The sequence below is a fragment of the Nannobrachium achirus genome (genome assembly GCF_963921795.1).
Source record: "Nannobrachium achirus genome assembly, chromosome: 8".
NCBI classification, from domain to species: domain Eukaryota; kingdom Metazoa; phylum Chordata; class Actinopteri; order Myctophiformes; family Myctophidae; genus Nannobrachium; species Nannobrachium achirus.
In genome coordinates this window covers 2,495,844-2,567,932 of record NC_137817.1, presented here as the reverse complement: position 1 = coordinate 2,567,932, position 72,089 = coordinate 2,495,844, and the positions used below count along the sequence as shown (strand labels likewise).

Below are 72,089 nucleotides of genomic sequence, written 5' to 3'. Positions count from 1 at the left end.
GGTCAGAGTTCACCCTGTCTGTCTGTCTGTCTGTCTGTCTGTCTGTCTGTCTGTCTGTCTGTCTGTCTGTTCCATCTGGTTCCCCAGCACTCAGGTTCCTCATTGCTTGCATCACCACATAACAGATCACTGAAACACTGTCACACATCTTGAATGGCTGCTATGCATACAAAGGGATGTACACTGTAGCACGCCATGATAGAATAGTGGAACTCATTGCAACGGACATATCAAAATATCATGCACCCTCAGTGAGAATGTACAAACATTCCTGTGTCATTCCATCCATGTTTCATCTCTGTGATAACTTGGACATCTTTGCATCTTTGACAGCAAATACACCAGATGTTGTTGTGGTTGATGAAGAGTCCATGGAAGTGTCTGTATTAGAGATGGCCTGCACCTTTGACCCTAGCCTAGAGGAAGCTTTCATGACCAAGGTCATTAAATACCAACCACTTCTACATACCATCTCAGAGCTGGGTTATAGGTGCAGACTATTTGTTTTTATATCTGGCAGCCTAGGACATTAAACCCACAGGCTGGTTGTTAGAGGGTTTCAACAACTTGGGATGCCTAAAAAAGGAGGTAAAAAAGGCTGGTAAAGTATTGTTTGGCAGCCGCCACATATGGTGGAGACACTGCTACTTATACCTGTAGAGTACCAAGAGACATGCTATTGTATCATGAAGACATACTGTATGCCATGATTTAGTAAATGTAACTCTACTGCACCTATAATCGTTGTGTCCTTGCATGCATCTCCTTTGTGTGGACATAAATAAATGGTTAAAATGTGTGTGTGTGTGTGTGTGTGTGTGTGTGTGTATGTGTGTGTATGTGTGTGTGTGTGTGTGTGTGTGTGTGTGTGTGTGTGTGTGCGCGCGCGTGCGTGCGTGCGTGCGTGTGTGTGTGCGCGTGCGTGCGTGCGTGCGTGCGTGCGTGCGTGCGTGCGTGCGTGCGTGCGTGCGTGTCTCCAGGGTTTGCCAGGTACCCCATGGTAGGATACATCTACAAGGTCAGCAGCACCAGTAGCGAAGAGATCTGGCTCTGACTGACCCTACACTATTACACACACACACACACACACACACACACACACACACACACACACACGCACACACGCGCACACACACACACACACACACACACACACACACACACACACAGGGACATCGGAGTTTAAATCTACCTGTGAAGGTGGATTCTGCTTTTCAATGGGAATGGAGTGGTTTTTGACATTTGCGAGTTTCTGCAAAAATACTCTCCATTCTACATAAAAAATGAGAAAGACAAAACAGGGAAAGAAAGCTGTGGAAAAAAATGCTTTTGCAGGAAATCTTCAGGAAAATCGTGGTAAAAACTGAGTTGAAACGGCACATCTGTACGTAAATACAGAAACACACATCTGTACGTAAATACAGAAACACACATCTGTACGTAAATACAGAAACACACATCATACGTTTACATTTGTTACAGAGCGGGTGAAATATTTATTTTTTATCTGTACCAGACGCACATGAATTACAGTTACGTTAAAACGATAAGAATGTAAAAAGGTATATCAAAACAAAGGATACCAAATATTATACATTAAGAGTGTACTAAAAAAAATGAACACATACGGTACATAAAGACAGACTATACCTGGCTTTATAGTGACAAGTTTGGTCATAAAGTTCTAGAGATACAGTATGTGAAGCACAGACAGACAGACAGACAGACAGACAGACAGATTATTTAAATATATTTATGCAATATCCTGGTTGTACCTGTTGTCAGGGGAAGCCAGTCTATGTCAGGTCAGAGCATTGATAGTCTCGCGTGGCCAGACTGTTGCCTCCGCGATTTGGCCAAATGCTCCCGGCATACAGTCTGGCAAACCACAATAGAAATGATGAGTGCGAGATAAAGCGGATGTGACGCAACCGCTCCCTTGGTGCAGTAGTAATAACAAGTCCTACTGGAAGCGTTATGTCTCCTTTCTTTATTTTTTGGGGCATTATTTCGTTTTTCTCTGGTGTTGTTGGTGTTACTTCCATGTTGTTTTCAAACGTTTTCTTAAACTATACACTCATAACAAGAATAGGCCGCTCGAATGACTCTGGCTGTGCGAGTGTGTTTCTGTTATGTTTCCAGTGGGACTACAGTTCAGTGCAGCAGCAGCTACTTCCGATACTCGCCGTTCGGGAGCTGCCGTTCCAGACTCTATATAGCATTCAGAGATTGTGGAATAGTTGTCTGGCTACGCGAGACTAGAGCATTGATGACAGGATAGGGACTGATGTCGTTGCAGGAACACATGCAGAGCAGCTGTTGTTACAATGAGTGTCTTGGAATAAAAAGACTGGCGTTTCAAATTCTACTGGCGTCTGAAACGTCAGTCCTTGAATTTACTTTTGCCCTACAAAGGCAGAGTGAAGTAACTACGTTTTCGGACACACCGACTTATTTGTGTCGCCCAAAGGTCAAATTAGCCTTCATGATATTGGGGGATGAGCAATTAGCTCAAGAACAGATATACAATCAGTGTAATATCACTTGTATGTCTTTATCTCATTTGGCTGATCAGCTGTAACACTTTTAAACCCATTTTTTGGTGAAATTCAGGAACGTAGTTACTGCACTCTGCCTTTGTAAGCACTGTCCGATCTGCTCCACAATGTTTGATGGCATATCGATGACGTCAGGGCTATCCTTATATGGCAATAAAAGGAGGCACAGACAGACAGACAGACAGACAGACAGACAGACAGACAGACAGACAGACAGACAGACAGACAGACAGACAGACAGACAGACAGACAGACAGACAGACAGACAGACAGACAGACACGCATGCAGAGATTCAGTGAATTCATAGATACAGTAGATCAGGGTTCCCCAATTAGTTATCCCCAAGGGCCAAATGATGTCTAGGATACCAAGCCGAGGGCCACAACATTGCAGGGGGCGACGGTGGCGTTCCCGCTACTCCAGTGACAGTTCGGATATCGTCGTTGTCGGTTGAAAATCTTGTATGTTCAAAGCCGTTCGTTTTGCATTTATCATTTTAAAAATGATTTAAAGCACACACACAAAAATGATTTAAAGCACACAACGCCTCGTACCGTGAGGCGTTGTGTGCTTGTAGATCCGCTGTTTTCACTACTTTTGTGTGACAGCCTTGTTTGATGAAGCAGGGCTTTACTTTGCGAAAGAACGTACACATTTTGAGATACGGGTTTTCCGATATACTGAAGGTGTTGCTGCTCTTATACCACCATTATTACTGGGGTTGGTGTTGCGGCCAGACAGTAGCCCCCCGCGGGCCGCAAATGGCCCGCGGGCCGCCTATTGGGGAACCCTGCAGTAGATCAAAGACATATGTTCAAGCATGCACGCGCGCGCGCGCACACACACACACACACACACACACACACACACACACACACACACACACACACACACACACACACACACACACACACACACAAAGACATGCAACACACAGATACAGTATGCACACGCACACCACTCCACCTCCACAACAGTGCAGCCGTCCACTTGGACACGCCCACAACATCATCAACAACTGCCAGAATTCAACCAATCATCAGTGACTATCACCAGGAATCAACAGGATTCAACCAATCATCATTGAGCACTATCCGGGAACCAATCATCATTGAACACTATCCGGGAACCAATCATCAGAGACCCTGTCCTTATATGGACCACTAGAGAGCCTCCTCCTCCTCTGTGATGTCATATCCTGTATGTAAATCAGTCTACTAGTTGCAGTAAGCAGGGGCCTGTTTCACTAACAGAGGTTTAGTTAATCCAGGATCTAAGCCTAATCCAGGTTTGCCAAAGCCGGTCTACTAACGCCAAGCCAGGCTGAGAAGCAGCAGCTTTAGCGAGCCAGGATAATTGAAACTGGCTAAAAGCGAGCTCGTTCACGTATCCCTTGAAAAGCTCATGCGGTCGAGCGCCGATTCCTTGATCGTGACCAATCATGGAACTAAACAGAGCGGCATTCTTCCGTCCGTCTTCATCTCAATAACTTCATTGGTAAATGGTAAATGGTAAATGGTGCATTTATATAGCGATTTTATCCAAAGCGCTTTACAGAGATTGTGCATTACATTCACCCATTCACGCACACATTCATACACCGGTGGCGGAGGAAACCATGCACAGCACCAACCTGCTCACCGGGAGTAATGTGGGGTTCAGAGTCTTGCCCAAGGACCCTTCGACATTAACTCAGGGGGAGCCCGGATTTGAACTGGGAACCCTTCGTGCTCTAATAACGGTTTCTCTACCCCTGAGCTATGCCGCCCCATTAATATATTAATATATTATCAAACATCTAATAACAATATGAATTATAGTGTGCCTATAACTGATAAATTGATTATTATTATTATTATTATTATTATTATCTTCTTGTATTTTTAATTCATTTTATTTTAATGCAGGGTAATTCAAATGAGTCTATATGTTAACATATGTGTTGAATTAACTGTGGAAAAGTCATCAGTTTACAATTGGAGTCATTGGACTTCACAAAACTTTTAACAAAAGGCACTGGATTAACTAATCTTGGTTTCTAGCCTACTCCAGAGCAGGCTAGCTTCACAGGTTCATCTCCATGGTAACTAATGTGGGATAACTTTCATGAAACCGACCACTGGCTTAAAGTAATCAGGTTTACTGGCGAGGTTAATCTGCCAAGATAATTCAGCATTCGTGATACCGATTGAGCCCTGACCACGGCTAACTTTAATCTGGCTAACTGGTTAATCCAGGTTTAAACCTTAATCCTTCCTTCGTGAAACAGGCCCCTGGACTCTATTCTGAATGTTGATTAAAAACATTGATATAAAATAATGTTCCTTAAAGTCATGTTGAACTCTGATAGAGCCTTGTTCGTCCAGAATGTCACTAATCTTCATCTGTTGCTTCTGTGATCCGTGAGAAATCCTTAGTAGTGAATAGTGATTCCATTCTGTCTCATTGTATCGGGAAATATTCTCAAATCCGCACTGTTTTTGATTGATTGATTGATTGATTGATTGATTGATTGATTGATTGATTGATTGATGAGACAAAAAGCCAAATGCGTGTTTTCTATTGTGGTCTATTCTATTCAACACTCAACAACAACTGGAAAACTATACAAAATAACAATTGGCCCATTCATACAATATACATGAAAACATTTACGATGAATGATTTATGCAAAGTAGAGACTGATGTAGCCTATACATTCTGGGAACACTTTTGGTAAAAAAAAAATAAGAAAATACTAAAATCTGGTCCTACAATACTTGGTACTTTAGGCGCTAAATTGGGCCCTCGTTCTTGCTTTGTAATGTAAATACACAACAATAGATTGTCAGAATTGTGCTAAATAATAACAGTGTGACTTTTTTGCGCCAAAGAAATAGATAGAATCACTCCTTGTGGTTTCTGGAGCGTACAGCAGAAACTACAGATGAAGATGATGGACAATATTTGGACCTAATTGATATGAACAAGTTTGAAAACTCTGTCTGCTATGTCAATGATGAGGCTATCTGTCAGGATTTGAACTTTTTAAGCCCCAAAAAGAAAGTGTTTTAAACGGGGAAAAAGAAGAGAAAGAATAAATCTATTAATTGTTACATTTCTTCTCCCTGCAGCCCCCCCCCCCCCCCCCCCATTATGGAATGCTATTAAAAGTACTGTTCTTGCTGTGTCATAGAGACCATGGGAGAGAATAATGACATTAAAATATCTTACTGTCGGGCAGAAAACCTTGTATCTCCAAGTTTCAAATTTGTATGTTTTTTTTTTTCGCAAAGCAAAGCCCTGCTTCATCAGACAAGGCCGTCGCACAAAAGTATAGTGAAAACAGCCGATCTACAAGCACACAACGCCTCGCGGTGCGAGGCGTTGTGTGCTTGTAGATCAGCTGTTTTCACTAGTTTAAATCATTTTTAAAATGATAAATTCAAAACAAACGGTTTGGGACATACAAGGTTTCCACCCGACAACGACGATATATTCCCCTGAAATTATACACAGACATATATGAATATATATAGAATGTATTTGTATACAGACAGTCAGACATATATGAATATTATATAGTATGTATTTGTATATACAGACATGTATCAATGGGTGTACATTTGTGTGCATAATGTATAATAATGTGTATAATAATAGATGCCATATGATATTATAAAGATGATAAAGAGTCTCTATATGGATATTACTGAGATGCTGTTTGTGCTTTTACTGCCTTTCACCACTAGGAGGTACTGTTTAGCGCGTTGAGTCCACACTCCTCCACACCCAGCTGAACAATGACATGACACCTGTGTGTGTGTGTGTGTGTGTGTGTGTGTGTGTGTGTGTGTGTGTGTGTGTGTGTGTGTGTGTGTACCAGGTGTTGTGGGTTTTTTGTCGTTCAGCGACAGGAAGTCTCAGTGTGGGAGCATCTCTGCACACACACACACACACACACACACACACACACACACACACACACACACACACCGTAGCCCACACTGTTTCTCAACATATGGTCCAGGGACCACCATGGGTCCATAAATGAACCTTCTTGCAGGTCTACGTAATGTGTATTCTACTTATACAGGTCTACGTAATGTGTATTCTACTTATACAGGTCTACGTAATGTGTATTCTACTTATACAGGTCTACGTAATGTGTATTCTACTTATACAGGTCTACGTAATGTGTATTCTACTTTACAGTGGGGATGTTAGACATCTAAATAGGCTACAGTACAGAATAAGTCAATAAGAAGTAACTCCCAAGTTTTTAAATAATTATAGTACAGTAAAAAGTACAGTATTTGCCTCTGAGATGCAATGGAGTAGAAGTAGAAGTGTTTCTGGTTTTGTTTTGATGTTGTTGTGTTTGCCTCTTTCTTCCAGATCCATGCATGCACCATTTTCAAGCTACATGACTCCCCTCACTGCTGTTTCAGGCCACGTGTCTCTTCATTTCTACCACAGACATAGAAAATCAGCGGACAATAACAGTGTTCATTTTTTCAGCAAATCTTGATTTAGTCGTATAGTCTTAGTCTTTTGAATAACACACCATTTAGTCTTAGTCCTGTCTTAGTCTTCTGAAATTGTTTTAGTCTAGTCTAGTCTTAGTCGACTAAATATCAAAATATTTTAGTCTTAGTCTTTTGGGCTAAATATAACCACATAACTCTTGTCTTCTATCACCTTGGTCAAAATAAACCATACGTAAAAGATGTATTTGGCTTTAATTTCATTGCACAGTTTCATACCAGTGTTAATGTTTACAGCCATTAGTCTTAGATTTAGTCTTAGTCTTTTGAATAACACAAATAATAGTCTTCTGAAATTGTTTTAGTCTAGTCGAGTCTTATCGACAAAATATCAAAATCTAGTAGTCTTTTAGTCTTTTGGTCTTAGTCGACAAAATGAACACTGGACAATAATAATGTTTCCAGAAACACAGCCCCAGCCTGAAGCCTCAAAAGTCTAGTATCTGCCCTCATTCCATGGGGATATCCCTTTGGAGTAATGGTTAAGATATTGGACTTTCACATGTGACTTTCCACCCAGGTTCGAAGCCGGGTGGGGAGGTTCGGATCACCTCCATTACACCTGCATGACCATAGCAGGCCTGTAACTCTGAGAGTGTTCACATTTGTACACTCTCAGAGTTATGGGGGTCCTTGCAAATAATCATAATGTGCCGTACGTGGTGTTTTGTAGTAAATCAGTGTCATACACAGGCATTGACACTAAGGCTTGCCCACCTGCCCCCGGCAGGTAAATAAAACGTCAGGGCAGGTGAAGTTGGCTTTCAGGTTGCCCGACAGGGCAAGTGCTCATTTGAGAGGGGACACAAATGTCTATAAACACAACACGAGATATCCGTCTAAACACCTGAACGTGGCCAGTGCGCTGTGTCTTCTGGTCTGTGGAATGTAAAATAAGAGCACTATTTACCTATAATGTGCTGTTTTTACTGTTGCTACATTTAACAATATAAAATAACAAGTGTTAAACCATAGACATATTCAATCATAGCTAAAGTATTTGGATTTGGAGGTATTGAGGTATGACATTTTATCACACAGCCCCAGAAAGTAAAGAAATAAGTGTTAAATTGAGCGGTAATTAAAATCGTACCTATCATTTTATAATGGACGATTTACTTTTCGGGCAAGTGGGCATTTCCTTAGGGCAAGTAGAACATGACCTGTACTTGCCCGATGGGCAAGTGCCTCTGAGACCTTAGTGTCAACCCCTGATACATATTGTGAAGAGAACCTGGTGACTGACATTCAGTAATCAGCTTTTATGATCACAATAAGAACATTATAATGATGTGTAAAACAGAAACCTAGAATGTGCCACTGACAAGGCCACAGTACATGGATGACCCCTGATTCTATTTCCCTTCTTAAAGGAGTAGTTCACCCCCAAAATGACCTTTTTTCTATTGATTATAATATTTTTAGTTTTTTGTCACATTCCAAAGACAAACATGTGATAACAATAAATGTACCCCCATCCGGAATCAACTGGGGTAAATTTACTCGAATCAAATTTTTGTCTCTACTCTCCATGGCATAGAAAAAATGTCATTTGGGGAGTGAACTACGCCTTTAAGGCCATACTATTTATGTATATGGATGGTGGTGGAAGACATACTCAGCTTTTCTTTCTTCTTTTATTACTTAGGTAATAGTAGCAATACCACAACATATAAAATACTCTGTTCCAAAGCAAAGTCCTGTATTCAATATTTCACTTGTACTAAACTATTGGCATCAAAATATACAAAATACCAACAGTAAAAGTACTCGTGCAAGAACATCCCGTTTCACATGGTTTTTGTTTTCCAAAAGGAATATTTTTCTTTATTACCCGGCTTGGTTGAACGCTTGATTCTGATTGGTCGAGCGCTGAAATCAGCGGTGAATTATGAGCGTATAATGACCGCTCCGCTCTATAATTCACCGCTGCCTAATCAAAGGCTCAGAGCAGCTGCTGTATTCAGGCTGCACTGCGTGGATTTCGTGCCGTATCCAACATGTCTACCATGTAAACAAACACACAGCGACATTTACAACCAAACGTTGCTCTGAAGAATGTTTTAAAAAACATTTGAGGCGAGAAATAGACGACGCAGTAACTTACAGAAATGGATTCTATTTGATCAGCACTTCCTTGTTTTCCAAGGCGAGCGTGTTGCGCTCGGGGGGACGCACTTTCAGCCGTCTGTAAACAAGGAAACACTTCGTTTTGATTTTAGTTTTGAGTCAAATTATTAATTTTATGTATTAGCCGGGTAATAAGTGCTATAAGGTCTTGCTGCTTGGTCATTATGGCTTATATGGACACTTCGGGCTGATAATTCCCCTCGGCTCCGCCTCGGGGAATTATTACCCCGTCGTGTCCATATAAGCCATAATGACCGCGCAGCAAGACCTTATCGCATACATAATCTAAATGGGCAAGGTAACAAGTAGCTAACGATTTAGTAAAAAAGAGTACAATATTTGTCTCTTAAGATGTAGTGGTGTAAAATATTGAAGAATGGACATAATACTCATGTAACTTACTTACACTATCAGTACAGTTAGTGGCGTCAGTTCAGAAAAAGCTAAGGTATGGCAACATGACTGGTGTCTTGCACGCGCGCAAGACACCAGTCATGTTGCCATACCTTAAGAAGTATATTCTATTTCCCCCCTGTTTCTACAGTTTCTTGGGCTGGATATGGCAGCCTGGAACGGTTGTTCAAGTGCATCTAAACTTGGCATGTTAGTAACTGTGCCACAATACCCAAGCCCCCAGAACCCAGGGCTAGATTTGAAGCAACGGCTACGTGCTAGCATGTAGCTAATCCAGGTGCATTCTGGGGGTTTGGCCCCACTACTCCTGTGAGCGGAGAGCAGCGTGACGTCATTTGTGGTCTCGAATAGTGGCCAATTTCTCCCAGAATGCACCTGGATTAGCTACATGCTAGCACGTAGCCGTTGCTTCAAAACGCCACTGAGCACTTGCATTGAAATGATAGTGGGGGCGGGTCTCGTCCGCTCTCTATTTTATATATACTCTATGACAATACCTTTTTAAAGAAGTGACCATTTTGTTAAATGTTGTAGTTATTTTACTGTAATTTAACAACATAATACAGATAGACAAAGAGACATTCATTTTTAAAGGTAACTTTTATTTCCCCCCCTGGACCCAGGCCAGGGTATGGCAGCTGCATACCCCTGCCATACCCTGGACCCAGGCCAGGATATGGCAGCTGCATACCCCTGCCATACCCAATTGACGCCCCTGAGTACAGTAATACAGTACAGTAAATGTATTTCATTTCTTTCCATCACGTGTTGAGCACGGCAGAGGCGGTGTCTTTCACGTGTACAACCACACACACAGGGGCGTCACAAGGGGGAGGAAAGTGGGACTGGGTTACCAGGGCCCAAGGTGGAGGGGCCCTAGTAACTTTAGCTATTGAAAAATAGCAGAGCAAATAGCAGAGCTTACAAGCTCACTGCTTGTAGATCTGCTATTTTTGAAAAGTCGTGAAAATGTGTGCAAATCTTTGAATTATGTATTTTTTAAGTGAACGTTTGTAACTAAAATTTTGCTTCGGGGGGGGGGGGTCCCTGGAACTAAATATTTTGAGATGGGGGTCCGTGGCCAAATTCATATCATTTTGGGGGTCCTTGACATGAAAAAGTTTGTGCATCACTGACATGGAAACATGGGTTTCTTGCACACATTTTCACAATTTTTCAAAAATAGCAGATCTACAAGCTCGCAGCGCGGCACTCGGTGCCGCGCTGTGAGCTTGTAGATCTGCTATTTTTCAATAGTTAACATTCATGGGGGGCCCGCAGTGAATCCTTGTACCCAGGGCCCAGAATTTGGTGTGACGCCCCTGCACGCACACACACACGCGCGCACGCACACACACACACACACACACACACACACACACACACACACACACACACACACACACACACACACACACACACACACACACACACACACACACAATAAGCCCATCCCCCCTCTCTTCCTCCTTGCTGTGACAGACAGAGTGTCAACATCATTCTGAACACCAAGCTTCACCCAGAGGGACACCACAGGGCTGCGTCTAAGGTCTGAGCTTTTTGTTGTTTTACTAAATATCCTAATCAGAGATATCCAGATGTATCTATTCATACTAACAGCTCAATGTGTGCTACAGCAAGGGTCTTCAACAAGGGGTCCGGGACCCCTAAGGGGTCCTCAGAGTTACCGCAGGGGGTCCTCCAAATCTTCCAATCCTTTTTTATGTTAACAACTTGAACCCTAGAGTCCATATTCTGAGAACTGTAGCCAATAATAGCAGATCTACAAGCTTGTAGATCGGCTATTTTCGGCAAAGAGGTTTAGCGTAGAGGGGAAAAAGAGCAGACTAAGTACAGAGTGAAAGGTCAAGTTTATTAAGTATTGACGGTTCAAGTGGTTAAATATCTGAAAACACAAATTGACATGAATCCAAAATACACTGATGATTGTGCTGGCAAACGATGAAACTATATGGAATCTATGAACAGGTTGTGGGGGTCCCTGCTTCATCTCTCTCTCAACTAAGGGGTCCCTGCTTCATCTCTCTCTCAACTAAGGGGTCCTTGGCCTGAAAACGTTGAAAACCCCTGCTCTAACATGTTAGTCTCAGGTGACGCCTGGAAAATAACTTTTATATCCACGGCAGCCCCTGAGTAAAACCGTTACTACTACTGCAGCTTTATGTCATACGAAAGCTACGGAAACATGTAGATCTGTTTCCCTGAGATACAGAGGACATTGTTTCAACTATTAGGAGAGATTGAAAATAATTGTTAGCTTGTAAAGGCCCATTCCCACTGGGCCAGATAACAGATTAAAATCTCTTTCTCCAGATATTTTTCCATTCAAAGTGGATGGTAGATACAGATAAAGAAAATATTTGCTATTTGATATTTTTTTTTATCTGTATCTACCATCCATTTTGAATGGAAAAATATCTGGAGAAAGATTTTTTTTTTATCTGTTATCTGGCCCAGTGGGAATGGGCCTTAAATCTGGTATTTTTTGGGTGAAAAGACTTGGTTTGCCGACTGTAGGCTGAAAAAGAAGCAGCGGCTGCTGTTTCCCGTTGTCTATTTGTACGGTAAAATCTAACACGACATTTTGATACTCTCTGGGGTTTAATGGTGTAAGTGAGGTCAGAGAGTTAAAAGAATGAATAATTGCATAAAGAGTGGAATGTAATAAGAATAATAATTAGGCCTAATGATTTCTATATTATCCACATAATTTATGAATCGTTTCTGTCGTAAACCTTTCTCGTGTTTTGCGTCTCATGCACGGCCGACACGGAGCAGAAGTAAAATGGTTGTCTGACGGTACAAAATGGCGGTCGTGCCGTTTGGTGCACGGTGTTTGCAGCGACCATGACGATGGAACCTCTGTGTTCTGTTGTTGGGTACGGCAGTGGTTCTCAAAGCGGGGTCCGGGGACCCCCTAGGGCAGGGGTTCCCAAACTGTTTTGTCTCAGGTCACCCCATAAATATTGTTTTAATGCGAGCCACCCCTACATTATAATTTTCACTCCCAGCACCTTATATTTATAGCATATCGTCGTTGTCGGGTGGAAACCTTGTATGTCCAAAACCGTTCGCATCGCGAGGCGTTGTGTGCTTGTAGATCAGCTGTTTTCACTAGTTTTGTGCGATGGTCTTGTAGCAGGGCAAAAGACATGAGGAGATACGAGGTTTCTGCCCGACAATGACGATATTTGAGTGATTATGTTGCGAGGAAAACGTTGAGATAATAGCCATTTTGGTTAGAACTGACTGAAAATAACTTTGTACTTCAAGTTTAAAATGATACTTAATATTTTTTCAAGTGTCCAAATGAATTCCAAATATTATCAAATGATCTCGCGGCACCCCTGGACTGCCGTCACGGCACCCCAGGGTGCCCCGTCACCCACTTTGAAAACCCCTAACCCTAGGGGTCCTCGAGGGGCGTGCCAGGGGGTCCCTGGCAAAATGAGTTACAAGTATAGGATCATAATGTAGTTTAAACGGCTGCAAACCTGTATGGATATATAAATATTTTTGGAACATATATAACATAAATCTTGTATGGGGGAGGGGGGTCCCTGGAACAATTTATTTTCAGATGGGGGTCTGTGGACAAACACATTTTAATTTTGGGGGCCCACTGGTTTGAGGTCCCAGTGGCCTGCATGTCATAATTCATAATAATCCCATTTAATTTGAGAAAACTATTTTACAATTATTGTTGCGTAATCGTCACAATGGTTTTCCATTCATCCGTACAGACGTATCTGTTGGAAAACACACCGTTAGCTCGTAAATTGACTATTTACATTTTATGAAAGTATGTGAAATTGTTAAATATGGCCTATTTATTTTGGTCCATAGTAAACTATTTATTATTTGTGATTATTTCTACCTGTCAATGTCAGTCATTTCTCTGTGTATATTGAAGTTTTATCGTAATCTGCCCCGTGCAAGTGTCGGGTATGAAGTCTTAAAAGGCAAACGGAAATGTTCATTTTTATTACGTTCCTTTGTTCAATGCCAATTATTTATTTATTTGTAAGTAAACTGTGATGACAACCATCCACCAGCCTGGAGGTGTAGAGCAGGGGTCTTCAACAGGGGGTCCGGGACCCCTAGGGGGTGAACCCTAGTGTCCATATTCTGAGAACTGTAGCCAAAAACTGACTGAAAATAGAACTGACTGAAAAATTAAAATTAAATAGCAGATCTACAAGCTAAAATTAAATAGCAGATCTACAAGCTCACAACGCCTCGCAGCGCGAGGCGTTGTGAGCTTGTAGATCGGCTATTTTCGGCAAAGAGGATTGGTGTGGAGGGGAAAAAAGCAGACTAAGTACAGAGTGAAAGGTCAAGTTCATTAGGTAATGAAGGTTCAAGTGGTTAAATATCTGATAACACAAATTGACATGAATCCAAAATACACTGATGATTGTGCTGTCAAACAATGAAACTTTATGGAATCTATGAACAGGTTGTGGGGGTCCCTGCTTCATCTCTCTCTCAACTAAGGGGTCCTTGGCCTGAAAACGTTGAAGACCCCTCGTGTAGAGGGCACCATGGTTAGCAGAACCCTGCTGCAGCTGGCCTGTCTGCTGATGCTGTGGAGACCCTGCAATGGAGGTACTGATACTATACTATACACACTATACTGTATATACAATACTAACAATACAATAACCTGTCTGCTGATGCTGTGGAGACGTTGTAATGGAGGTACTGATACTATACTATACACACTATACTGTATATACAATACTAACAATACAATAACCTGTCTGCTGATGCTGTGGAGACGTTGTAATGGAGGTACTGATACTATACTATACACACTATACTGTATACAATACTAACAATACAATAACCTGTCTGCTGATGCTGTGGAGACGTTGTAATGGAGGTACTGATACTATACTATACACACTATACTGTATATACAATACTAACAATACAATAACCTGTCTGCTGATGCTGTGGAGACGTTGTAATGGAGGTACTGATACTATACTATACACACTATACTGTATACAATACTAACAATACAATAACCTGTCTGCTGATGCTGTGGAGACGTTGTAATGGAGGTACTGATACTATACTATACACACTATACTGTATATACAATACTAACAATACAATAACCTGTCTGCTGATGCTGTGGAGACGTTGTAATGGAGGTACTGATACTATACTATACACACTATACTGTATATACAATACTAACAATACAATAACCTGTCTGCTGATGCTGTGGAGACGTTGTAATGGAGGTACTGATACTATACTATACACACTATACTGTATATACAATACTAACAATACAATAACCTGTCTGCTGATGCTGTGGAGACGTTGTAATGGAGGTACTGATACTATACTATACACACTATACTGTATATACAATACTAACAATACAATAACCTGTCTGCTGATGCTGTGGAGACGTTGTAATGGAGGTACTGATACTATACTATACACACTATACTGTATATACAATACTAACAATACAATAACCTGTCTGCTGATGCTGTGGAGACGTTGTAATGGAGGTACTGATACTATACTATACACACTATACTGTATATACAATACTAACAATACAATAACCTGTCTGCTGATGCTGTGGAGACGTTGTAATGGAGGTACTGATACTATACTATACACACTATACTGTATACAATACTAACAATACAATAACCTGTCTGCTGATGCTGTGGAGACGTTGTAATGGAGGTACTGATACTATACTATACACACTATACTGTATATACAATACTAACAATACAATAACCTGTCTGCTGATGCTGTGGAGACGTTGTAATGGAGGTACTGATACTATACTATACACACTATACTGTATATACAATACTAACAATACAATAACCTGTCTGCTGATGCTGTGGAGACGTTGTAATGGAGGTACTGATACTATACTATACACACTATACTGTATATACAATACTAACAATACAATAACCTGTCTGCTGATGCTGTGGAGACGTTGTAATGGAGGTACTGATACTATACTATACATTATATATACAATACTAACAATACTATAACCTGTCTGCTGATGCTGTGGAGACCCTGCAATGGAGGTACTGATACTATACTATACATTATATATACAATACTAACAATACTATAACCTGTCTGCTGATGCTGTGGAGACCCTGCAATGGAGGTACTGATACTATACTATACATTATATATACAATACTAACAATACTATAACCTGTCTGCTGATGCTGTGGAGACCCTGCAATGGAGGTACTGATACTATACTATACATTATATATACAATACTAACAATACTATAACCTGTCTGCTGATGCTGTGGAGACCCTGCAATGGAGGTACTGATACTATACACACTATATACAATACTAACAATAACCTGTCTGCTGATGCTGTGGAGACACTGCAATAGAGGTAGCCTACATTCTTTCGTCCATGCATGTGTAGCCCCCATAGTTAGTACAGCCATGAAGCAGCCCACAACAGCCCTATCGGGCTCAGCCTTATTAGCACGACTGGTTGTGCTTTGGTCTGGAGAGTAGGAGTCCCGGGTTCAATCCCCACTACCGCGCATCACTACAATCTGGCGTTGTCGGCAGGACCAGGAGCATGGTATTCTCGCGTGACGTTGTGTGCGGTGGTCCGTGGCGTGAAATGTGAAAAAACATTTTCAAATAGACAATCTACTTCGACACTTTGTGAGCTTGTAGATCAGCTATATATATATATATATATATATATATATATAATATATATATAAACTACTAAGAAGTTTAGGGATATGGGGTAAGGCATGAATGAAAATAGGGGCCCTATAGTGGGGTTTCCATAAAGCCACTTTTTGCGCATTAACGGCTTAATCGCAAAATGTTTTTATGGAAACACTTCAAAATGCGAATAAACTTTCATTATCCGCAAAAAAAGTTATCCGCTTGGAGGAGGAGGATTTTGAGCCTTTATCGAATAAACTAAATGCGCTTAAGTGAATGGAAACGGGTCAGACAATACATGCGAATAGATTATGACGTTCTAGGTCCATTTCCTCATCCCCTGCCGCTTTGTCCATGGTATAGCGTTAGCCCACAAAACAAACCTGTTGTTTGTTACACACGGAGTGACACGGACCATGTGTAAATTCCTCCCGTTTTCACCTCAAGCCATCGGTGGCGAGCGAACCCTTCCTCATCCCACGGTGTTGCGTGCCTGACGTGCCCAATCTACAAGCTCACAGGCACAGCAGCTCGCATCCACATCTCCGCGCCGCGTTGAGAGCTTGCAGATCGGCCACCTGACCTTCCAGAGGACGCTAAAACTTGCACTGTGCAATCGCAGCGACGCGACTGCGGTTTTCCCGGTGAACCGGTAGCTTTATGTATTGAGAGGAACTCTTGCCAATTTCGTAAGAGACTCGTCGCCAATTGTATTTAAAAGTTATTTGGGGCCATGATGATGATAACACCTTCTTCCCACTACTAGACAGCGACCGAGTCACAGCAGTCAGACGTGCAGACGGTGCAGTGCTCAGGTTCGGTCTGATAAAAATCAGCCCGATCAACTCTTGCGACGTCGCTAATTCGAATGACACCCGCAAATGGAAACATGCTAAATTCGCTTTGTCTTAATGCGTATTTCTGATAATACGCTTCCCTAATTCGATTAAGTTTATGGAAACGCCACTTATGTCTACTAATAGGATTCAAACCCAATAGATCACTATGGTTTGTTTAAATTGGGGTCCTTTGTACTCAATTCATTGAGACATTAATGACAAATATACAACAACACATCATACTGTATAACATTCAGAAATAAATACAAGAAATACTGTATGTACAGTAAATAGTTTGGGGGGGGGGGTACTAAACAATAACACCGCAATAATACAAACAATAACAACAATACAATCACTCAATGCAATGTACAGATAATCACAGGTTTAAACCACATAAAGGAGTGCAAGTGTCCTTGTAAGTGCACTTACATACCGTAGTTAAAGGTAGTGTAAGTGATCATATTGTCCTGTTAAAACATGTTTTTATTTAAATGTTATATTCATACTAGTAATCATTGCCAGAGAGTGTTTGTTCAGCACTTTAATAAACAGACAATACATGTTCCTCTAGGCTAACTGGTCCTCACTGTGGCACCATTTCTTCTCTGAGTTTGATTGATTGATTGAAGACTTTATTAGAAGTTTGCATAGAAAAAGGTACAGTTTCATGACGGTACAGTTCACTGGTACAAGGTCTACTAAAAGGAGATCCATGAAAAGACTAAGCTTATTTCAACAGGAAACCATTTAAGTATCTCATATAACATTGAATGACAGACGAATAGAACACAGTACTATGCAGTAGATATAGTCAGGAAAAAAGAAAGAATAAACAAAAAACAGTAAGTCTGTACAAACAGTAAAGTATATACAAAGAAGGGGCAGGGGAGGGTAGGGCTGGGCTAGGTTTGTTATTGCCAGTTGTGAACGGCTGCTGCCTGTAAGTTGTTTTTCAGGGCGATTTTAAAGGATGCTAGGGAACCACGCTCCTTTATGAAAGGTGGGGGAGGGGCAATGGTCTACCATGCAGTGACATCATCAATAGGGATTCCACACCAATAGAAACTGCAGCCTTTTCTTTCTAAGTTTGTTTGAAATGACTACCATGATGTCATGGTTAGGCAGGTTTTGGAACAATCCACAGTCCATCTCTGAGACACTGAGTGGGTCCACCACAATGAGCCCTCTGACCCATACGCATATGGAGATGATACAAAAGATTATATTCAAATAAATGTCATTAAAGGGATATTCCACTTTCAAAAAACTTTTGGTCATTTTATTGTCTAATCAGGCTTTTATGAACACCCTGAACAGTTTTTAATTTGCTTGATTCAATATTTAGATACCAGGCCCTCCAGGCCCAGGGCCTCTCCCCAAACACACCCATTGTAACTTCAAACTCCATTTTAAACATGATGGATTCATTAAAAACACCCATTATTTTTTTCTGGTGACTCATACTACCCTCCTAATATGTGAGCAGGCCGTGTTTTTTCAATAACGTTTTTCATTTATATTTAATAATTATTTTTTGTATTTCATTTTTTCCATTTTCCCAAATAATTATTAAAAATAAATGAAAAATGTTATTTAAAAAACATGGCCTGCTCACATATTAGGAGGGTAGTATGAGTCACCACCAGAAAAAAAAATAATGGATGTTTTTAATGAATCTATCATGGTTAAAATGGAGTTTGAACTTACAATGGGTGTGTATGTGGAGAGAAGCCCATAAGCTGTTTCCCTGTTGAAAATGGAATATCCCTTTAAATGTAGAAAAAGCAAGGCAGGTAGAGATAAAGAGACTATCTTGTCATTCCAGTGTGTGACTGACTGGCCATAAGAAAACGGGTCCATTTGGTTACATTATTTTATTCACTCTCACAGTTTAGACGAACACAGAATCTGGGCAGGGGTCGGCAACGTTTGACATCGGCCTTTTGACCGTGCCTTACCCCTTATGCCTTTAAAGCGTCTTTGCCTTTTTATTTAATTTTTTACTATTTTGAAAAGCATTTTTAAATACCGATAGTTCAAATAGCTGATCTACAAGCTCACAACGTGTCGATGTTGATCGGCTATTTGAAGTATTTTAGAATGTTTTTCAAAATAGTAAAAAAAGGGTTAGGGTTAGGGTAAGGGAAAGGCACCTATGATTTCTTTTTCTTGATAGTCAGTCAATATGATTTTGATTGTCCTTATGCTATACTGTAAAAACCTTTAATTTTTTTTTCCTTCTTTATAAATATTTTCTTTTCACATCATATAGGCCAGCGGTGCCCAAAAGGTAGATGGTGATCTACCAGTAGATCACCAAGGGTGTGCAGGTAGACCACATGACATGCCCCTAAAAATATATCATTAAAATATAAAAAAAAAAAAATGTCAATATGACATCAAGAAGGGCCTGCCAGCTCCCTTCATGGCTTCTAAAGTAGGCAAACCTCCAATGCAATACTTTGTTCAAGAGTCAGTAGCATTACTAAGAACCCCAGAACCTACCACTTCCATACAGAATGGGATGAAGACATTTCCCCCCGTATTTCCCATTTATTTCCCCCTTACAGTAAGTGTGTTTGTCTAAAACGTAACGCCAGTGCTGCTATTCCAAACAGCAAAGCCCCCCTCAGGCCCTCAGCTAAAACATGTTGGATGGGTAGATCATGTTGAACTAGTCATTTTAAAAGTAGATCTCACGTCAGAAAAGTGTGGGCACCCCTGATATAGGCTTATATATTATGATCATTAGATTCATTATCAGATCAATAACCTCCCAGACTCCCTCCCCAGTCAGAGTTTGAATGAATTATGTGCAGAATGTAATTTGCATACATATGTGAGGGGACTTAATTTAACCGACTCATTTATTTTGAATATTTAATATTTAATACAAAATGTAATACTTCTGCCAGTGCCCAGTGATCTCCCTGCCCTGTGCCCATGTTGGCACCGTGTTAAGGTTGCCCACCATGTTGGCACCGTGTTAAGGTTGCCCACCATGTTGGCACCGTGTTAAGGTTGCCCACCATGTTGGCACCGTGTTAAGGTTGCCCACCATGTTGGCACCGTGTTAAGGTTGCCCACCATGCTGGCACTGTGTTAAGGTTGCCCACCATGTTGGCACTGTGTTAAGGTTGCCCACCATGTTGGCACCGTGTTAAGGTTGCCCACCATGTTGGCACTGTGTTAAGGTTGCCCACCATGCTGGCACCGTGTTAAGGTTGCCCACCATGCTGGCACCGTGTTAAGGTTGCCCACCATGTTGGCACCGTGTTAAGGTTGCCCACCATGTTGGCACCGTGTTAAGGTTGCCCACCATGTTGGCACCGTGTTAAGGTTGCCCACCATGTTGGTACCGTGTTAAGGTTGCCCACCATGTTGGTACCGTGTTAAGGTTGCCCACCATGTTGGCACCGTGTTAAGGTTGCCCACCATGTTGGCACCGTGTTAAGGTTGCCCACCATGTTGGCACCGTGTTAAGGTTGCCCACCATGTTGGCACCGTGTTAAGGTTGCCCACCATGCTGGCACTGTGTTAAGGTTGCCCACCATGTTGGCACCGTGTTAAGGTTGCCCACCATGTTGGCACCGTGTTAAGGTTGCCCACCATGTTGGCACCGTGTTAAGGTTGCCCACCATGCTGGCACCGTGTTAAGGTTGCCCACCATGCTGGCACCGTGTTAAGGTTGCCCACCATGTTGGCACCGTGTTAAGGTTGCCCACCATGTTGGCACCGTGTTAAGGTTGCCCACCATGTTGGCACCGTGTTAAGGTTGCCCACCATGTTGGCACCGTGTTAAGGTTGCCCACCATGTTGGTACCGTGTTAAGGTTGCCCACCATGTTGGTACCGTGTTAAGGTTGCCCACCATGTTGGCACCGTGTTAAGGTTGCCCACCATGTTGGTACCGTGTTAAGGTTGCCCACCATGTTGGCACCGTGTTAAGGTTGCCCACCATGTTGGTACCGTGTTAAGGTTGCCCACCATGCTGGCACTGTGTTAAGGTTGCCCACCATGTTGGCACTGTGTTAAGGTTGCCCACCATGTTGGCACCGTGTTAAGGTTGCCCACCATGTTGGCACCGTGTTAAGGTTGCCCACCATGTTGGCACCGTGTTAAGGTTGCCCACCATGTTGGCACCGTGTTAAGGTTGCCCACCATGTTGGCACCGTGTTAAGGTTGCCCACCATGTTGGCACCGTGTTAAGGTTGCCCACCATGTTGGCACTGTGTTAAGGTTGCCCACCATGTTGGCACCGTGTTAAGGTTGCCCACCATGTTGGCACCGTGTTAAGGTTGCCCACCATGTTGGCACCGTGTTAAGGTTGCCCACCATGTTGGCACTGTGTTAAGGTTGCCCACCATGTTGGCACCGTGTTAAGGTTGCCCACCATGTTGGCACCGTGTTAAGGTTGCCCACCATGTTGGCACTGTGTTAAGGTTGCCCACCATGTTGGCACCGTGTTAAGGTTGCCCACCATGTTGGCACCGTATTAATGTTGCCCACCCCGGTTTTATAATGTGTTATTTTTATATTCCCACCACAGGAACAACACTGGAGATAAAGAGCGGTTCAGGGGGTCTTACACTGACCTGTCCTGACGGTCAGTCTATTACGTGGCCCAATTCTACAGAAGAACTGAGTAATTCTCTGACGCTGAAATACGACGATAGCCTCTCCGGGGAATACAGCTGCAAAGGAGGGGAGAAGGTCTACGTCAAACTCCGCAGTAAGTTCCACGACTAAACATCTACTTCAGGGATGGGCTTTGATTGATTGATTGAAGACTTTATTGTCAGTTTGCATAGAAAAAGGTACAGTTTCATGACGGTACAGTTCACTGGTACAAGTGTAGCGTCACGGCCGGGAGGCGAGCCCGGGACTCTGATTTGCCAGGTATGCGCGCTGACCAGTCAGCCAAAGTGCCAGGCACGTTGGCGAGAGCCAACGCACATACCGTATAGCCTACACAAGGTCTACTAAAAGGAGATCCTAGAAAAGACTAAGCTTATTTCCACAGGCAACCATTAAAGTATCTCATATAACATTGAATGACAGAAGAATAGAACACAGTACTATGCTGTAGATATAGTCAGAAAAAAAATAATAAGAAAGAACAAGAAACAGTAAGGCAAACAGAAAGTATATAGGCCTACAAAGAAGGGGCAGGGGAGGGTAGGGCTGGGCTGGGCTAGGTTTGTATTTATTCCCAGTTGCAGACGGCTGCTGCCTGTAAGTGGTTTTTCAGGGCGATTTTAAAGGATCCACACACCTTTAAGACCTTCGGTAAGGAATTCCACATTTTTGTGGTATAGCAGAAGAATGAGTTTGACCCTTTCTTTGATTTGACTCTGTGTTGAACGTTATCTGTGGCGTTGCCTCTGGTGTTGTAATTGTGGACATCCTTAACGTTTTTAAAGTATTTTGAAAGGTACAAGGGTATCTTAGTGGTGTAGTGTATCTTGTACACCAGGCCCATTGCAAGTTGCTGCACTCTGTGATGCAACTCTGTGGGCAACTTTGATGATGGCGAGTATAGGGCCACTATATTTCCACCTTCACTCCAGAGGGCCACATTGCATATTGCTACGTCATTCTAGTATCTCATACAAAAGAAGCAAAAATAGCAGATCTACAAGCTCAAAACGTATCGTGCTGCGATGCGTTTTGGAGCTTGTAGATCTGCTATTTTTGCTTCTTTTGAATTGGAATCCTGAATATTTTTTATTTTTTAATTGGAATCCTGTAATGTACAAATTGTATTTAATTTCAAATGCATTTAGTTACAGTATACTCATGAACTTAAATACAAATACCTTGGATATGAAAAAATACTAACATTTTAGTACTACTATACTAGTCATTAAGCTACTAAGATAGACTGTAGGAATTAAAACGGGTCATGTTTGCATGTTTGGAATTGTAACAGCTGAAATCAATAATATATCAGTATTCTGATATTAATCTGCGGGCCGCATTAAGTGAAGGTGGGGGCCGCATGTGGCCCCCGGGCCGCCAGTTGCACATGTATGATCTACTTTCATGTGGATTTATATGGATTTATAGAGTGTGGTATTCCACGTTTTCCACGTTATGCATGACATAATCATCATGCAGTATTTAGTACATACATTCTTTGTTCAAGTTTAAACTGTTAAAGTTTAGAATATCACGTGGGTCAACTTACCCCTTTACATGGATCAACTTACCCCTCACCCCGCAAGTTGAACCACATGACCACTTTTTTTTATGGTCATATTTTTATGGTCCTTTGTCATAGACACTTACTTATAATTTCAAATGATAGCAGACATCCTGAAATATGTCCAGATGTTTTGAATTTACTGCCATTTCACTTCTTCTTACTTCCAGGGCAACATAAGCATGAAGTGGTTCATCTTACCCCGTTCTCCCCTATTTATTTAAAATAATACTAATATAATATTTATTTAAGGCTGAAGATCGTATAGGTTAAAAATGCCTATTGAAAAAAGAAAGGTCATTCGTAAAATCAAAGTCCTAAAATGTTGTAATGTGTAATGAATACAAACCTCTGTGTGTGCGTGCGTGCGTGCGTGCGTGCGTGCGTGTGTGTGTGTGTGCAGGCTGTGATAACTGCATTGACATGCATCCTAAGGCCCTGGCCAGCATCTCCATCGCAGACGTTGTGGCCACGGCTCTGATTGGCTGGGCCGTCTACCTCATCATGACCAGAGCCAACGCTGGAGGACACGCCTCCGACAAGAAAAGTACTGTCTGTCTGTCTGTCTGTCTGTCTGTCTGTCTGTCTGCCTGCCTGCCTGCCTGCCTGCCTGCCTGTCTGTCTGTCTGTCTGCCTGCCTGTCTGTCTGTCTGTCTGTCTGAGTCTGTCTGTCTGTCTGTCTGACTGTCTGTCTGTCTGTCTGTCTGTCTGTCTGCCTGCCTGCCTGCCTGTCTGTCTGCCCGCCCGCCCGCCCGCCCGTCCGTCCGTCCGTCCGCCCGCCCGCCCGCCCGCTTGCCTGCCTGCCTGTCTGTCTGTCTGTCTGTCTGTCTGCCTGTCTGTCTGCCTGCCTGCCTGTCTGCCTGCCTGCCTGTCTGTCTGCCTGCCTGCCTGCCTGCCTGCCTGCCTGCCTGTCTGTCTGTCTGTCTGTCTGCCTGCCTGCCTGCTTGCCTGCCTGTCTGTCTGTCTGTCTGTCTGCCTGCCTGCCTGCCTGCCTGCCTGCCTGCCTGCCTGCCCGTCCGTCCGTCCGTCCGTACTGCCTGCCTGCCTGCCTGCCTGTCTGTCTGTCTGTCTGTCTGTCTGTCTAGTCTGGGATCACTTCACTTTCCGAAGTTTGATCCGGTCGGGAGAGGAAACCACTTTACGTCATGTTGTAGTACTCAAAGGACTACAGTTTGCCGGAACTATGAAACCGGTTTCAGTTTTAACCCAAAATATTCCCCTGCGCTCAAGGACATACTTTTAGGGCCTACCTAATAAACTCCTTGATGCGGCGTAGCCGCGTAGTTTTGCTTTTGAAAAATTGTTTGGGATATGCATCTTTTAGTCCAACTCGTAGCGACTGGCAAGACTACACTAGGCTACTCGAGCATTTTGATAGGGATTGGGGAAACAAACGGAGGGAACCAAAACAAAGCGACGCAACATCTTCGGCTTGTGGTTTCCGCCTAGACCGGATCAAACCGCCCGTTGTTAACGATCACCAGGCTTTCCCTCAGAAAGCCTGGTGGGCGAGGTTACTGTCTGTCTGTCTGTCTGTCTGTCTGTCTGTCTGTCTGTCGTCCTGTGTTGACAGTATTCATTTAGCGAATACGAAGTCCTTTAAGCCAAGCAGTCGCCTCCTGCTGTGAGGGTGAATAATCCTCCTTTCAGCTTTTGGAGAGGGCAAACTTGTTCTAACTGTGTGCCAAATTTCATGCTTCTTTCATAAAGTGCACGATTACATCAAAATACTGCCCGAAACGCCTGGACTAATAGTCCAGGGGTTCCCAAACTGTTTTGTCTCAGGGCACCCTATGAATATGTTCTTACATTATAATTTTAACTCCCAGCACCTTATATTTATCCTCGTTGTCGAGTGGTAACCTTCGTTTTATATTTATCATCTATAAAATGTACTAAATGCGAGGCTTTGTGTGCTTGTAGATCGTCTGTTTTCACTAGTGTTCTGCACCAGTCTTGTATGATTAAGCAGGGCCTTGCTTTACCAAAACACGTACACATTTGAAACTTGGAGATACGAGGTTTCTGCCCGACAGTGACGATATTTTAGTGATTATGTTGCGAGGAAAAGGTTGAGATAATAGCCATTTTGGTTAGAACTGACTGAGTGTCCAAATAAATTCTAAATATTGTCAAATGATCTCGCGGCACCCCTGGACTGCCGTCGCGGCACCCCAGGGTGCCCCGACACCCACTTTGAAAACCCCTGCCATAGTCTGCTCCTCTCCACAACCGCATTAGAAAAATGGCCAGGGTCAGTTAATAAAATTACAACATAAACGATACTTGATAACTTCTGTCTTTCATTGGCGCCTTGCCTTGTCCATCTGAACAACTCAGGGGCGTCAATTGGGTATGGCAGGGGTATGCAGCTGCCATACCCTGGGTCCAGGGGGGAAAATAAAAGTTACCTTTAAATATAAATCCATGAACGTCTCTTTGTCTATCTGAGCTGTTTATTATGTTGTTAAATTACAGTAAAATAACTACAAATGCAAAATGGCCACTTGAACAAGGTATTATAATTATATTCTCCACAAAATGGTATATTCCCAGGTTCCGCAGGTCAGCTGCACAGGTGCAATGCATTATTGTTAATTGTGGCACGTTTACTAACATGCCAAGTTTAGCTGCACTTGAACAACCGTTCCAGGCTGCCATATCCAGCCCAAGAAACCGTAGAAACCTGTGTAAAAAAAATGTTTTTTCAGACATGTAGATCTGCTATTTTCTCAATAGAACCGTGTTATACAAAATGTAATGCCTCTTCTCCATGAGGACTCCCATCTTTGCCATACCCTAGCTTTTGCTGAACTGACGCCACTGGAACAACTGACAATGTTCTCTGGCCAATGAAACATAGTGGTGTTGAATTAGCATGAGATGGTAAAATGACAGTCAAAGCATCCGTCCATTTTGGGTTAAAGTGCAGGTTCTCTGCATCAACTTTTCGGCTCTTGCTGACTGAGGCTCATCTTTGCTGCTGCTCTGAACGAATGCACACAGTTTTCTAGATGGATGTGGAGCAGTGGGTCTCAGATGTTTTCTAGATGGATGTGGAGCAGTGGGTCTCAGATGTTTTCTAGATGGATGTGGAGCAGTGGGTCTCAGGTGTTTTCTAGATGGATGTGGAGCAGTGGGTCTCAGATGTTTTCTAGATGGATGTGGAGCAGTGGGTCTCAGATGTTTTCTAGATGGATGTGGAGCAGTGGGTCTCAGATGTTTTCTAGATGGATGTGGAGCAGTGTGTCTCAGATGTTTTCTAGATGGATGTGGAGCAGTGGGTCTCAGGTGTTTTCTAGATGGATGTGGAGCAGTGGGTCTCAGATGTTTTCTAGATGGATGTGGAGCAGTGGGTCTCAGATGTTTTCTAGATGGATGTGGAGCAGTGGGTCTCAGATGTTTTCTAGATGGATGTGGAGCAGTGGGTCTCAGATGTTTTCTAGATGGAGGTGGAGCAGTGGGTCTCAGATGTTTTCTAGATGGATGTGGAGCAGTGGGTCTCAGATGTTTTCTAGATGGAGGTGGAGCAGTGGGTCTCAGATGTTTTCTAGATGGATGTGGAGCAGTGGGTCTCAGATGTTTTCTAGATGGATGTGGAGCAGTGGGTCTCAGATGTTTTCTAGATGGATGTGGAGCAGTGGGTCTCAGATGTTTTCTAGATGGAGGTGGAGCAGTGGGTCTCAGATGTTTTCTAGATGGATGTGGAGCAGTGGGTCTCAGATGTTTTCTAGATGGATGTGGAGCAGTGGGTCTCAGATGTTTTCTAGATGGATGTGGAGCAGTGGGTCTCAGATGTTTTCTAGATGGATGTGGAGCAGTGGGTCTCAGATGTCTCATGTCTGCATGTGTTGACAGTGTCTGGTGTCTTCTCACCGTAGGTTCAGATAAAAAACGTCTCATTCCAAACAACAACAACAACAGGGGCCGCGGCAACGCAGATGACACGTACCAGGTGATTTACAGAACTCATATTTCAGAAAACATATTTCATCACTTAATAATCTACAGTACAACTCATAACACATTTAATCACGTCTTTATAATCACCCTGTATTATATCTTCAACAAAAATAAAACTATTTATAAAAACAACCTGTTGTGAGCTTGTACTTCTTTTATTTTAACTATTTTTGGCTAATTTTGGAAATTATCTGAAAGTATTTTTTGCAAAGTATGTTGAAGATTTTGGAAAGTTTTTTGTGCCTTTAATGAAAAATAGTGAGGACAGCTTGAAATCTGGTCGACAGTATGGTTAATAACGTACAATTGTTTTCCTCCTTTTCTTTCTTTCTTTCGTTCTTTCTTTCTTTCTTTCTTTCTTTCTTTCTTTCTTTCTTTCTTTCTTTCTTTTTTCTTTCTTTCTTTCTTTCTTTCTTTCTTTCTTTCTTTCTTTCTCTCTCTCAGGCTCTCAGACCACATGACACAGACGTGTACAACGTCCTCCAGGGCGGGAACAGGCGGTAGAGGAGATCACATGACTGTCTCTCTGGGACATGATTGGTCCAGTGGGAGCGTCCCCATCGGTGCGTCGCTGAAACGTGTCCCCAGGCTAAAGCAGAACCTGTGATGGTTCGTTAATCAAAGGTTCCTGGTGTCAGCATTACTTGTAGAAAGTATTGGAAGAAGTGTATATATACGTAAATGTAGAATTATTGTAAAAGGTGTGGTATAAAATGAATTACACATAGCTGAATTATAGAATAGGTGTTTCTTTGTATTGATAATTATAGAATAATCTGCAAAGTACACTTTCAATCCTTCCTTACTTGATAAGACATTCATAGATTGGCAGAAAACAGGCATTAAATCTATCCGAGGTGTAAAACCAAGATGGTGTGTTTTCCTCATTTGAGTGTCTTTGCAGTAAATGTAATCTTACCAGAAGCAAATGCCTTTGGCTTTTCTGCAAGTCTGTGAATTTGCACTCAAAACTCTGCCCTATTTTCCAGGCCTAGAGGCCTACCTCAATGTATTGTACTGTAAGTTAGTAAGTAAGTAAGTAAGTAAGTAAGTAAGTAAGTAAGAAAGACACTTTTCTTGCCAGACACTTACCTTTACGTACATGGAAAGATGCACACTTACCACACCTTTACTCAATGGATCAAAGACATGTTGTGCTTTCTTCAGGTGACTTACATACAATGGAAGGCCAGAAATAACCATGCGCAATTCATACACTCGGTGCCGCGCTGTGAGCTTGTATATCTGCTATTTTATTAATAGTTTAATGCACAAAATAATGGTTAAAGTGGTTCAAATCTAAAGTGACACAGATTTGCGTTGAGGTCTGAATGTTAAGAACGAACAAACAAACCGTTAGAACATGAAGATGAGAGGTTTCTGTTCTACAGGCAGTGATAATATTAATATCCAGTTGCTGTTGTTTCCATAGACCTCTCTTGTATGTTGTTATTTTTATGATCACTGTGTTTGGGTTTCTTGTCTTGCTTCCATACAGTACATAGTGTGTCACTGATTGAATCATACATTGTATCTATAATTGAACATTCTGTTAGGGATATTTCACTTTCAAATAAAAATAAACATTAAAGGAGTAGTCCACCCCCAGTTTCCTATTGATTAGTCACACCATGGAGAGATTGGAGACTTGAGTTCAATAATATCTTAATTGTATTTGTCGCATTTGTCTCAAGACAATAATTTTATTACAAAAAATGTACACCTGTTGATTAAATCAATCAATCAATCATGTGTGAAAAAGTAATGGAAAAAAATCACACACCCCTCACACATTAGAATGTCCTAATCAATGTTTATTTTATTTGAAAGTGAAATATCCCTTGTATTTTCTCCACACACTCTATTTTGGGAAATCTTAATTTAATGTTTTGTGTTTATTTCAAATCTTTTAAAAACATTTTACATTTAAACATGCAATGCATTGTGAGCTTGTAGATAAAATATTCTTGTTATTTGACTTTCAATGAAATATATAGGGTTTATGATGTTATTTTATATAATATTTTACAAATCAATCTTTACTGTTACAACGTCAGTTGTTCTGTACTGTACTTCGGCATTTATTGCTTTTATGACTGGTTATTTTGTGTCTATATTTAATGTCATTAATGATACAGTTCCTCTCATTAGCTGATGATGTTCTGTGTTTGTTTCTTTTAATATGAGAGTTGTTGCATCATCTGATAGAATGATGTGAATGATGTTTGTTTGTGTCGTTCCTCTCATGGCCAAAAGGATGCAACATGCATGATAACTAGGGGTGTAACGATAAATTTGAATAACGATTCAATACATATCACGATACATGGTTGCCGATGCGATACATGGACGATATTGGTTCATTCATGGCGATACGATACGATTCAATTCAATGATTTAAAATCGATATAGTAACTATTTAGCAAATAAATTAAATATGTGTGAAAGGTGTGGATAGTGCAGGTTTTTAAGGGAAACATGTATTATTATGGATATAAATAAGTAAACACAGTGATTATCTGCCAAATACATGGACATTGTATATTGGCAAACCTGCACCTTGACATGAACCCAGAGATTACACACATTTATCGATAGACCAGTAGCTATATGGAAAAGAAAAGTAATTAAACCCCTCCTTTTCATTTTTTCTTCTTAAAAATGCTAAATGCAATGCACAAGTAGGTAGTATCGATACAATCGATTCTTTGCACTGCCGATTCAATACGATACAAATTCAAATGATACGATTCGATTTTAGCTGTTTTCAATTCGATATACTTCGATTTTTTTAGTTAAAAACAATATTTTGATACAGTTACTATATCGTTACACCCCTAATAATAATCTGTAAGATGACTCTGCAAAAGATCATATCATTCTGTAAAATAAAACTTGAATTGCACTGCTGTGTGTCTGGACTCATAACTCACAAGGGTTTGTCTGAGAGATTCAACATTTATTGATTGATTGATTGATTGATTGATTGATTGATTGATTTGATACTTAAAGGACTAGTTCACCCCCAAGAAAATGTATTTTCTTTATTATAATTGATTTATTTTATTTCATTTTATTTTATTTATTAAAATACATTTTGCAGGGTTCCCACGGTCATGAAATTCCTGGAAATATTTTGAAATTAGAAAAAATATTTTTCCAGTACTGGAAACGTTTTGGAATTTATCAAGGGTCCTGGAAGGTCCTGGAAAAAAATATCTGTGCGTTGTCTTTGGTTATTGATTTTGTTAATACCTCTGAAATGACAAATTAAACATGGGCCAAATTGTCAAATATTAGAGGCAGAAATTGTGAAAATAGCAGATCCACATGCTCACAACGCCTCACAACGCGAGGCGTTGTGAGCATGTACATCTGCTATTTTCACAATAGAACTGTGTTATACAAAATTCCTCAACTCTTAGTGCTCGTCAGGGTGGGGGGGTCCCCAGTTAAAACATGATTATTTCGGGGGTCACGGCCTGAAAAGGAACCACTGGCCTACACTACCTGTCTTTGGGCATTGCACATAGGAGTAAGCAACTCATTATTGAGCTGAATTATTGTTATATAGTCCTGGAAATCGGGTTAAATATTTTGGAAAAGTTTTGGAAAAGTTTTGGAATTTAATTGGTAAAAATGTGTGGGAACTATTCCTTTAACTCATAAAGGACTGTAGAACCTTTTTGTGTTTTTACCCTTAAAGGACAACTTTAGTTTTTACAACAAGGGTTCATATTTTAGATTGTAATTAAAGAATATAAAAGATGAGTGTTAAAGTTTTTTCATTTACTTCTTTCTATTGTTTTAGAGATTCTTATTTCAGTGGTTGGGGGCATGCGTACAAGTGGCTAAATATGTCATTTTACACAGAATAAGCCCATTCCCAAAATACAACGCAACCTTTCATGGTTGGATGTGACTTATGGGGTCTAGAAGTGTTACTGTAAATAGCAATAAAGAAACTGCAGGCTTATTGTGTCTAAAAATACATATTTAGCCACTTGTACGCCTGCCCCCATGCGTACGCATGCCCCACATTTTAGCACAAGAAACGCGATAAAACAATAGAACGAAGCAAATGAAAACATTTTAACACTCACTTTTTCTTTTCTCTAATTACAATCTAAAATATGAACCCTTGTTGTAAAAAACTGAAGTTGTCCTTTAAGGCCAGGAACACCTGTTTGTCTTGTTTTACAGTATATGTACAGTATATGTACAGTATGTACAGTATATGTACAGTATATAGCAACTCAATTGTTTTGTAATAAATATTAGAGTTTTTTTTCTGAAAACCAGGCTTTAGAAGGCATTTTTAGAATCCTTAGGGTTGAGGAACAAAGTAACTATGTAACTATAATATATGAGCAATATTATATACGTATGTCTATATCAGGGGTTACCAAACTTTTTTTGTCTCAGGGCACCCCATAATATTTTTTTATATTTTTTAATCCGAGGCACCCCTACATTATAATTTTCACTCCCAGCACCTTATATTTATAGCATATTGTCGTTGTTGGGTGGAGACCTTGTAGGCCTATGTCCTAAACCGTTCGTTTTGTATTTATCATCTATAAAATGTACTAAACTAGTGAAAACAGCAGATCTACAAGCACACAACGCCTCGCATCGGGAGGTGTTGTGTGCTTGTAGATTGTCTTTTTTCACTAGTTTTCTTGTATGATGAAGCAGGGCTTTGCTTTACCAAAAGACGTACACATTTGAAACTTGGAGATACGAGGTTTCAGCCCGACACAGCCGACAGTGACGATATTTTAGTGATTATGTTGCGAGGAAACCGTCGAGATAATAGGCATTGTGGTTAGAACTGACTGAAAATAACTTTGTACTTCGAAGTTTAAAATGATAGCCTATACTCAATATTTTTTCAAGTGTCCAAATAAATTCCAAATATTATCAAATGATCTCGCGGCACCCCTGGACTGCTGTCACGGCACCCCAGGGTGCCCCGTCCGTCACCCACTTTGAAAACCACTGGTGCCTCCCCTGCTTGGCTCTCATCGGGGGGTTAGATCACCTACTGAGCGCGGCATGGCCACTGGCCAGGGCCGTATTAATGTCAAACTGGGCCCTAGGAGGCACAGGCTGATTTTCAGCCTGACAGATATGCATGCACATGTTCAGCTACTGCATGTTGTTCTCAGACGTTTTAGGCTCATCGTGATGTGAACATGAACTGGGAAAAGGAGCTCACTTCTGTCATCTCCTCTGTCTGTGGTTCTCTTTACACACATGCAGAGAGAGAGAGAGAGAGAGAGAGAGAGAGAGAGAGAGAGACTCAGGCAGCAAAGTAACCCCCCTAACCACCAACCCACACACACACACACACACACACACACACACACACACACACACACACACACACACACACACACACACACACACACACACGTGCACAGAGCAGGTGTAGCTTTAGAAGCAGGAGTTTGACTTCAATCTCCCCCCTTCCCCCGCCACCCACTCTCCTCCTCTTTTTAGCTGCTTTGTTTCATATTTTTCATGTTTAATATTTCATTGATATTTCCATTCATCTCATGAGGTTTATTACATTTTCCAAACAATTAACCAAACATTAACCAATTAGAAACTGCCTTCAGAAACCTATGCTTGTAATTATTCAATCTTCACTGATAATGTTATGAAACAAGACGACTGCTTATTAACCTAAACCTTATGTAGACCTTAATGATGATCTTTATGCAGATTAATATAATTACTGTACTGTAATAGAAACCTATTAACCATGGAGAAAGTCTCCTTAATTGCTATTTAACATTATAATCATATTCCTGGCAGCACATAATCTCTGGTTGAAGATGACCTGAACTTTCTGACCATCTCATCTCTTTTCTAGGCCAGCAAGCTGAAGCTAGATTTATGGAACGTATTATTCCTGATAAAAAGGGTTATTGTAAGATGCATTGATTAATTAACTTGAACTTGCCTTTCTCTTCTATACTGCAATACACAGAGCTGTATAAACTAGGCTAAATGCAAAACCTCAAACACATGTTTACCTTGCAGAAGTTGCTGGAATATAGATTTTTTTCCTAAACCACTTGTTAGTTCTGTTTCTCTTTGGTTTTAGGGGAGATCTTCGTAATATAAGTCCACTAGGGCATTAAGGAAAAAGTCACCAAGTCGACTCAGTCGACTTCATTACACAAGTCGACTCCCACCAGAGAAAGTCGAGAAGTTAAAAAAAAAGAAAAAACGTTCTATTGTGAAAATAGCAGATCTACATGCTCACAACGCCTCGCGCATGTAGATCACAATGAGCATGAGCATGTAGACAATGAGCATGTAGATCACAATTTCTGCCTCTAATATTTGACAATTTGGCCAATGTTTAATTTGTCATTTTAGAGGTATTAAAAAGTCCTTAAATTGTCACTTTAGAAATGTGCAGATACCCTATATACACTTAAACTTTATGTTGGTTTGTTTACAGTTGAGTGGGAAAACAATGTTTCACATTAAGTTAATCATCTGGGGACCCCACGAAATAATTGGGGGGTCATGTGTGATGTGATGACATCATCGAACGATAAAGTCGACTTCAACGTCGAGTCGACTTGCAAAAATCACAAGTCGTTAATGCCCTAAAGTCCACTCACATTTCTTAACTCTCCTGCACATTTCTAATAGTATTTATAAATCATTTTTAATGTTGTGGGCAAATAACAATACACAATAAACTCAGACATACATAAAGCAGATGTGTATTTATTTTTGCAGAGCGCCACATACAGCATAAATTATGGAGACACAGCATTTCCACTAAACTCCTCTCATCTGAGATAAACAGAACAGAACATAACAGACATGATTCATGTTTATTCTGTGATGGAAGAACAGAACATAACAGACATGATTCATGTTTATTCTGTGATGGAAGAACAGAACATAACAGACATGATTCATGTTTATTCTGTGATGGAAGAACAGAACATAACAGACATGATTCATGTTTATTCTGTGATGGAAGAACAGAACATAACAGACATGATTCATGTTTATTCTGTGATGGAAGAACAGAACATAACAGACATGATTCATGTTTATTCTGTGATGGAAGAACAGAACATAACAGACATGATTCATGTTTATTCTGTGATGGAAGAACAGAACATAACAGACATGATTCATGTTTATTCTGTGATGGAAGAACAGAACATAACAGACATGATTCATGTTTATTCTGTGATGGAAGAACAGAACATAACAGACATGATTCATGTTTATTCTGTGATGGAAGAACAGAACATAACAGACATGATTCATGTTTATTCTGGGATGGAAGAACAGAACATAACAGACATGATTCATGTTTATTCTGTGATGGAAGAACAGAACATAACAGACATGATTCATGTTTATTCTGTGATGGAAGAACAGAACATAACAGACATGATTCATGTTTATTCTGGGATGGAAGAACAGAACATAACAGACATGATTCATGTTTATTCTGGGATGGAAGAACATTAATTAACATCCTGTTTCCACTGGCATTTTATGACAGTTCAGTCGTGCCACTACTTTTCATCAACAGTGTAAAGTAACTAAGTACATTTACTCAAGTACTGTAATTACATTTTGAGGTACTTTTACTTTACTTCCGCTTTCCAATTTGCTTTTACTTCTACTCCACTCCATCTCAGAGGCAAATATTGTACTTTTATTCCACTACAACTTTTGACAACTTCAGTTACAAGTTACTACAAGTTAGATTTTTATTATTATTATAAAAACATACAGCCCTATATACATTTCGGGCATCTGAAAACAGCAGATCCACAAGCTCACAATTGTGAGAGCCTGTAGATCTGATGTGACACATTGTGAGCTTGTAGATCTGCTATTTTCATAAGGCTTTTACACATTTGAAAACTTGAAGTGGGACTTTCTGCATAATGAGAACATTCTACTTTTGGTGCTACTGCACATTTTGATGCCAATACTTTTGTACTTTTTGTACATTTTGAATTCCGGACTTTGTAAGGGTACGGTCACACCCAGGGACGTGCTGGGCCCCTGATTCAGCCCGGGAAAAAGAGTTGGAGAGGCTCTCATTTTTGCGTTATATTTCGTCGTTGTCGGGTGGAAACCTTGTATGTCCAAAACCGTTTGTTTTGTATTTATCATTGTAAAAAAGATTTAAACAAGTGAAAACAGCCGATCTACAAGCACACAACGCCTCGCACCGCGAGGCGTTGTGTGCTTGTAGATCTGCTGTTTTCACTACTCTTGTGCGACGGCCTTGTATGATGAAGCAGGGCTTTGCTTTGCGAAAAAATTTACACATTTGAAACTTGGAGATACGAGGTTTCTGCCCGACAGTGACGATTTACTTTGTTGGCCGCCCAGCCCCCAAAATGGAACGAAGGCCGACATTTTATTTTAATTTGTTTCCTAATGGCCGGCCTGGACCGGCCGGGAATGAACCGGCTGTTCGGGAGTTGTACCGCTTTTCCCAATGGCCAGCACGTCCCTGATGCCAATACTTTTGTACTTTTTGTACATTTTGAATTCCGGACTTTGTAAGGGTACGTACGGTCACACCAAACTAATATTCTAATATTCTGCATTTCAATGGGAATGGAGCAGATTTCTCCTCCATTCCCATTGAAACGCATTGGCAGAATCCACTCTCAAAAGCAGAATATTATTCCGGTGCGACACCATTCATCAACATCACAGTACAGACAGTTACAGTACACAACACAACCTGGGACAGAAACAACGTATTTTAAGAAACCTATTTAAGGTCTGTGAAATGTTTCCAATGAGATTAACATCACAGTGAAATGGAGTCAGTTCTTTAAGTGTGTGTTTGTGGGGGGGATCTATTCTGCATCTTGCTTAAAGCAAGACCAAAATTCAGAGTGAACACTCAAATATTTGCTTCTGGGGGTCCCTGGAACAAAATATTTTGAGATGGGGGTCCAGGGCCAAATAGGCTTACATACCATTTTGGGGGTCCTTGACATGAAAGTTTGAGAAACACTGATGCCTATTCTACAATGTCTTGTAAATCCAAACAGTTTTCTGTAAAAAAAAGAAAAAAGAATGGTGCTATATCAGTGGTTCTCAAACTTTGTCAACATGTCATGGACCCCCATCTCAAAATATTTAGTTCCAGGGACCCCCAGAAGCAAAGATTTGAGTTAAAAATGTACTCTGAATTTGGGTCTTGCCTTGCTTGATACACACGGTGTGTGTGTGAGTGCGTGCGTGCGTGCGTGCGTGCGTGCGTGCGTGCGTGCGTGCGTGCGTGTGTGGGTTTGGTGTTAAAGATGTTTCTCACAGAGCTGTGTTCTCTGACAGGAAGTGCTGTGGTCTCCAGCTGCTACAGTATGAAAACAAGACTCTTGTCTGTTATGTACATTATAGGAGCAACACAGAACTACAGCACTGGAGAATGAAGCAATATTACACCAGAGGGTGTGCATTATCCTGGTTATCGGCACGCCAGACTTGCTGCAGGACTGAGGTGAAGGCGAGTTCCATAAGCCAATTTTCACAATTTCTGCCTCTAAATATTTGACAATTTGGCCAATGTTTAATTTGCAATTTTAGAGGTATTAAAAAGTCCTTAAATTGTCACTTTAGAAATGTGAAGATATCCTCTATACACTCTTTATGTTGATTTGTTTACAGTTGAGGGAGAAAACCATGTTTCACATTAAGTTAATCATCTGGGGACCCCCCAAATAAATCGGGGGGTCGTGTGTGATGTGATGACGTCATCAAACGATAAAGTCGACTTCAACTCAACTTTTTACTGAGTCGAGTCGACTTGCAAAAATCACAAGTCGTTAATGCCCTAGCTTGCACCTGTATGGGCCATGGATGTGCGTGCACTACCCATCTCATGAAACAACCAGTTTGCCATTGGATAACTGCATAAGCACGTTAATGTCTATCTGCATAGAATGTAAGTTACAGCAAAACAGTCCTTTTTTATTTCAAGTAAAGCTATATATTTTTTTAGAAATACAGTAATTTGTGTCTATATAATATGCTCCTTTCAAAATCCTTGAAATTCTAAGTAATGAATCAAAGAATGTGTGAGTGCATACCAGGGTTCCCCAATAGGCGGCCCGCGGGCCGGGCTACTGTCTGGCCCCCACCAACCCCAGTAATAATGGTGGTATAAGAGCAGCAACAACACTAGCATATCGTCGTTGTCGGGTGGAAACCTCGTATCTCCAAATTTGTATGTTCTTTCGCAAAGTAAAGCCCTGCTTCATCATACAAGGCCATCGCACAAAAGTAGTGAAAACAGCAGATCTACAAGCACACAACGCCTCGCGATGCGAGGCGTTGTGTGCTTGTAGATCGGCTGTTTTCACTAGTTTAAATCATTTTTAAAATGATAAATGCAAAACAAACGGTTTTGGACATAATGTGTGCTTGTAGATCGGCTGTTTTCACTAGTTTAAATCATTTTTAAAATGATAAATGCAAAACAAACGGTTTTGGACATAATGTGTGCTTGTAGATCGGCTGTTTTCACTAGTTTAAATCATTTTTAAAATGATAAATGCAAAACAAACGGTTTTGGACATACAAGATTTTCACCCGACAACGACGATATCTGAACTGTCGCTGGAGTAGCGGGAACGCCACTGTCGCCCCCTGCAATGTTGTGGCCCTCGGCTTGGTACCCTAGACATGATTCAATGTTGTGGCCCTCGGCTTGGTACCCTAGACATGATTCAATGTTGTGGCCCTCGGCTTGGTACCCTGGACATGATTCAATGTTGTGGCCCTCGGCTTGGTACCCTAGACATAATTCAATGCTGTGGCCCTCGGCTTGGTACCCTAGACATAATTCAATGTTGTGGCCCTCGGCTTGGTACCCTAGACGTAATTCAATGTTGTGGCCCTCGGCTTGGTACCCTAGACATAATTCAATGTTGTGGCCCTCGGCTTGGTACCCTAGACATAATTCAATGTTGTGGCCCTCGGCTTGGTACCCTAGACATAATTCAATGTTGTGGCCCTCGGCTTGGTACCCTAGACATAATTAGGCCCTTGGGGAAAACTAATTGGGGATCCCTAGTGTATACAAACACAGTATGCTTTGTACAGAATCAGTGTGGTTTGTGTATGTATAGAATCAGTGTGGTTTGTGTATGTACAATAATCAGTGTGGTTTGTGTATAGAATCAGTGTGGTTTGTGTATGTATAGAATCAGTGTGGTTTGTGTATGTATAGAATCAGTGTGGTTTGTGTATGTATAGAATCAGTGTGGTTTGTGTATGTATAGAATCAGTGTGGTTTGTGTATAGAATCAGTGTGGTTTGTGTATGTATAGAATCAGTGTGGTTTGTGTATGTATAGAATCAGTGTGGTTTGTGTATGTATAGAATCAGTGTGGTTTGTGTATGTACAATAATCAGTGTGGTTTGTGTATGTATAGAATCAGTGTGGTTTGTGTATGTATAGAATCAGTGTGGTTTGTGTATGTATAGAATCAGTGTGGTTTGTGTATGTATAGAATCAGTGTGGTTTGTGTATGTACAATAATCAGTGTGGTTTGTGTATGTATAGAATCAGTGTGGTTTGTGTATGTATAGAATCAGTGTGGTTTGTGTATGTATAGAATCAGTGTGGTTTGTGTATGTATAGAATCAGTGTGGTTTGTGTATGTATAGAATCAGTGTGGTTTGTGTATGTATAGAATCTGTGTGGTTTGTGTATGTATAGAATCAGTGTGGTTTGTGTATGTATAGAATCAGTGTGGTTTGTGTATGTATAGAATCAGTGTGGTTTGTGTATGTATAGAATCAGTGTGGTTTGTGTATGTATAGAATCAGTGTGGTTTGTGTATGTATAGAATCAGTGTGGTTTGTGTATGTATAGAATCAGTGTGGTTTTGCACCGTGGTTGAGTTGTCTGTAGCTTTCATTATGTCCTGTTGTTAACAGTGGCGTAGGTGTCAGGAGAGCGGGTGTGAATGTTGAGTTGCTGTGAAAACAAGACAAACAAGACAAACAGTTATATTAGCTTGAAATGTGTGTAACAAAACAGCATCCCGGTATCGGCAGTGGAAGCTTGTGATTGGCTGAACCGGAGGTAGGGAGCGCTCCATTGTGTTCCCCTGGACCGCGTGGAGGTGACGAAATTCAGGGGGCTGAAGATTTACTATTCTGTCCATAACGGCACATAAGTCGGTAACGGAGCTGAGTCGGCTCATGCGACCGCCGCAACGCTCGACTATGCGATGTTTCATAACATATATAATCATAAACATTCTATATTTATAAGGTCAAGTATTATACTTAATAATTGGGACTAATTAAGAACCATTATCATAGTTATAATAGGCCTACATTTACAGTAGTTTAGGCATTTTGGTTTGATAAGGTTGTGGGCACAACAATTTGTCCTTGTTTGTTATTTGACTATTTTACTTTAATTATAATTAAAGACACTTCATAGTGAATTAGTGATTATAATAAATAGCCTATGTCATGATTGCTAGAACAGATTGTGTTTATAATATAACGCCGGCGTGCCTCCGTCATCTCCACCGAAAACAAGCGCTCCCTCCCCCCTTGTTCCATTGTCAAAACCGGGGTGCTGTTTTGATTCACACGCTTGAAATACTAGCAGGTTAAAATGAACAGGGAGTTTGCTATGCTATGCCAGCTACAGTAAAGTGTGGGTGGTGGTGGAGTGTGTGAGGGTTCCAATGTAGTATTTATTTAGTCTCCCTGTCCATAATGGCTGCCTGCTAGCTAAGACCATTTATATCACAGAGAAAGAACCGGGTCGGGGAAATTAGCATAAGTAGTTTTTAGTCTAAGGGTTTATTATCATGACTCAGTAGTTGGTGGTTTTCTGAAAGCTGTCCCAGTCTAGAGGCTGTTTAAACTGAATGACTGCATCAAACTTCTATTCTTGGTGTAGAAATACTAGTCCGATAAAATTAAGGCAGAGGTTGGACAAAAAATTATTATTTAGTTTTTCCAACTGATTCTGACAGGAAATTAGGTCTACTAGCCAGGATAAAAAATCTACCATGATCTGCTCACTGCAAATACCCACAGTGGCCAAATCAAGTTGGGCTCCCATCGACTTTCTATACAGGAGGAAAATACCCAGAAAAACATCTGCTTTAAGTAGGATGTGAGGGGTCTAACTAGGGGTTTGTCATGATGCTGAATCCATTGCAATCATTTGTTTTGCACAAAAACATTCATTGACCCAAGGAATGTTTTTTTTGTGTTTTTTTGTTCAGCATCATGACAAACCCCTAGTTAGACCCCTCACATCCTACTTAAAGCTGATGTTCTTTTCTGGGTATTTTCCTCCTGTATAGAAAGTCGATGGGATCCCAACTTGATTTGGCCACTGTGGGTATTTGCAGTGAGCAGATCATGGTAGATTGTTTTATCCTGGCTAGTAGACCTAATTTCCAAACAGAATCAGTTGGAAAACTAAATAATAACATGTTGTCCAACCTGAGTGGATTTCTTCCCTAGATTTACTAGACTATAGCCAGAGGACTCACTTTGTTTTGAACTGCATAGAACGATTGGAACCATCGATTGATTGAATACTTTATCAGCAGTTCATAAGGAACAAAGTACAGGACAGTACAGTTCAATACAAGTTCTGCTAAGAGGATTTTAAACCCAAGACAGCTCTATGGCTTGTTTCCATCGGGGTCCTTTGTACTCAGTTCATAGGTAAAGGAGCGTAACAGAGATGAGTTGATGAAATAAAGAACAAACCTCGTAGTCGGGGGAGGGGGTGGGGGGTCCTCCACGGCCCGCCTTCTTACGACGCCCACCTGCTGCAGATACACAACGACACACACTTTAATACACACTGACAATAACACACACACGCACGCACGCACGCACGCACGCACGCACGCACACACACACACACACACACACACACACACACACACACACACACACACACACACACACACACACACACACACACACACGCAACAGGTTGGTGCCTTGCATGGTATCCTCAGTGTGTGAGTGATTGTGCACCCGTGCGTATGAGAGAGAATGGGTGAATGTGTGTCAATGGGTGAATGTAATTCACATTATGAAGTGCTTTAATGAATTGCATTTTTACAGCGCTTTTCCAAAGTGCTCAAAGCACTTTACAAAAAAATCATTCATAAATTGGGAAGTGAAGCGGCGAACAGTCGACGCCAGCGTCCTCTACTTCCCACATTCACACACCAACCTGACACCCACCCACTCACTGGAGGCAGTGTGGGGGAAGTTAAAGTTACATGTAACTGAGTTACATAACTAAGTTACATTTTGCTGTAACTTGCTGGTAACTGAGTTACATTCATATTTCTGTGACTCGTCAAGTAACTGAGATACTTTTTGGCTCAAGTTACAAGTTACAAGAAGTTACAAGCAAAGTTATAATTTTACATTTAAGTTTTTTTAAGACTGACGATCAAATGTCCACAACAGATCATAATTTTCTTATTTTTTTTATTTCTGCTGGCATGAGACTTTTTTTTGTAGGATATTATATTTTGTTTCATGTACACCAAATGTACATTCTCAATTTGACGCTAAAAAAAGTAACTCGAGTTACTCAAATTACTTTTTCTATGTAACTTGAAACTTTATACGTTACATTTCTCCAGGGGTATAACTTTAACTTGATCAAGTTACTGCCATGGTGAGTTACTTGTAACTGTACAAGTTACGCTTTCAAAGTAACTTCCCCAACACTAACTGGAGGCAGTGTGGGGTTCGGCACAGATATAAAAAGCTAGATACCTGCCCCCTCCAATGGGAAAGAGGGAGTCCTGCCAGTCCTGCATCTGATTGGCCTACCGAGCTTCCCATTCTGTGACGCACAAGGAAGCGTCCTTCAGAATTCCCAAGAGCCCCGCCTCAGAACTCTGGAGGCTTGCATAGAGTTATTGGGAGGCTTGCCAGCTCTCTTTGACCAACCCCCCCCCCCCCCCCCCCCCCCATCGGAGGGAGGTATCTAGCTTTTTATATCTGTGGGGTTCAGTGTCTTGCTCACGGATCACTGGACGACCCGCTCCACCTCCTGAGCCACAGCCAGCCCAAAAGGTACTATGAAATGCACCGTCTACCATTTATGATGGGACCCGGTCCACTGAGATTCTCAGTGTGTAGACACTGTGTGTACTGTGTGTGTGTGTGTGTGTGTGTGTGTGTGTGTGTGTGTGTGTGTGTGTGTTATACCATCTGGCATTTGGCAAGACCCAAATTCATTTTTAACTCAAATCTTTGGTTCTGGGGGTCCCTGGAACAAACATATTTTGAGATGGGGGTCCTTGACATTAAAACGTTTGAGAACCACTGATATCGCAACATACGTTTTTGAAGGGGTGGGTGAAAGCCGCTTCCAAGGCTTTGTCTGTCCCGTGTCTGTCCCGTGCATCTCCGCGCTGTGATTGGTTAGTTTTGTCATGTCCAGAATGAGGAATTGAGGATTGGCCAAGCTTGATTGACACTTTGGCTCTCCAGACAAAATCATTCATAGAAAGTATAGATCACAGAATGTATAGATCTAGAACACATAGAATACAAATTCACCGCTTCGCTTCGAACCGAGGTTTGGTTTTTCAGAAAACTGTTAGGATTCAGAAGACATTTGGCCGCGGACCCCCATCTCAAAATATTTAGTTCCGGGGACCCCCCAGAAGCAAAGATTAAGTTAAAAATCAAACCTCGGTTCGAAGTGAAGTGGTGAACTTTTATTCTATGTGTTCGGAACACATGGATACATTCTTTATTCTGAATGAATGAATAAATGTTTTTATCTGGAGGGCCGAATTGTCATATGAAGCTTGACCAATCCTCAAAGTATCCAATCATCAGACCGGGACGGACACTACACACATATTCTGGACGTACGGGACAGATAAAACCTGTTCATTCTGGACTGAAATGACCATATATGGACATGGGACACACATTTTGTTTTTGAAAAAACCTATTCATTCTGGACTGATATTCTGGACGTACGGGACAGATAAAACCTGTTCATTCTGGACTGAAATGACCATATATGGACATGAGGTGACAGACATTTTGTTTTTGAAAAAACCTGTTCATTCTGGACTGAAATTACCATATATGGACATGGGACACACAAAGCCACTCATTGGAAGCGGCTTTCACCGCTTCAAAAATGAAGTTGGGTCTTGCCAAATGCCAAATGCCAGAGGCTGTAAGTATACACGCGTACTGCAGTGACCACACCACCGCCCCCCCCCCCCCCCCCCCCCCCCCAACAGTCCATTGTGCTCGTGTGTACCAAACAGGATGCGGTGCATTCGAGCATCTCTTCTCCACGGTGGTGGGATCGCACTTTAACCTTTTAGCGTTCATATATCTGCATTTACATTTCCTGTCATGGTATTGAGTCAGACCTGTGAAGTTAAGTGTATTTCTGCACGCGTTTCCTGTGAATGAGTTTCCTCTCGTATAGCGGTGCTATATATAGTTTAACTTGTCTTGACTAAAGATGGTGGAAGATAGTCTTTTTGTTTCCTTCTTTTTAGAAAGGTCAAAGCTCTATATTGTGATAGTAATCATTGCTAGAGAGAGTTGGTTCCCTAACACAGTGTTTCTCAACCTTTTTTCTGCATGAGCACACTTTTCATGTCCCAAGAATCCATAACAGGCAGTGTTGCATTGGTGATGCCATGTTTGGGGGGGGGGGGGGGGGGGTTGTTTAATGACGTCACACGCACGTCGCTTAACACCTACATTATAGGAGTTAACAGGTTCAGATAATGGTCTGATAATTGCAGGGGTCTTCAATGTTTTCAGGCCAAGGACCCCTTAGTGGAGTGAGGACAGTACGATATGTAGACAGTAGAAAAACCGGTGTCTCTTTCTTGTCATGTAGACACCAGTGTCTCTTTCTTGTCATGTAGACACCAGTGTATTTTGTTGAGATTCTGAAATCTTAACTCCCCCGAGTCCCCATCTTAAACCAATCCAGTGACTTTGATTGGTGCAGGGCTGAGCATGGATCAGATTGTAAATTCCATCATTTATCCATTTCACTGCAGATTAGGTTATCATTCCTAACCCTTATATTCAACAAATTCTTTCAATGGACTAAAATCTTGTTTTATTTGATGGCCTTCCTGCCCTGGCATTTGACCTTTGTGCCCTCGGAAAATGGACAACACCAAAGGCCAAGTGGCCTTGACCTCAAAATGACGGAATTCCAGGCCTGGACAGCACTGCTGGGAGGAAATAATTGGCAAAATGATGGGATTTGGGAGAAAAAGGGGGTGAAAAGCAACAGAAAAGGACCATAATCTACAGCAGGTGTGGGCAACTTTGATGATGGCGAGGGCCACTATATTTACACCTTCACTCCAGAGGGCCACATATACATACATATATATATATATATATATATATATATATATATATATATATATATATATATATATATATATTGCTACGACGTACTTTGTCATTCTAGTACCTCATGCAAAAGAAGCAAAAATAGCAGATCTATACAAGCTCAAAACGCATGCGTTTTGAGCTTGTAGATCGGCTATTTTTGCTTATTTTGAATTGGAATCCTGAATTATTATTTGTTATTTTTTAATTGGAATCCTGAAATGTAACATTTGGATTTAATTATAACTAAACGCATTTAGTTATACTCATGTTAACTTTATGAACCTAAATACAAATACATTGGACATAAAAAAACATATACTGCTATACTAGTCATTAACACCCAGGCTGCCACCATTCACTTACGCTTTATTTTGAAGAGCCCCGGAAGCTCCGTGCGTGTGCACGTGGGTGTACACTGACGATCCAGGAAGGAGATCAAAAAGACATATTACCTGGGCACTTCAAAAATGACTACCCAGGTAAAAAAGGATGGAGCACTCAACTGGTCTGCACCAGTAAGGAGATCTGTTTGTTTACAAACGGTCGCGAAAACTAAAATCCTAACCGGGGGCCGATCATCACAGCATAGTGTCGCCGTGAAAACAATCGGATCTCGGCCTCCTCAGCGTTATTTGCACCTTATTTTGAGATAAAGCCGTTTTTATGTTTCAGCATAGAATAGGAGTCAGTGGATAATGGCCGCTCTCCGTTGCTTCTGGCTCTGTGCGTCATGACGCATGCAGTTTTTTATTTCACCAGCACCCGTAGCAAGCGTCTGAGATGCGGGTTACCATGTAAACCTTATCTCGTCTGTGAACGTGTTTGGCTACCGAGGGCAGCCAAACTGTTTTAAGCTACTAATATAGACTGACGGAATTAAAGCAGGTCATGTTTTGAATTTTAACAGCTGAAATGAATAATATATCAGTATTCGGGTATTAACCTGCGGGCCGCATTAACACAATTACTGCCTTTTAATCTGAAGTTTGCTTGGTGCCTCGGTGCCGCGCCGTTTCCTCCATAGGCTGCCGCTATTATTTTGAAGGGCCGGAAGGGGGTTGTTTTTGTTTTTTTGGATTATCACTTGACGGCAACGATTACGTCATCTAGTCACATGACAGTGTGGGTCCAGAAGGCAAACATGGATGCGCCCAGCCGAGTCTTTTGTTTACATTATACAGGCTATCCTTTGGCTCAAAATGTCTCTTTTGGAGTAAATGAAGTCTCTTTATGGGCCTCTCAATGGATTTACTATGGAGGACGTTCACTTCGCGTGCACGCCCGACATGCGTTGTAAACAAATCGTGGACATTACCGATGCGGGCGGGAGCGGAGCGATGTACTGTAAGTAATTATACCTTTACAGTAAATACAATAAGATTGACAGTCCTCGCCGTCAACGGCGCCATGGTTTTAACCCTTTCAATGACGGTGAGGACTGTCAACGGCAGCAGTACAGTTAAGTGAAGGTGGGGGCCACATGTGGCCCCCGGGCCACCAGTTGCCCATGTATGATGCAGTGTAAGAGGGTGACAGGTATAGGATGGTCTTACGTTTGCTTGCTGCAGCTGCTCCTGTAGCGTTGCTGTTGTTGTTGCGTTTGGTGTAGAGGTAGACCATCATGATGACCAGGCCGGTCCCCAGTATGTCCACTAGGAGCACCGTGAGGACCACTGCAGTGGTGGCCTCCACACACCAATCACATGCTGGGAGAGATAGAACATAAACTATTACTATAGCCTCCACGCACCAATCACATGCTGGGAGAGATAGAACATAGCATTAACTATACCTCCACACAGTACTCACATGCTGGGAGAGATACAACATAACATTAACTATACCTCTACACCAGGGGTTTTCAAAGTGGGTGATGGGGCACCCTGGGGTGCCGTGACGGCAGTCCAGGGGTGCCGCAAGATAATTTGATAATATTTGGAATTTATTTGGACACAAATATTTAGTATCATTTTAAAGTTGATGTATGAAGTTATTTTCAGTCAGTTCTAACCAAAATGGCTGTTATCTCAACGTTTTCCTCGCAACATAATCACTAAAATATCGTCACTGTCGGGCAGAAACCTCGTATCTCCAAGTTTCAAATGTGTACGTCTTTTGGCAGAGCAAAGCCCTGCTTCATCATCGCACAAAACTAGTGAAAACAGCAGATCTACAAGCACACAACGCCTCGCGATGCGAGGCGTTGTGTGCTTGTAGATCTGCTGTTTTCACTAGTTTAGATCATCTTATAGATGATAAATACAAAACGAACAGTTGTGGACATACAAGGTTTCCACCCGACAACGACAATATACTATTAATATAAGGTGCTGGGAGTGAAAATTATAATGTAGGGGTGCCTCGGATTAAAAAAAAATATATGGGGTGCCCTGAGACAAAAGAGTTTGGGAAACCCTGGTCTACACAGACAGTACTCACATGCTGGTAGAGATAGAACATAGCATTAACTATACCTCCATACAGTATGCTGGGAGATAGATTCCTTTATTATCCCACGGGGGAAATTCAGTTGCCCAGAGGCAGCACAGCAGTTTAAGGTTACATGTTACAGAGAAGTAAGAAAAAGAAAAAGAGTTCTGTAGTTGCTGTGGCAAGACACCACAGCAACCCTCTCAGGGAAAAGATATAGAACATAGCATTAACTATACCTCCAAACAGTACTCACATGCTGGGAGAGATACAACATAACATTAACTATACCTCCAAACAGTACTCACATGCTGGGAGAGATACAACATAACATTAACTATACCTCCAAACAGTACTCACATGCTGGGAGAGATACAACATAACATTAACTATACCTCCAAACAGTACTCACATGCTGGGAGAGATACAACATAACATTAACTATACCTCCAAACAGTACTCACATGCTGGGAGAGATACAACATAACATTAACTATACCTCCAAACAGTACTCACATGCTGGGAGAGATACAACATAACATTAACTATACCTCCAAACAGTACTCACATGCTGGTAGAGATACAACATAACATTAACTATACCTCCAAACAGTACTCACATGCTGGGAGAGATACAACATAACATTAACTATACCTCCAAACAGTACTCACATGCTGGGAGAGATAGAACATAACATTAACTATACCTCTACACAGTACTCACATGCTGGGAGAGATACAACATAACATTAACTATACCTCCAAACAGTACTCACATGCTGGGAGAGATACAACATAACATTAACTATACCTCCAAACAGTACTCACATGCTGGGAGAGATACAACATAACATTAACTATACCTCCAAACAGTACTCACATGCTGGGAGAGATAGAACATAACATTAACTATACCTCCAAACAGTACTCACATGCTGGGAGAGATAGAACATAACATTAACTATACCTCCAAACAGTACTCACATGCTGGGAGAGATACAACATAACATTAACTATACCTCCAAACAGTACTCACATGCTGGGAGAGATACAACATAACATTAACTATACCTCCAAACAGTACTCACATGCTGGGAGAGATAGAACATAACATTAACTATACGTCTACAACAGGAGTGGGCAACATCTCTTTCCAGGGGGCCACACTGACTTTGATAAAGTGAGTGAAGGGCCACAAATTGGACAATTGAAACTTGAAACACAAAGTGCTGAATGAAGTTAAAACTGTATGAATTTGATAGACACAGACACACATATTGCCTATTTTGCGTGGTGTCTTTAAAGGGGAAGACCACCCATTTTCAATATTGAAATATGTTATTAATATACCTTAGAGGAGTTGTGTGGAAATAGAAAAAAGGTTCCCCCCCTTCTGTGTTGCCTAGAACTGGAAGATTGATTTGGGGGTTTGTATTGTAAAGTACAATGTGTGATGTCATCAAGTTGTACTCTACAATACAAACCCCAAAATCCATCCTCCAGTTCTAGGCAACACAGAAGGGGGGGAACTTTTTTTCTATTTCCACACAACTCCTCTAAGGTATATTAATGACACAGTTCAATTTTGAAAATGGGTGGTCTTCCCCTTTAAGGCCTATGAATTAGTTCATAAATATGGATCCATAGCAGACTGTTTCACTGTTACATTATAAACATTTAACATTTGAGTACATACGGATGGAATATGGAATGCAGTAGATACTCAGATGGTACATAGGCCTATGTATTAATTACTAATAATTAATTGCGGAATTTTGTTTTTCTTGAGGACTTCGAGGGCCGTATTGAGATGGTCGAAGGGCCAGGTCCGGCCCCCGGGCCGTATGTTGCCCATGTGTGCATACACAGTACTCAAATGCTGGGAGAGATAGAACATAGCATTAACTATGTTCTGGTGTAGTTAACTATTAACTACACCAGGGGTTCCCAAACTTTTCTGTCTCAGGTCACCCCATGAATATTATTTTTAATCTGAGGCACCCCTACATTATAATTTTCACTCCCAGCACCTTATATTTATAGCATATCGTCGTTGTCGGGTGGAAACCCGACAACGACGTTTTGTATTCATCATCTATAAAATATACTAAACTAGTGAAAACAGCAGATCTACAAGCACACAACGCTTCGCAATGCGAGGCGTTGTGTGCTTGTAGATCGGCTGTTTTCTCTAGTTTTGTGCGACAGTCTTGTATGAGGAAGCAGGGCTTTGCTTTACCAAAAGACGTACGCATTTTAAACTTGGAGATACGAGGTTTCTGCCCGACAGTGACGATATTTTAGTGATTATGTTACGAGGAAAGCGTTGAGATAATAGCCATTTTTCAAGTATCCAAATAAATTCCAAATATTGTCTTTTCAAAGTGGGTGGCGGGGCACCCTGGGGTGCCGTGACGGCAGTCCAGGGGTGCCGCAAGATAATTTGATAATATTTGGAATTTATTTGGACACTTAAACAAATATTTAGTAGCATTTTAAAGTTGATGTACAAAGTTATTTTCAGTCAGTTCTAACCAAAATGGCTATAATGTCAAAGTTTTCCTCGCAACCTAATCACTAAAATATCGTCAATGTTGGGCAGAAACCTCGTATCTCCAAGTTTCAAATGTGTACGTCTTTTGGCAAAGCAAAGCCCTGCTTCATCATACAAGGCCGTCGCACAAAACTAGTGAAAACAGCCGATCTACAAGCACACAACGCCTCGCGATGCGAGGCGTTGTGTGCTTGTGCCCCGTGCCCCGTCACCCACTTTGAAAACCCCTGTATTAAAGTATTCAATCAAAGTATTCAATCAATTACAGATGCTGGGATGACAAAATCACAAGGCAGGACAGGCACTTCATCCCTACATCTCCAACTGGTGCTGGACTAAATAAAATAAAATACAGTTAGAAGTAATGTCCACACACAGTAGTGTTGCTCTCCTGATGAAGGCATTCTATTGGGTGAAACGTTGTATTGTTGGAGCCAGCATAAGACTGTATCACATTTCTTTAACACACAATGAGGTGCAAAAAATCATTTGTTTGTTTGACATTTCTGAATTGTTTTCGGAAAATGTTATTACTATTTTTCTTTTCTGAAACATGAAAAAAACACACAAAAAAAAAACATTTTTGCAATAATATTTTTGGAATTGTAGGAAACTTGTACAAAATGTATTTTTTATTCTTTATTTTTCATGTTATTAATCTTAGATTGTATTTTTTAATCGTAAATAGTACATTTATAATTATCCCTGACCCATAAAGAATGGGTCCACCACCCAAAAATGGGGCCCCGACCCACTGTTTGGGAAACAGTGTAATATAATAATAATATAATATTTATTATGTATTAAATATATATTACACTGTTTGGGAAACAGTGTAATATAATAATAATATAATATTTATTATTTATTAAATATATATTTTCATTCAGTCTCCAGCTTCACCCGCAGAGGGCTGAGCCAGCTGAGGGCTGCCCTCAGAGGAGAGCTATCAGGAACACATCAACAGTCCTGGGCAGACTCACTGGGGAAGTTACTTTGAAAGCGTAACTTGTACAGTTACAAGTAACTCACCATGGCAGTAACTTCATCAAGTTAAAGTTATACCCCTGGATAAATGTAACTTATAAAGTTTCAAGTTACATAGAAAAAGTAGTTGAGTTACTTTTTTTTTTCCAGCGTTAAAATTGAGAATGTACATTTGGTGTACATGAAACAAAATATAATATCCTACAAAAAAAGTCACATGCCAGCAGAAATATGCCTCTCAACTGAGTTTTATGTTTTATTTCAAAAAGGTTGACATTTTCTTTAGTAAACATCTGTGTTCCTAAAATAAAGTAAAAAAATAAGAACATTATGATCTGTTGAGGACATTTGATCGTCAATCTTAAAGGAGTAGTTCACCCCCAAAATTACCTTTTTTCAATTGATTATTCACGCCATGGAGACTTGAGTTCAATAATATTTGTCGCATTCCTAAGACAAAAATGTGATTACAATACATTCACCCCCATTGATTCCGGATGGGGCCCAAATGGATTCGGGTCCCCATCCGGAATCAATGGGGGTACATTTACTCTAATCAAAGTTTTGTCTTAGGAATGCGACAAAAAACTAAAAATATTATTGAACTCAAGTCTCCATGGCGTGAATAATCAATTGAAAAAAAGTCATTTTGGGGGTGAACTACTCCTTTAAGAAAACTTAAATGTAAAATTATAGCTTCACTTGTAACTTCTTGTAACTCGTAACTTGAGCCATAAAATGACCCAAAAAGTATCTCAGTTACTCGACGAGTTACAGCAAAATGTAACTTAGTTACATAACTCAGTTACACGTAACGTTAACTTCCCCAACACTGCTGACCGTTCAGCTATGGACGCACCATAACAAAGAGATGTTTTTACCTTTTCCTCTGATGTAGAAGTGGTAGGAGTAGGACTTTTCACCGCTGTCGTCGTGATATTTGCAGCGGTAAAGCAGATCTTTTACGCTATCGTTATACGTACGCTGCAGCGTACGCTGCAGCGTATCAGTTACAATGGGTGTGTTATTGTTCAGGAACCAATCACCTTCTCCTGGACAGGTCATAGTGAAGTCTCTCCCCCATGAGAAGGACACCCCTCCTGGACAACAATAACACAAATATAAATAAAATAAATGTACTTTACTACAACTAAGATACTAATAATACTATTTAGTACAGGGATCTTCAACGTTTTCAGGCCAAGGACCCCTTAGCTGAGAGAGAGATGAAGCAGGGACCCCCACAACCTTTTTCATAGATTCCATATAGTTTCATTGTTTGACAGCACAATCATCAGTGTGTTTTGGATTCATGTCAATGTGTGTTTTCAGATATTTAACCACTTGAACCGTCAATACTTAATAAAGTTGACCTTTCACTCTGTACTTAATCTGCTCTTTTCCCCCTCTCTACACCAAACCTCTTCATCGAAAATAGCCGATCTACAAGCTCACAATGCCTCGCAGCGCGAGGCGTTGTGGGCTTGTAGATCTGCTATTTTTGGCAAGTGGTTGATACTGTATAAAGGAGGAGAAAAAGAGTTTCTATCACACAAAGATTTGGGGGACCCCCTGTTGAAGACCCCTGATTTAGTATATTGCGGCAGACACAATTCACATGGAAAACACTTTTTTAGTTTGTTTGCTTTTGACAGAAATGTACAAATATTATGTTCATGTGTATGCATGTTTTGTCAAGAAGAAAACATTAACCAATCAAAATACATTAGATTATAATAATAATAATCAAGATGGCAAGAAGAGTATACAGAAACATTATAGGCTCAAATTAAAATATGAAATATGATTATTTTAGACCATACATGGGCAACTGGTGGCAACTGACCATACATGCCCTCACCTTCACTTAATGCGGCCCGCAGCTTAATATGGGAATACTGAATATATTATTGATTTCAGCTGTTACAATTCCAAACGTGCTTTAATTCCATCAGTCTATATTAGTAGCTTAATGACTAGAATAGTAGTACTCAAATGTATTTCATTTTTATGTCCAATGTAGGTATATTTGTATTTATGTTCATAGAGTCAACATGAATATATAACTAAATGTGTTTGATTAAATCAAAATGTTACATTTCAGGATTCCAATTAAAAAAATAACAAAAAAATAATTCAGGATTCCAATTCAAAAGAAGCAAAAATAGCCGATCTACAAGCTCAAAATCTGCTATTTTTTGCTTCTTTTGTATGAGATACTAGATTGACAAAGTAGGACGTAGCAATATGCAATGTGGCCCTCTGGAGTGAAGGTGGAAATATAGTGGCCCTCTGGAGTGAAGGTGGAAATATAGTGGCCCTCTGGAGTGAAGGTGGAAATATAGTGGCCCTCTGGAGTGAAGGTGGAAATATAGTGGCCCTCTGGAGTGAAGGTGGAAATATAGTGGCCCTCGCCATCATCAAAGTTGCCCACCCCTGTTTTAGAGGGTCAAGGCCTGAAGGGTTCTCAATGGTTCTCAATGTCAAGTCAAATTTACTTCATAAATCATATTTAAAAACAACAAAGGTTTACCGAAGTGCTGAGCATTCATCATAAAACAACATAATAAATGTAACAGAACGTAACAGCATCAAACAAGATAATTAAAATAATTAAAATGTAAATATACAATGGCATAAGAACTGGGGGCCCGCCGGGGTCCTTGAGGGGGTTCCAGGGGGTCCCCAGTCCACCCAGATAAATTAATTAATGTAGCATCAAATCAGTTACAAGAGTACCATATTTTATACATCAGATATTTTAAAATAGCCGATCTACAAGCTCACGCAACTCGCAGCAACATGTCATACGCTTGTAGATCTATAATTTTGTAACTATTTTTTTTAAACTTTCAATAAATTCTCTTAAATCTTGGAATAATTTTGAACACAAATATTCTCTTTGGGAGTCCCGAAACAACAATATTTTCAGATGTGTGTCCGCAGGGCTACGTATTAAATGATCTGTCCTGAAAATGTTTGAAAAACACTGATATACTCTATACAGTATTTCACTTGACACATTAAAAACTGAGGCTATAGCTATAGCTATTAAAAATAGCATATACAAGGTTGTAGATCTGCTATTTTTGAAAAATCGTGAACATTTGTGCAAGTCTTTCAATATATTTACCCAATTCTATAAGTGTCTTCTAAATCCTTCTTCTAAATCAGTGGTTCTCAAACTTTTTCATGTCAAGGACCCCTAGAATTATACTGTATGTATTTGGCCGTGGACCCCCATCTGAAAATATATTCCTTTTCCAGGGACCCACCCAGAAACAAAGATTTGTGTTAATTTGTTTTGCTTGGGTTAGGGTTTGCTTTAAAACATTTTTAATGAATTGTCAGCTCAAAGTGAGCAAAAATGAACAAAGAATAAAGAAACAGTTTTTTACCTTCATCAGCCTTCACAGTCATGATGAAGAGGAGGACAGAGAGGATCACTCTGTTCATCTTAGAAAGACTGATTTGATCTAAAGTTAAACCTTTAATTACTAGACAAACATTTACACCATAGGCCTGTGTGAGCTATATGATGACAATCTGATTCTCAATGAAGAGAGTGAAGAATCTCTCTCTCTCTCTCTCTCTCTCTCTCTCTCTCTCTCTCTCTCTCTCTCTCTCTCTCTCTCGGTTTGTCAAACTGTAGAAAGTACCACTTTGACTTCTAGTCGGCGGACTTCAAAATACGTGCCGTGCCGATAGTAAAAAGTAATACGTAAGCTACTAGACCAGTGTTCACTCTTTATTCGTATGGGTTGTGAGTTAATGAATGAATAAACTAATGAATGATTGAATGAATGAATGACATTTCCTTTCCTTTTCCATAAAGAAAATAGCCTACTCTACCATTGCTCTTAATTTGAAATCCGCCGACCGGAATTCAAACTCTTATTTTCATACACATGACAGAACGTCCTACATTTATTCCATTGTCTCACAGTATATGCAAATGAGCTAACAACAATAACAGGAAGTTACGGTTTCACAGAACATTAAACAACAAACTTCTAATCTAGTGTGCAGGGAAAAAAAATATAACAATTACATGTTCTTTAATAAGTAGTCAGATTATCTCTATGCTCAAATAGTCTATAGCAGGGGTCTTCAACGTTTTCAGGCCAAGGACCCCTTGGCCGAGAGGGAGATGAAGCAGGGACCCCCACAACCGTATCATAGATTCCATATAGTTTCATCGTTTGACTACAAAATCATCAGTGTATTTTGGATTCATGTCAATTTGTGTTTTCAGCTATTTAACCACTTGAACCGTCAATACTTGATAGACTTGACCTTTCACTCTGTACTTAGTCTGCTCTTTTTCCCCTCTACACCAAAGCTCTTGGTGTAGAGCTTTGGTGCGAGGCGTTGTGTGCTTGTAGATCTGCTATTTTTGGCTAAAGTTCTCAGAATATGGACACTAGGGTTCAAGTGGTTAATATAAAAAAGAAGAAAAAAAGTTTCTATCACACAAAGATTGGGAGGACCCCCTGTAGTAACTCTTAGGACCCCCTGGACCCCCTGTTGAAGACCCTGGTCTATAGATTTCCCCTGGTTTCGTTTTAAAGTACCTTTCCTTTAAGATTCACTAGAACAGAAAGTCTTTACAGGCATGATGAATTAATTAAGTATATTAATAATTCATTAAAGCTCCATTTCTTTATGACTTGTGTTTGTCTATGCATCCACACAGGTTCTTTTGTTCACATGTTTTTTATTTTTCTGACTTTTATAAAGTGATTGACAGACAGTGAGTTTGACTGACAGCTTTGAACCTACACACAATCATCTAAGGGCTGCCCTGCCACCTAGTGGCTCAAACCTGTCATAAGTCATTTATATCCTACACATCTGTGGAGGGATTCTAGAATGGTAAATGGTGCATTTATAGCTCCTTTATCCAAGGAACTTTACATAGATTACATTACACACATTACATTCACCCATTCATTACATTCACCCATTCACACACACATTCATACAGGGATGGCAGAGGAAACCTAGCCTGACACTTCAGTCCGCACAGGAAACCATGCTTGGCACCAACCTGCTCATCAGGAGCAGTTAGGGGTTCAGAGTCTTGCTCAAGGACTCTTCAACACTAACTCTGGGGGAGGGGTTAGGGTGTTCCCTCTGTGTTCTAAGACAGCAACTCTACCCCTGAGCCACTAATAATAATAATTATTATAATTTTACTGTGTTCATATCTCCATTTGTGAACCCAATCTAAGTTAAATGAGAGAAGTGAGAGATGACATGAAGATTTGCATATACTCCATGACTATACAGGCTTATTTAGACAGTGCGGTGGGTAAACCACCGCTTAGTTCACACGGGTGTGATTTTTATATAGACTGATGTCATGTAGTTGACTTGGCATCCAATCGTGAGTATAGCTTCCATGTACAGATTATTGGTTTTCTGATTGAATGTTTATTATTGGTTTATTGATTATTGGTTTTCTTTAAAAACAAAACTCCATTTATCATGAATGAACGCAGGATCCGATCAGCACCGCATTTGAATGTCATGTGGCCATGGGGGGAGATTAGTAATGTAATCCATTGGTTTACTAAATAATGTAGCAATCTTTTGGATGGCAGCAAAATCTACCTTATAATATATTTATTGCATTGCAACCTTGCAAAGATTGAATGATGTCACACCAACAAGTGAAAACACCAAAATACAGCAAGGGACTGCAGTGTCTGATAACTGCTACTAGAGATGTAAGTAAAACAGTTACATTCTACGCCTTTAAACATCTCAAAACATGTTCGACAGAAATAGAGCACATTCTCCAGTCAGCATGAATGGGAGGACACACTGTAAGCATGTTCCTTACAGTATGTGTGACCAAACCAGGACACAGCCCACCCCTCCCCCCCACCCCCCCTCCAACAACACTCATTAACACTCATTAACACACATGAATACATGAACACAGTCACCCTCTGTCCTCTGCTGGAGACCTCACCCATGATGAGGCCTCACAGAGGACATCTAGCATGATTCAACATCAACAGTTAACACAGTGAACCATGAGGCCCCACACACACAATTCAGTTCAATTCAATTCAAAGGGCTTTATTGGCATGCGAAAACATACGTTTACATTGCCAAAGCAGAAGTGTATGCAATACAATACAATACAATACAATACAATACAATACAATACAATCAGAACAAAATATGTACAGGTGAAAACAGTTTTCATGCATCAAGGTTACATGCAGACAGAGCAGGGATATATACAAAGGTTTGTAAGGTGGTTGGGTTCCATTTGATATCCTTCTACTATCACAGCAGCTCACGAATCTTGCTGCTGTGTTTGCACATTGTTTTACTTCACCCACACCCACCCACCCACCCCCCCACACACACACACACACACACACACACACACACACACACACACACACACACACACACACACACACCGCGACCCCCAAAATAATCATATTTTAACTGGGGACCCCCCCCCCCCCCCCGCCACTCTGACGAGCACTAAGAGTTGAGGCATTACATTTTGTTCTAATCACGGTTCTATTGTAAAAATAGCAGATCTACATGCATGCTCACAACTAATATCTGACACTTTGGGGGGTATAAAGCGATATTTCACTGTTGTGTGGACAGAGAGAGACAGAGAGAGAGAGACAGAGAGAGAGAGAGAGAGAGAGAGACAGAGAGAGAGAGAGAGAGAGGAGAGAGAGAGAGACAGAGAGAGAGAGAGAGAGAGAGAGAGAGAGAGAGAGAGAGAGAGAGAGAGAGATGCATGCATGCATGCATAGTAATTTTCATGTTTTATTGATAGTCAGTGTGCCATATCAACATAATTATGTTTAATTATGACACCACATACAAATGTTATATTTCCAACTGATCTGGACTGTCCATAGGCTGTACATAACTTTTGGCTCGTATTTAGAAATATTTCCACGTCAACACACGCACGTACGCACATACATATACATGCTGGTGCTGTCGCAAGCTCATGTGTTTGTGTCCTCTTCTAGAGCAGCTAGACCTCACTCTGACATCGCTGTTGTGTCTGGTTGGTGCACGCCACAGCTTATACTGGCTTATACTGAGGCCTTACACACGCAGACAGACACACACACACACACACACACACACACACGCACACGCACACGCACACGCACGCACACACTCTGCAAACAGGCATCAATAGGCGTCGATTCAGATCCAGTCAATACAAGCATGGCTGCTGTCATTACTGTTACAATTACATTTACATTATCATTACCATGACATTACAGCATGCTGTCACTGTCAGCTGTACCACAGGGTCCTTATGGCACAGGCTGGCCGCTGTCAGTTACATTAGTATACATCCAATTACATTACATTCCAATCAATGCAATTCCATTCCATTCAGAGGAGCTGTATTGACATGACCAAACATATGTTCACATTGTCACAGGTGTCATAAAGAAAGGCAGACAACCAGCTGCTGCTGTTATTAAAGCTCACACAGCTTAATTCAAATGATTGCCCTCCTTCTATGACTATGGAGTCCATGTAGATCAGGGGTTCCCAATCTTTTTTGTCTCAGGTCACCCCATAAATATTTTTAATCCGAGGCACCCCTACATTATAATGTTCACTCCCAGCACCTTATATTTATAGCATATATCGTTGTTTTCAGGTGGAAACGTCCAAAACCGTTCGTTTTGTATTTATCATCTATAAAATGTACTGGGAACCCAGAGATCTATTATCTATTATGTGTGTGTGTGTGTGTGGAGGGGAGACCCCGGGTGTGGGGTCTGGGTTCAAAATGGACCCTGCCCCAGCCAGTCCTGTGTATAGCTCTCTCTCTCTGGGCCATTTTCATAATCAAATATGTAATCAAGCTTCCTTGACAGTGTAACTGTAATCTAATTATACGTTTTAGGGTTAGGTCATTATAGTTGATTTGTTTCTCCGTAATACGATTATGTGATCTCTTATTAGTTTACATGCGGTCGATTAGGCTTCTTCTAGAAGACAGAGGCTGTTGTAGTCTCCTGTAGTTCAAATAACAATGGAAGATGTGGGCTGGAGTCAATGTTTATCAACATTACAGCATTCTAAACTTTGTGCGGTCAAAAACCGAAGGGAAAAACTGAAGCATGGCCTACATCTGGTTTAGACATGGCTTACATCTGGTGTAGATATGGCCTACATCTGGCCTACATCTGGCCTAGATATGGCCTACATCTGGTCTACATCTGGTCTAGATATGGCCTACATCTGGTCTAGATATGGCCTACATCTGGTCTAGATATGGCCTACATCTGGTCTAGACATGGCCTACATCTGATCTGGACTAGATATGGCCTACATCTGATCTGGTCTAGACATGGCCTACATCTGATCTGGTCTAGACATGGCCTACATCTGATCTGGTCTAGACATGGCCTACATCTGATCTGGACTAGATATGGCCTACATCTTGGCACGAACGGCTCAAAGCCCAGGATCCCATTGGCCAAGCTTCGCAGGACACGCTGTGATTGGCCAGAAATTAACTCATAAATATCACTGCTCACTTCACACTATGTGTGGTTTTTATTCTATTAACGCGATCACTTTTAATCTGTAAACTTAATAAAGCTCAGAGAGACAAACATTTGACATTATAACAGCATTCACCTTTCTTTAAGTTTGGATGGGTAACTGTTTATATTTACTATGAGATTGTTATTTACTTTTGATACCTAAATAGGCTACAGTACCTGTAGGCCTACATTAGGTTGTGGTAGGCCTGGCCTGCTCATGGCTTTCACCAGTCATTTCCTACTGAGTATCTTTATTTTTATGGTAATTTCTCTCCGCCTCTTGTAAAAAACCCAAACCAGACAGTACAGTAAGTGTTTGCGTAACAGCCTTTCCTTGGTAGCCTACCAAGTATGTGTGAGAGAGAGAGCCTTGGTATCAATGGTATGTGTGCGTGAGAGAGAGAGAGAGAGAGAGAGAGAGAGAGAGAGAGAGAGAGAGAGAGAGAGAGAGAGAGCCTTGGTATCAATGGCATGTGTGAGAGAGAGAGAGAGAGAGAGAGAGAGAGAGAGAGAGAGAGAGGATTGTCAAAGGTTTTTAAGCAGCAGTAAAACAGGTTGGATGACAATCAGCTTCAAGTGTTTCACCAAGAACCAGAGAATGGAGGAGGAAAGGAGTGTTGCAGGGCTGTAAAGTAACTACGTACATCTACTTAAGTACTGTACTGAAGTAGATAGATAGATAGATAGATAGATAGATAGATAGATAGATAGATAGATAGATAGATAGATAGATAGGTAGATAGATAGATAGATAGATAGATAGATAGATAGATAGATAGATAGATAGATAGATACCTTTATTATCCCTAGGGGGGGAATCAGTTGCCCAGAGGCAGCACAGCAGTATAAGGTTATTTACAAAGTTACAGAGAAGTGAGAAAAAAGATAGAAAAATAAAAAACAAGAACAGAGTACAGCAAAGAGCAAGGTACGTCAAGAAAGGGAACGAATAATAGCCTATAGTCCTATAAAGAGTCCTTATATGCACAACTATTAATATAGTACAGTGCCCCCAAATCAAATTGACCATAACAGTCAAGAAGTTATAGACTACAATTTTGAGGTGGTTGTACTTTACTTGAGTATTTCCTATTTCCAATACTTTTACTTCTACTCCACTACATCTTGGATTCAAATAGGCCTATTGTAGGCCTACTTTTTACTTCACATAATAGTTGAAAACAACTTTAGTTACTAGTTTGGCTGCTTCTAGATTTTGATTATTATCACAAAAAATGCTATTTGAAAATAGCAGATCTAAAAGCTCACAAGGCGTCTCATCAAGATGCACCGTGAGCTTGTAGCTCTGCTATTTTCAAAAGATTTTTTTTTTGTGGCATGTGAATGAATGGCATTCTGCATATTAATGAGTAGCCTCATTTTAATCAAGCAAATTGAATTCTGGACTTTAACAAGTTAAATCAGCAACAGTCAACAGATTATTTCTACATTGCAGCATTGGTACTTGTACTTATTAAGTAAAACATTTCAGTACTTTCTTCCCACCAGTGATTGCCGTTTACTCCGCCCGGAAAAGGTGGAGGGGGGGCGGCGACGACATCACAGGGCAGACAGCGGCGAGTTGAGACGCGTCTCATTCTCATTCCACTCCCACTCTCTCTACGTGTCTGATCTCTGATCACTGCAGTGTGGAGGAGAGAGCAGATCCAGACTGTTATCAACCGCCTTTCCTACCTTGTTTACCGGCTGAAGGAGCCTCCAGGCTGGGCTGATAGACGAGCTGTTGGTGGAGGATTGATTCCCAGGGTGTTTGGGTTGATTTGGAGACGCCACTCCGCCGCGGACCATCATGTTGTTGTTGTTGTGCGTAAAGAGGCTGTGTTTGGTGGTCCTGGTCCTGTCTGGACTCGCAGGTGAGAGGATTTCACTCTGTTTCCTTTTCTGTTTGCTTTCTTCCTGGGCTTTCTGCCAAACACACCGACCCTCACACACTGTAGTGAAGCCAAAATACACAATCTGTTGGCTTATCTGCGGAGTTTTAACTCTGAACACAAACAACAAGATATTTACTACAGTAACAGAGACTGTTTGGAAGAACGGGGCTGTTATTATTTTCCACATTAGTAGATCAGTGGTTCTCAAAGTGCAGGAGGTGCAGTGACTCCCACAGGGGGTCCTTGAGTGGGTTCCACTTCCAGGGGGTCCCCAGCTTCATGGATGAGTTCCAGGAGGTTCCCAGCTTCATGGATGGATTCCAGGGGGTCCCCAGCTTTATGGATTGTGATTAATTGTGGATAGTTGAGAATCAAATGGACCCAGTTTACGGTCGGGGTCAGTCAGTAGCTTAAAACACAATTTCACCCACTTGTTTAAACTCGTGGTATGTGACACACTGACACTTTACAGTCTGCTCTGGTTCTGATTCTAACGCGATTCAATGTGGACACGTGAAATGTTGAAGTTTAGAGATCATTGTTTCTCCTGGAACTCTGACTGTGGTTAGGGTAGCAGAAAGTATCATAACATGTCTACGGTGGAGTTTTATGAAAGAAACTCTTTGCAGGTAGAAAGAGGATACTCCGAGCTTTCCATACCTCAATAGTCTATAGGTGAATTTGAAGTTGTAATCAGATAGCAAAAAAAAAAACTGTTTTGATGCATTGGCTGCCTATGGGAGGTATTGCAACCCTAGATTCATCCGATTAAAATAAAATCTAGTGTTGCAATTTGCGGCTACATTGACCCATAGGCCTACAATACAAGTCTGTAACTCTGACGGGTTCATTTGGTTCCATTTGTACACTGTCAGAGTTAAGCTAAGGGGAGACCTTGACATGTTAAAGTTATTATCTCTCTATTTCTACGTGTCATTATTTCTAGTCTAAATAAGATAAGGTAGAGTTTCAAAGGGAACGTGTGATGATCTCCGCTGGGAGTCTCAGTTTCACCCACATCTCCAAACTAAGCGCGCAGGCAGCGCTCCGTGCGTCACGGGGGGAAGTGGGGGACTTGGCACCGAGCGACCCGCTGGTCCGCCGGACAATCCCTTGGCCAGGGGTTTAAACGGACCGCCGGCCCGGCCGGCAGGGCCACCCGGCCTGGCGGGGTAATAATGGCTGTTTGTTTCTGGGAATCATCAAGCAACCGCCGAGCATTGTCCCGTTGTGTGCTGGCTTTCCTGTAGTTTACTGTATCCGTAGTTTACACACGCATGTACGCACGCACGCATGCACGCACGCGCGCACGCAGGCATGCACGCGCGCACACACACACACACACACACACACACACACACACACACACACACACACACACGGTTCCTGTTTCCCATAAGGACATCACATGCAGGATGTTTCAAATGCATCAGAACAACTTCCAGGATCTGTTGTTTGTTTCTGTTCTGTTCTGAGTGTTATTACAATCAGTCTCATTACTCATATTAACAGGAATGAATGTGTGGACTCTGAATGAACCTTTAACCTCGGCTGGCATCTCAACTAACTGTCCTGGGCATAGTGTATGTGGGGAGGAATCTAAACATTGGTCAACAATAGCATATAGTTGCAAACTCACAATAAGCTCATATTGGCTATTTTCTTTTATTATATAATTCCTACAAATGTTGTGCTTAATCAGACTTGACTTAATTTGTCTCTAGCTGAACTTAAATAGTTCATATTGATTAAATCTCTAATAGATATAGTGTGTTTACCAACAGTGTACAGCCATAACAGTCACACACAGACTGTATTTATGAATATTAAATGTTATTTGTACAGCACCTTTAATGACATGAAATGCAGCGCGCTTTACAGAGCAGAAATGAAGCACAAGTGCTTAACAGAAAAACAATAAAGAAGAAATAAATGTAAAAACATAAAACATTTAAAACTTCAATAAGGACTCTACCATAAAAACCAAACAGTGCAGACATCTATATATGACATATATGTGTGCCCTCACCCTTCTCTCTCTGTCTAAATACAGTCGAGGTCGAGGTTGTGAAATCAGTGAATTATATGATATTGTCAGCGTAGCTTCCAGCGTGGGTATCCTTTCTCTAACCTGTTCTTAACCCCAGCTGGGATGGACTTAATTTAACCTTCTTCCTTCTGTGGCAAAACAGACTGGCATCATTAATATCAGCTGTTGTTGCTGCTGTTCTTCATCCAAACAGGAGGAAACAGTGGAGTCCTTTAAGCCTGCAGTCATGAGACAGACTGAGGCTAATGCAGTTATTCCTGTGTGAAATGACTCTCATTGAAATGCTCATGACACGACGATCATCAGTGTGTGATGGATGGACCGTGGCTGACGCTCTGCTTTGATAAGTCCTTTACAGCAGCCCTTCTCAAAGCTGAGAGTGTGAGCGCTCCACATGTAGCCTTACACTCAGTTACAGTTACAGACCTGTAAGGGTCCATTTGGTTATTATTCTTAAAGGTCAATCATTTAGCTGGATCCCCCTCCAGGACCCCTCCTCTTTGTGAGCCATTGATTCACATCTACTCTATCCCTCTGATAGAACACATTATGAGTATAGGGATGGAGCCCTAAACAAGGGTAGCTCGATAACCCGATAACTGATTTATTGATTACCCGGTATCAATAAGCTTTGGGCTTATCAAGCTTGTTATGGAGCATAGCAGCCCATGATGTCATGTTTAAACAATCAATACAAGAGGTGATCAAGAAATTATTACAGTACTATTCATAATATAAAGTCATTTAACGCTTATTGCACACTAATGAATGACTGTTTTAATAATATTTTTACTTACTGTCAATTGTCATCTTCATAGATGGTGGTCAGCCACAAACCCAGTCGCCAACAACTGGCCAATAAAAAAAGATACCAGTTCTGTTCTGAATTTCATATTTTTCCACAACATGTTAGAAAAGGCTCCATAGTGGGCTGGATAAAAGCCCTGTTCAATAAGCAGGATCGATAAGGTGCTCGTTATCAATAAAAATGAATGATCTCCGTCACTAATTATAAGGGAATGACTGAGGCGGGTCACAAGAGAGTCATAAACAACAATGTTCATGTGATAGTGTCTGTAGCAGGGGTCCCTGGATCCCAGTGATAGTGTCTGTAGCAGGGGTCCCTGGATCCCAGTGATAGTGTCTGTAGCAGGGGTCCCTGGATCCCAGTGATGGTGTCTGTAGCAGGGGTCCCTGGATCCCAGTGATAGTGTCTAGCAGGGGTCCCTGGATCCCAGTGATAGTGTCTAGCAGGGGTCCCTGGATCCCAGTGATAGTGTCTAGCAGGGGTCCCTGGAGTCTGGACCCCTGTGATAAATGTGCTTTTCCTGTCCTGTCTGGCTTTGTTTTGGAAGTTCCATTTATACTTCAGCGTAGGACGGTGTCTACTTTTAACATTAAGTGCTTCTTTCTATTGTTTTGGTCCAACCAGTCTGTGTTGCCATGTCTGCTTATTATAGGTGACCTTTTGTCTGTAAAGTCCCTTGTAAATATGAGTAGTTTTCTGGGTTGCCTTTTTTGTGGGGGTTTGTTTGTAGAGTGTAGAACTTTGTTTATTTGGGCTTGCTTTTAAAGTGTAGTTGTTTACTATTTGGGTATTTCTTCCTAATGTTATTTAATCTCAATTATATCTCAAACATTTTCATGTTCTCTCTCAAAATGTTTCTTTAACTTCCAAGATTATTTGAAAATAGCAGATCTACAAGCTCACAATGCGACCCGGTGGTACACACTGTGAATGTGTGCAGTATAGTACAGTATATGATGATATGATGCAAACATGTGGTCTAATTATAGACGCTTCTTTTTGGTTCTTGTTTTCATAGACCTGTCTGCTTGTTTCTCTGGTCAAATCTGGCAACACTGTGGTGAAAAGTAGCTTTATGACTCGACCATAAAAAGAGTGACATGTGTCAACATGCACACACACACACACACACACACACACACACACACACACACACACACACACACACACACACACACACACACACACACACACACACACACATTATTTTAACAGTTTACAAGCTTGGTATTTAGCAGACGCTCTGTTCAGAATGGCTTGTTTATTGAACTCAGTAAACAAGGTAAATAATCACATAGATCTAGGTTACCAGGCAGACAATGCACCTCTATAGCATCTCTGTCTGTCTAGACAATTATCTAAATAACTGAGTGTGTGGTCTAGAAAAGAACAAAACAAAACGAGTGGCCAAGAATACATATGTCTGCATATCTTGGTCAGTCGCTATAGCAGGGTTCCCCAATAGGCGGCCCGCGGGGGGCTACTGTCAGGCTACTGTCAGGCCCCCACCAACCCCAGTAATAATGGTGGTATAAGAGCAGCAACAACACTAGTATATCGTGTTGTCGGGTGGAAACCTTGTATCTCCAAATGTGTGCGTTCTTTCGCAATTCATACAAGGCTGTCGCACAAAATTAGTGAAAACAGCAGATCTACAAGCACACAAGGCCTCGCGGTGCGAGGCGTTGTGTGCTTGTAGATCGGCTGTTTTCACTTGTTTAAATAATTTTTAAAATAATAAATTCAAAACGAACGGTTTTGGACATACAAGGTTTCCACCCGACAACGATGAAAACTGTCGCTGGAGTAGTGGGAACGCCACCGTCGCCCCCTGCAATGTTGTGGCCCTCGGCTTGGTACCCTAGACATGATTCGGCCCTTAGGGAAAAATAATTGGGGAACCCTGGGCTATAGCATCAATACAAAGACAATGTTGATATCAAAGGTTACAGGGACAGACAGTGGGATTTTAGTGTTATGGTCATTGATAAAACATTGACAGTCTTTGTGTGAACCTGCTCATCTGTAAATTGATTATCAGCTATTATGATTATACTAGGAGGAGGATTCTTTCCAAAAAAGTGTACACAGAGTTAAAATTAGGTTTATGTGGCCACACCCACCAGTTCATTAAGTATGCCTGGTTGTCATGGTGGGTGGTGACCCAGCTGAAGTTAGCCACACCCACAGTGTTGGACGAATGGTAAAAGGGGAGGGGATGATTATATGATGTCATTTTATCTGTGTTACTGTTTTTGGATCGGCACTTTTGACCCACAAGGTGTCAGCCTCCAGGAAGAATCCCCACATACAAAGGGAATACATAATTGCTCATAACGACCACACCAGGGGGTCTAATGAAGTACTGTCAACCTCCTAGACACATGAAAACCAGAAAAAGTACAAAACTATGGCACCACCTCTTTAAACCAAATTACATCAACACCTTGACCAGTACAACTGTTATTGAATATAGGAAGCAATGTTAATTTCTTATTATGCTGTTTTATTTTGAACATATTGGCCTTGGAACTGGACTTTTGATGTACATGTTTCTAAGCATAATGCTGTATTCAGGGGAAGGGGGTACTCAGCTTCAGTAATCAGTATAAGGATGTACTGTAACTGTAGTCACTGTAGGCATACGAAGGACCACACTCTGTAGTATAAGGATGTACTGTAACTGTAGTCACTGTAGGCATACGAAGGACCACACTCTGTAGTATAAGGATGTACTGTAACTGTAGTCACTGTAGGCATACGAAGGACCACACTCTGTAGTATAAGGATGTACTGTAACTGTAGTCACTGTAGGCATACGAAGGACCACACTCTGTAGTATAAGGATGTACTGTAACTGTAGTCACTGTAGGCATACGAAGGACCACACTCTGTAGTATAAGGATGTACTGTAACTGTAGTCACTGTAGGCATACGAAGGACCACACTCTGTAGTATAAGGATGTACTGTAACTGTAGTCACTGTAGGCATACGAAGGACCACACTCTGTAGTATAAGGATGTACTGTAACTGTAGTCACTGTAGGCATACGAAGGACCACACTCTGTAGTATAAGGATGTACTGTAACTGTAGTCACTGTAGGCATACGAAGGACCACACTCTGGCATGGTGTCACTGTTGTGTTTGGTTGGTGCACGCAACAGCTTATACTGGCTTATACTGAGGCCTTACACACACACACACACACACACACACACACACACACACACACACACACACACACACACACACACACACACACACACACACACACACACACACACACACACACACACACACAGGGACATGCAGTCTAATATTTACATTCAGCAGGCTGTAACAGACATATCCGCTGATGTTTGCAGACACACAGGGACACACTGTCCACTATTTACATTTACCACAGCCTGCATGTAGCAGACCCAGCTCCTCTAATCCAGTCCTGTATTTACATTTGCCACAGGTTGTAGCAGCAGACTCCTCTCCTCTAATCCGGTCCTGGTAACAACAATCCCAGGTCCATGTAACACTAACAGCCTTGTGTCTTTCTCTTTCTTTTGACACGCTGAACGGGACACTCCTCATGTCTTTGTGCTGAGTGGAGGAGGGAGGGGCTGAGGGGTCAGGGTTGACAATGAGACGCTTGAATTCAAAGTAAACACCGTCCCTACCACACTCTAGGTCTGTCACAGCTATTACATAATGGTCTAATCTATAGTATTTTACATAATAATGGAAATGGCAGATCTACAAGATCTACAAGATCTACAAGATCTACAAGATCTACAAGATCTACAAGATCTACAAGGCATTTCATTAATAAGTATATTTCTGCCCGACAGCCGAGATAAAGCTATAGATTGTGTTGAAGTTTCAGTGTATGTGAAGCTCTGTTTCCACTGGGAGGAGCCAGGGGGTCCCTGGGGGTCCCTGTAAAGCTATAGATTGTGTTGAAGTTTCAGTGTATGTGAAGCTCTGTTTCCACTGGGAGGAGCCAGGGGGTCCCTGGGGGTCCCTGTAAAGCTATAGATTGTGTTGAAGTTTCAGTGTATGTGAAGCTCTGTTTCCACTGGGAGGAGCCAGGGGGTCCCTGGGGGTCCCTGTAAAGCTATAGATTGTGTTGAAGTTTCAGTGTATGTGAAGCTCTGTTTCCACTGGGAGGAGCCAGGGGGTCCCTGGGGGTCCCTGTAAAGCTATAGATTGTGTTGAAGTTTCAGTGTATGTGAAGCTCTGTTTCCACTGGGAGGAGCCAGGGGGTCCCTGGGGGTCCCTGTAAAGCTATAGATTGTGTTGAAGTTTCAGTGTATGTGAAGCTCTGTTTCCACTGGGAGGAGCCAGGGGGTCCCTGGGGGTCCCTGTAAAGCTATAGATTGTGTTGAAGTTTCAGTGTATGTGAAGCTCTGTTTCCACTGGGAGGAGCCAGGGGGTCCCTGTACAGATATAGATTGTGTTGAAGTTTCAGTGAGGAGCCAGGGGGTCCCTGGGGGTCCCTGTAAAGCTATAGATTGTGTTGAAGTTTCAGTGTATGTGAAGCTCTGTTTCCACTGGGAGGAGCCAGGGGGTCCCTGGGGGTCCCTGTAAAGCTATAGATTGTGTTGAAGTTTCAGTGTATGTGAAGCTCTGTTTCCACTGGGAGGAGCCAGGGGGTCCCTGGGGGTCCCTGTAAAGCTATAGATTGTGTTGAAGTTTCAGTGTATGTGAAGCTCTGTTTCCACTGGGAGGAGCCAGGGGGTCCCTGGGGGTCCCTGTAAAGCTATAGATTGTGTTGAAGTTTCAGTGTATGTGAAGCTCTGTTTCCACTGGGAGGAGCCAGGGGGTCCCTGGGGGTCCCTGTAAAGCTATAGATTGTGTTGAAGTTTCAGTGTATGTGAAGCTCTGTTTCCACTGGGAGGAGCCAGGGGGTCCCTGGGGGTCCCTGTAAAGCTATAGATTGTGTTGAAGTTTCAGTGTATGTGAAGCTCTGTTTCCACTGGGAGGAGCCAGGGGGTCCCTGGGGGTCCCTGTAAAGCTATAGATTGTGTTGAAGTTTCAGTGTATGTGAAGCTCTGTTTCCACTGGGAGGAGCCAGGGGGTCCCTGGGGGTCCCTGTAAAGCTATAGATTGTGTTGAAGTTTCAGTGTATGTGAAGCTCTGTTTCCACTGGGAGGAGCCAGGGGGTCCCTGGGGGTCCCTGTAAAGCTATAGATTGTGTTGAAGTTTCAGTGTATGTGAAGCTCTGTTTCCACTGGGAGGAGCCAGGGGGTCCCTGGGGGTCCCTGTAAAGCTATAGATTGTGTTGAAGTTTCAGTGTATGTGAAGCTCTGTTTCCACTGGGAGGAGCCAGGGGGTCCCTGTACAGATATAGATTGTGTTGAAGTTTCAGTGAGGAGCCAGGGGGTCCCTGGGGGTCCCTGTAAAGCTATAGATTGTGTTGAAGTTTCAGTGTATGTGAAGCTCTGTTTCCACTGGGAGGAGCCAGGGGGTCCCTGGGGGTCCCTGTAAAGCTATAGATTGTGTTGAAGTTTCAGTGTATGTGAAGCTCTGTTTCCACTGGGAGGAGCCAGGGGGTCCCTGGGGGTCCCTGTAAAGCTATAGATTGTGTTGAAGTTTCAGTGTATGTGAAGCTCTGTTTCCACTGGGAGGAGCCAGGGGGTCCCTGGGGGTCCCTGTAAAGCTATAGATTGTGTTGAAGTTTCAGTGTATGTGAAGCTCTGTTTCCACTGGGAGGAGCCAGGGGGTCCCTGGGGGTCCCTGTAAAGCTATAGATTGTGTTGAAGTTTCAGTGTATGTGAAGCTCTGTTTCCACTGGGAGGAGCCAGGGGGTCCCTGGGGGTCCCTGTAAAGCTATAGATTGTGTTGAAGTTTCAGTGTATGTGAAGCTCTGTTTCCACTGGGAGGAGCCAGGGGGTCCCTGGGGGTCCCTGTAAAGCTATAGATTGTGTTGAAGTTTCAGTGTATGTGAAGCTCTGTTTCCACTGGGAGGAGCCAGGGGGTCCCTGGGGGTCCCTGTAAAGCTATAGATTGTGTTGAAGTTTCAGTGTATGTGAAGCTCTGTTTCCACTGGGAGGAGCCAGGGGGTCCCTGGGGGTCCCTGTAAAGCTATAGATTGTGTTGAAGTTTCAGTGTATGTGAAGCTCTGTTTCCACTGGGAGGAGCCAGGGGGTCCCTGGGGGTCCCTGTAAAGCTATAGATTGTGTTGAAGTTTCAGTGTATGTGAAGCTCTGTTTCCACTGGGAGGAGCCAGGGGGTCCCTGGGGGTCCCTGTAAAGCTATAGATTGTGTTGAAGTTTCAGTGTATGTGAAGCTCTGTTTCCACTGGGAGGAGCCAGGGGGTCCCTGGGGGTCCCTGTAAAGCTATAGATTGTGTTGAAGTTTCAGTGTATGTGAAGCTCTGTTTCCACTGGGAGGAGCCAGGGGGTCCCTGGGGGTCCCTGTAAAGCTATAGATTGTGTTGAAGTTTCAGTGTATGTGAAGCTCTGTTTCCACTGGGAGGAGCCAGGGGGTCCCTGGGGGTCCCTGTAAAGCTATAGATTGTGTTGAAGTTTCAGTGTATGTGAAGCTCTGTTTCCACTGGGAGGAGCCAGGGGGTCCCTGGGGGTCCCTGTAAAGCTATAGATTGTGTTGAAGTTTCAGTGTATGTGAAGCTCTGTTTCCACTGGGAGGAGCCAGGGGGTCCCTGGGGGTCCCTGTAAAGCTATAGATTGTGTTGAAGTTTCAGTGTATGTGAAGCTCTGTTTCCACTGGGAGGAGCCAGGGGGTCCCTGGGGGTCCCTGTAAAGCTATAGATTGTGTTGAAGTTTCAGTGTATGTGAAGCTCTGTTTCCACTGGGAGGAGCCAGGGGGTCCCTGGGGGTCCCTGTAAAGCTATAGATTGTGTTGAAGTTTCAGTGTATGTGAAGCTCTGTTTCCACTGGGAGGAGCCAGGGGGTCCCTGGGGGTCCCTGTAAAGCTATAGATTGTGTTGAAGTTTCAGTGTATGTGAAGCTCTGTTTCCACTGGGAGGAGCCAGGGGGTCCCTGGGGGTCCCTGTAAAGCTATAGATTGTGTTGAAGTTTCAGTGTATGTGAAGCTCTGTTTCCACTGGGAGGAGCCAGGGGGTCCCTGGGGGTCCCTGTAAAGCTATAGATTGTGTTGAAGTTTCAGTGTATGTGAAGCTCTGTTTCCACTGGGAGGAGCCAGGGGGTCCCTGGGGGTCCCTGTAAAGCTATAGATTGTGTTGAAGTTTCAGTGTATGTGAAGCTCTGTTTCCACTGGGAGGAGCCAGGGGGTCCCTGGGGGTCCCTGTAAAGCTATAGATTGTGTTGAAGTTTCAGTGTATGTGAAGCTCTGTTTCCACTGGGAGGAGCCAGGGGGTCCCTGGGGGTCCCTGTAAAGCTATAGATTGTGTTGAAGTTTCAGTGTATGTGACAGCTCTGTTTCCACTGGGAGGAGCCAGGGGGTCCCTGGGGGTCCCTGTAAAGCTATAGATTGTGTTGAAGTTTCAGTGTATGTGAAGCTCTGTTTCCACTGGGAGGAGCCAGGGGGTCCCTGGGGGTCCCTGTAAAGCTATAGATTGTGTTGAAGTTTCAGTGTATGTGACAGCTCTGTTTCCACTGGGAGGAGCCAGGTATGGTCCATATTCTGTTATACAACAGGTAGTTGGGCTCTCAATGGAAAACAGGCTCTCCAACCGTGCATATAACGAGCACTACTGCACGGTCTCTCATCAAGTAAAGAAATCAGCTGCGTTGGTCACGAATGAGAGCAAGCGCTCCTCTCTCCCCACACTATGCTAGGCGGCTAGGCTAGTGGTTTTCATGTGACGTTCAGGGACACAGTAGCTAAATGTGGCATTAAAAAATTACAAATTCGTATCGAATATCTTAATTACAATGAAATGAAGTTGACATGTTTCTTTTAAGGGCAACAGTTGTATAATCGCAATATTACACTGGAGGGTCTGCATTAACACGGTTATCCTGCACTTGAGCCCTGCCTACGGAACTCGCCTGTCGGCTCCT

General features: G+C 41.7%; 3 protein-coding genes and 1 long non-coding RNA gene across 4 annotated transcripts in view; 3 read left to right on the top strand and 1 right to left on the bottom strand.

Annotated features, from left to right (window-relative positions):
* tmem25 (transmembrane protein 25) overlaps positions 1 to 1,054 on the top strand; it is a gene marked incomplete at both ends in the record, with an annotated part of 17,882 nt that extends 16,828 nt beyond the window's left edge. Inside the window, 2 exons of the mRNA XM_080731129.1 lie at position 1; positions 981 to 1,054. The exon at position 1 is cut by the window's left edge and continues 101 nt beyond it. Of these exons, the coding sequence (XP_080587255.1) occupies position 1; positions 981 to 1,054 (75 nt within the window). The remainder of the gene's footprint in view (positions 2 to 980) is intronic.
* Positions 1,055 to 23,867: 22,813 nt separating this feature from the next.
* Positions 23,868 to 28,345, top strand: LOC308289749. Its single transcript, XR_013962258.1, has 3 exons — positions 23,868 to 23,956; positions 27,291 to 27,364; positions 27,817 to 28,345. It is a non-coding gene; the product is annotated as an uncharacterized lncRNA (long non-coding RNA).
* A 10,866-nt stretch (positions 28,346 to 39,211) lies between these two features.
* On the bottom strand, positions 39,212 to 54,293 carry LOC308289593 (T-cell surface glycoprotein CD3 epsilon chain-like). Its single transcript, XM_080731324.1, has 5 exons — positions 54,184 to 54,293; positions 51,667 to 51,885; positions 46,368 to 46,520; positions 41,152 to 41,213; positions 39,212 to 39,379 (listed from the first exon to the last, which is right to left on the bottom strand). Exons 1-5 carry the CDS (start codon positions 54,239 to 54,241, stop codon positions 39,320 to 39,322), a joined length of 552 nt encoding a protein of 183 aa, XP_080587450.1. The 5' UTR covers positions 54,242 to 54,293; the 3' UTR covers positions 39,212 to 39,319.
* Positions 54,294 to 61,009: 6,716 nt separating this feature from the next.
* The window catches only part of LOC308290384 (myelin protein zero-like protein 2), a 66,715-nt gene continuing 55,635 nt past the window's right edge, over positions 61,010 to 72,089 (top strand). The window contains exon 1 of the mRNA XM_080732191.1: positions 61,010 to 61,229. Coding sequence (XP_080588317.1) covers positions 61,166 to 61,229 — 64 coding nt within the window. The 5' untranslated portion in view covers positions 61,010 to 61,165. The remainder of the gene's footprint in view (positions 61,230 to 72,089) is intronic.

Excerpts from the sequence above, each read along its gene's own strand:
- LOC308289593 (XM_080731324.1), bottom strand. The coding sequence starts at position 54,241 with ATGAACAGAGTGATCCTCTCTGTCCTCCTCTTCATCATGACTGTGAAG. Across the intron at positions 46,521-51,666 it reads CTTCTACATCAGAGGAAAAG|CATGTGATTGGTGTGTGGAG; the intron begins GTAAAAACATCT and ends TATCTCTCCCAG. Across the intron at positions 41,214-46,367 it reads AGCAGCTGCAGCAAGCAAAC|CAGGTGGGCGTCGTAAGAAG; the intron begins GTAAGACCATCC and ends GTGTATCTGCAG.